Here is a 57,453-nt window from a genome sequence, read left to right on the forward strand (position 1 = left end):
AACCTGGAACCTCAGTGCCTTGAGTCAGCAGAGCTAACCACTACACCACCATGCTGCACTTTAAAAAAAAAATGGAAATACAGGACTGTCGGAGGTTCTGTGGTGCAGTGATAGTGTTCCTGCCTGTGAGCCAGAAGCTTTGCATTCACACACTCCAGGATTTGATGGCAAAGGAAAGTGCATTTGTGACACATCCAAATAGTTGAGCGCCAACTTTTAAATCCTTCCAAAGTACGCCAATGGCAGGTGGTAAGAGTGGGAGAGATTCCGTCAGCCAACTGATGGAAAGAAATTGGAGCCTTTACAATCACTATCCCTAGCTCCAGGCTACAGCATACTTGTAAACGTATACGTTGCCACAACAACTTGGAATTCTTGGGATCAGTTGGTTAATTTGGTTGGAAGGCTGGAGTAGGTCAGTTAGATGTCAATAGTTTCTGGTTTGATCCCAGTTCCATCAGGGTTAATTTCAGATCTGCTCCTTGTCCTACTCATGGAGATTGTCGCACTGTGGGTTGAACCTGCCTTTGGGCAGAGAACAGAAGACGATAGGTCTGTTATACACAATAAAATAGACTGTATATTGTAAAGTACATAAGACCTGGAACACGGAACACATAGTAGGATATTATATATGTAAGAAGAATGTTATGTCACTGGAATAGTGTAATATCTATTATATATTGAATTCAGTATTTTTTATGAAAGAGTTTTAAGTTAGGTATTTGTTTTTGTGTTGTTAGGAATAAGAGATTACTGAGATATCTGTAGTTGTTTGGGTGGTATCTGCCACTTGGTTTCAGAGTGTGAGGTGTCTGACCGCATTTTGTCTGTTGGTTGACACGGACTGTGTACTTACTGTGAATGTTAGAATCTATGATAGATTTTGCAACTTGTGTTATCCTTACAAATATATATGTATCTGTAAAGTTATAACTGGGACGAAGTAGCTGTGTATTTCTGTTCATCTTTTTGTGTTTAATAATTGTTTTATTCTGTTGAATGTCATCAGCTGACTCCTAAGACTCTGTTCAGCAGATGCCTTTCATGTATCATTTAAAAAAAATGAGTACCCAATAATTTTTTTCCAATTAAGGGGCAATTTAGCGTGGCCAATTCACTTACCCTGCACATCTTTTGGTTTTGGGGGGTGGGGGGTGAGACGAATGCAGACACGGGGAGAATGTGCAAGCTCCACACGGACAGTGACTCGGGTCCTGGATCGAACCCGGGTTCACGGCGTCACCACGCCATCCAAAATAACAAAGATAAAGGTGCACATTATTATAAGCATTTAAAAGATTAAATGTTTTTGGCAAGGAAGAATTGCACTATGAATTGGGATCATCACAAATTGCTGGTTGATTTGCTGTTAGCCTGACAAAAATAAGATTGGGCTACTATTGCTCTACAAGTTTAAACATTTGCGCTAGTTTCACTGTAACTACAAATTAAAATCACCATGCAAAGTTAGGACAGACTATTTACAATGTAAGGATTCTCTAGAGTCATGTTCCATTGTCATTCAACATCAAGAGGCCCAGAAGTGGAACACCTAAGAGTGTGGAGTTGCAGTGGTTTTAAAAAAAAAACTTTTCTTTTGTTTTTCTCTCCCTTAATCCAATATTTATTTCTCTCTCTTTATATATCTAACTTGACTGTAATTCAAAGGTCAAAGCAAATTACTGTGGATGTGGAATCCGAAACAAATACAGAAAATACTGGACAATCTCAGGTCTGACAGCATCTGTGGAGAGAAGGGAGCTAACGTTTTGAGTCTGGATGACTCTTTGTCAAAGAGTAATTCATTGGCCATTAAAACAAAATGCTGGTTCCATCATTCACCAAGATCGCAGATCAGCTGTTCAACCTTCACATCTGCCCTTTCAGGCCATCGAATTATCAGGAACATTCTCCCCATGTCCTGACCAACATTTCTACAACTAAAACCACCAAAAACAGATTGTCATTTTACTCATTGCAATTTGAAGAACCTTATTCAATGCAAATTAGTTGCAGTTCGCCTACATTGCAATAGTGACAGCACTTCATATTACATAAGGATGACGGCATGGTGGCCCTGTGGTTAGCATTGCTGCCTACGGTGCTGAGGACCTGGGTTCGATCCTCGCCCTGGATCACTGTCCGTGTGGAGTTTGCACATTCTCCCCATGTCTGCGTGAGTTTCACCCTCACAACCCAAAGATGTGCAGGCTAGGTGAATTGGCCATATCTTTTTATTAAAACAGTAAAAAATATATTAAAGGCCAACCGGTACAAGGCACTAGTTTTGTGTGAGACAGAGTTTCCACCCCTCAGTACCAATGTGGGGTGGGGGATATTAAAACAGTTCACAACACAGTTGTCCAAAAAACAAACAGTACAAGCGCTAAACTTTGCACTGGACAGACCAGATACCCTCGCCTCTGTACTAACAGAAGGGAAAGGAGGCGGGGGGGGGGGGGGGTGGGGGGAGAAGAGGGAGGGAGTCGGGGTGTTGGTGGACGGGGCCCAGTAGGACACTGCCTGAATTATCTACGGAGGCAGAAAAACAAAAGAACCTTCAATTATGACGTGCCAGATTCCAGGAGTCCCTGCTTGATTGCCCCTTAATTGGAAAAAAAAATTGGGTGCTCTAAATTTAAAAAAAATTACATAAGGATGTAAAGCTCTTTGGATGTCCCAAGATCACAAAAGTATATAAATTTACAGTCTTTATTTTATGTCCAATAAAACCACAAAAGCTAAACTTTTACCTAATTTAATGTTGTTGCACATAATTAAGTTTTGGGGCAGTGGGAGATAATTTTCTACTGGAACTGTGTTAGGTCATGTAAGGTTGTCAGATGGCTGATCTGACCCTGCTGTGACCCCAATCTATGTATGACCCCCAGTCCATTCAGGACAGTCTTTTAGCTACAGCTGGAAACCGTTTTGAAAGGGGTGGTCTCGTGATTAACATGAACTCCAATTGCTCTGCCCATCATCCAGTCAAGTTTTTCATTGCTGTAGGGAAGGGAAATCATCCACAGCACCATTCAGTGTAGCAGTTCAACTAGACAATCTACATGTAAAGGAAACAAGAACATGTGTCTATGACTCTGAATGAGCTTGTCTGAACATTGCTGGACATCTTTGCATGGAATGGGAAAGGCAGGAATGTGGAAACATATTTGATTACTCTGCTTCCATCCTACAATGGACATACTTGTACCTCTCCCATGCAGTGATTCTTCGATTGGTAGAACAGAGGCAGAATGGGGAATGTGGGGTTTGAATCCTTATGATTGCCACATTCTCTTACCCACACTCCTTTAAATGCAGCACAGTGGTAAACAGTTTATAACTCAGGGGATAGAGAGGGGGAAGTGCAGCTATTTCTAGAGGTAGGTATTAAGCAGAAAACCTCACTGTCCCAGCTCCCTCAGATCTTCTCAGGGCCATCTGAGATCAAATATCCTGCTGCCGCATTCTCATCTATAATTATCCCTACTCTCTTGTAGTTGCTTTTTAAAAATCTTCTCTTAAGTTCCGAACATTTCTTTTTGTTTTCTTCCAGCAGCTCTCTCCCATTCCCTTTAACTTTCCCATTGTTATTATACGCTTCTTTCTTCACTGCTCTCATCGTATCCCCAATCTTTTTTCCTTCCCACTAACCTCTCCTCCCTCCCAACCTCATTCTCATTGCTATTTCTACTTCTGTCTCTACATACAATTTACCTGAAATTATACAAAACTGCTACATTCCGATTTAAATACAATTTACCTGAAATTATACAAAACTGCTACATTCTGATTTAAATACAATTTACCTGAAATTATACAAAACTGCTACATTCTGATTTAAATACGTTTATCAATAGAAAAATGGTGACATTGCTCATGGTAAGAAAAGAGAAAGAAAGGACTGGCTTACATTTATATTGCACCTTTCATTTGTGCTTTTAGCTAATGAAGCATTCTCAAATTGTTATTGTTGTAATGTGAAAAAGTGATGCAGCTAATTTGCACACAGGAAGGTGCCACAAACAGTAATGATTGAAATGACCAAAAAATCTTTCAGTGGTGTTGGTTAAGGGTATGTTGGCCAGGATACCTAGGGAACTCACCTACTGTTCTAAAACCAGTGTTGACAAAAAGGTAACCTACATGAAACATTAACTGTTTTTACATGGATGCTACTAGGCTTGCTGAATATTTTCCATTTACGATTAGTTAACAAGACAATAAATGCTAAGAACAATCCTTTCCACTCTCCCAAATTTAGGGCTAAGTAATTTTTGTTGAAAATACGATAAATTTCAGTTACTGAGGGGGAGGGGAGAAAGGCAAATAACAAAAAAAAAAGCACTGGCATCAAATGAACACTTCTGCTTCAAAACAGTGGATCTACAAATATTGCACAGGCATCTACACTAGGATTCAGATTTTACAAGTTTCTCCTTTGATAGATAGTAAACTGAAACAAGGAATAATCTGGAGATAAAGCTGTCTTAGCATTGATAATGCTTGGGGAGGGGCTGCAATAAAATTACTTGATATCACAAAAGCTTTAGTGCAATTCAGATTAATGAAAACAATCTCACTGCTACATTTTGATTTCATGCTTTTTAAAAAACAATATGCATAGCATTTTTGCCACATTGATGTTTTCAACGAGCAATATTTTGATAAATGTTACTACAGGGGTTATAACTTGTAAATGAACCTCATAAAATGGAGGAAATTACTACCTGTCACTTTTTTCCCCACAAAGCCTTTAGTATTTTTCTTTCCAGAAGAACATAACACACCAGCTTTATAATGTCATTGTATGTTCCTATGCCCGTGTTAAAGCGATTTGCATTTCTATTGTTACAAGTTAGATGTACACCGATAAGAAGCAAAAGCAGTCTTTCATCAACTAGCTACTTTAGGATGAAAATGTTTCCATGGAGACTAATCCTCAATCTAGCAAATTGACAGGTGTACAATTGCTGGAAAATTGAATTCAATATCTGTACATACTCTATTGCAAAGGGAAGCATGTTAATCTCAATCAGGTTCAGGGATGGGTTTTATTGTTTTTACAGCTTTTCCCCACGTTGGTGCAAATATCCAACGTATAAAGCTGCTCAAAAAGAATACTCAATGAAGATAACAAATATTTGCAAAAAAATTTCAAAACATTCAAGTCTTTCGTCTTATTCTGAGCTGGCACTTGATTTTCTAGCCTTGTGTTTCTTCTTTTTTATCTTCTTCTTCTTTCTCTTCTTCTCTTTTCTCCTCTTTTTTCTGTGCCCAGCTCCAGAATCTGCAGAGCTGGAACTCTTACTATCTGATGTGGTGTCCTCCAACATCTGCTTCAGCTGTTGTATCCTGGGGAAAAAATGTCACATTACAGTAATTAGAACAAATAACTATGCTCACCATGGACTTTGTTTTTAAAAAGTATTTTTTACTTTAACCGTCATTGGACTCATAATCCAGAGGCCAGGATAGTGCTGTAATAGTGTTCAAATCCCACAATAGCAACCGGTGGAATGTAAATTCAGTTAATGCATTTATAATATAAAGCATGTCTCAGTATTGGTGACCATGACAACTATCGTAAAAAACCATCGGATTCACTAATGTCCTTTAGGAAAGGAAATCTGCGCTTCTTTCGGTTCTGGGGTGAGATCCCTGTCGACATGAGAGCTAAGTGGCGGAAGAAGCGTTATGCGCAGACTGAAGCGTAAAAGACGAAAGATGATGCAGAGGTCGAGGTGAACAACTGTTGAAGATGCAGTACTGACCAGGCTTTGATGAATCTTACATGGCAAATGGACACTGATGCTTCTGTTTATACATCTTTTTCTAAGACCCAACAATATAGAGGCACCTTGGATGCTGGTCATGAGAAGATCTGTACATTGATCTGTTCTGGTACTGTGCCTTCATGTACAGTCATTGTAAAATAAAATGGGAAAACTGAAAAAAAAAGGAAATCTGCTGTCCTTACCTGGCCTAGCCTCCATGTGACTCCAGGTTCACAGCAATGTCGTAGACTCTTAAATGCCCTTGAAATGGCCTAGCAAGCTACTCAGTTTTAAGGACAATTACAGATAGGCAACAAATGCTGGCCTTTCCAGCGACACCCAGAGTCACAAAAGGATAAAGAAAAAAAAGAAAAGTTTCAACATCAAGAGCAAATCTGTACAATTGACAGAAAATGGGATACAATTTAATGAAATAAATCTATAGGACGGTTTCCGGTGGCGGTCATGAGCTGATCGGTCGCACACAAGGTGGCTGCTTCCTGGAGGCTTTGGTTTTGGCCCTTTCTTTTGTTTTTCTTCTTTTTAAAAAAAAATTTAGTGTACCCAATTCAGTTTTTCCAATTAAGGGGCAATTTAGTGTGGCCAATCCACCTACCCTGCACATCTTTGGGTTGTGGGGGCGAAACCCACACAAGCACGGGGAGACTGTGCAAACGGACAGTGACCCAGAGCCAGGATCGAACCTGGGATCTCGGCGCCGTGAGGCAGCAGTGCTAACCCACTGCACCACCGTGCTGCCCAGTTTTGGCCCTTTCTACCCGGTCAATTGGCACTTTGTTTGAGGGGGTTGGTTTCTCTCCAAAGTGTAATGTCGGTGGGCTACAACACCCGAAAAGCACCCGGAGGTGGAGGAGGCCCACCAGTCGCCGCAACAGAGACTGAGAGCTGCCACGGGTGGTGATCGTCCCGATGCACAAGTTTCAGGAGAAGGTGAGGATTTTTGGCTGGGTGAAGTCGAAACAAGATTGCAGCTGGAAGGGTCACAGATTTGGATCTACCAGGACATTGGCGTTGGACTGGCCAAGCAGCAGGTGGGTTTTAACAGGGCCAAGGCAGTGCTCTTTCAGAGCAAGGCCCGGTTCAGGATGTTGTACCCGGCCAGGCTCTGGGTGACTTTTAAGGACAAAGAACATTATTTCACAATGCCAGAGGAGGCAAATGACTTTGTTTTCTGAACAAGGTCCTTCTCGTGTTATGGTCGATGAAGGATTGGTTCCGAGTCATGGGTTTCTTTCTCCTGCTGGCGAGAGGTAGGGAGGGGGCTCTGGCAGGAGGGGGGCATGGGTAGGGGCTTTCCGAAGGGCAAAGATGGGGGAGGCAGAGTGGTTTAGGCGGTGTGCGTGGGATCCTTTGTGTAGTTCTCCAGATGGGAGTTGCCATGCTAGCTGGGATGCTAGTAAACAGAAGTAGTGTGGAGGAGGGGGCTGCGATGGGTACCGGGTGGGGTGCAATTAGGTAGGAAGGGGGTTGGTTGGAGGGGTGGTTCGAAGGGGTGGTTCGAATGGGGAGGAAGAAAGGGATTAGCAGTGGGGCGGTGGGAGTCGCGTGGGGAATGTACTGGTGATGCAAATGGCTCTGGCGTGTAGGTAAGAATGGAGGGGGCTGCCATTTTGAGTGGGGCTGGACAAGAGAAGGGACTGGGAGTAGGGAGAATTTTGTGTTAGGTTGGGATAGCAGACCTTAATAGAGGGGAGGGGGGGGAAAAGAGTCAGAAACCCTTGGTGAAGATAGTGATGTGAAGTATGCGGTGGCTGAATGGCCACATGCTACATTATGTGGATGAGGTTCCAAATGGGCAGAGCTCAAAGACCCTCGTAGAGGTTAAATTTAGTGCTCCTGGCAGACAAAACGTTCTGTGAGAAGATGGCCTCAGTAATAGAGGACTATGTGGAGCTTAACCAAAGTCTCACCCTCCACGTTCTGGGAGGGGCTGAAGGCAGTGGTCTGGGGTGAGGTTATATCCTAGAAGACCCACAGAGACAAGGTTGGGAGTGCGGATGGACAAAAGCTGCTGGTTGTCGTTGTGGAAGTGGACAGACGATACTCAGTGGCTCCGACCAGAGTTCTTAACAGAGAGGAGGAAGTTCTTTTTTTTATTTTTGCACACACCTGGCCATCAGGGTGTACCCTATGTCAACAAGAAGGGGTCCCCCTCGCTCAACATCCAGCTCGTGTGACCACCCTGAAGATCATGCACGTGTGTGCACGCTTCTCATTACATCCTGGAGCAGGCAGACATCCCCGGACTCTCAGAGGACCACCCCAGGATGTCCGGTTGGCTCTTGGGGAATAAGGGATACCCGCTGAGGACCTTGCTATTGACGCCAGTAGAGAGGCTGGTGACTGATGTGGTGACCCGGTACAACGAGGCCCATGCAGCCACCTGGTCTGTCTTTGAGCAGTCCATTGGACTGCTGTAAATGTGGTTCTGATGAATCGACTGCTCTTGTGGTGTACTGCAGAATACCTCCGGAGGGTCGCCCTCTTTGTGCTCCACAATCTGGCACAGCAGTAAAGCAACAGCTGGAGGTGAAGGAGGAGGAATATGTGGCCACGTCCGAGGCAGAGGAGAAGGAGGATGATGAGGAGGTGCCAGACAGGTGGCAGTCCCCCCACCCCAATTTACCACCGTCCCAGGGTCTTGTGTATCATCAATCCAGGGTGCTGGGACTCTGTCGGTACTGTAAGCAGGTCACTGTAGAGTACAGGTTGTGGTGAATGTTGTTAAATTTCTCTCACACAATAGTGTCCACCACTGTCCATTCGCCCCATGATCCCTATTTCTCGCCCCCCACCCCCCCAGTGCCTTCAGTGAGCCCCAGCATGCTTAGCCATCTGCAGGATGCACATCAGAGGTGGAGGTACCCCGGAATAGGCCGGCACTGTTCTGTGGGAGAATGGGCATGTGGTCAGTGGGAGGCGATTGGTCATTTGTATGACATTAACAACTCACTTTTGACAATCTTCACCTCTGCACCATGCACCGACCTACACATTGGTGGTCGCCCTGTCTTCAGCCACCCCCCGTCGCCTCCAGGGCCCATTCCTCAAAGGTGGTGAGGATTCCAATGTCTGTTGCCTCCCTACGGTTGTGGGACAACCTCTCCTGCGGGGACACGAGGGCATAATTAGCTGCATGGTTGCACTGCGCAGGGATGGGTGGGGGGCAGCATGGGTGCGCCAGGGCACGGCGCTGGGATGGTGCCAACACACTTATGCGACCTGGTGTAGGTCGTTGACCTTGTGGTACAACCCCGCCCTTTCCCTACAACCCAACATAACCTGCATGTTTTTTGGCACTATAGGGTCGATTTTATCATGCAGAAAACCTACACAGACACTGTGAGAACGTATAGACTCCACACAGATGGTCACCCAAGGCTGGGCTTGAACCTGGGCTCCTGGCGCTTTGAGGCAGTAATACTAACCGCCGTGCCACCAGAGACATACCAGCAGCACTGTTTTGGAAAGTGACGCCATCGGAACATATGCAACGGAGGCAAAGGAACTGAGAGAATGGGATGGGATCCTTTTAGGATGTGGGGTGTGAAGAGCTGTAGCCAAGGTAGCTGTGGGAGTCGGTGGGTTGTAATGGAAACTAGTGGACAGTCAATCTGCAGAAATGGAGATAGAGAGGAAGAAGGGAAAGGAAGTGTCAGAGATGGACCATGTGAAGGTGATAGAAGGGTCGAAATTGGAAGTGAAACAGATAAAAACATTTTCAGATCCAGGCGGGAACATGAAGCGACACCAAAATAGTCGTCAATATACCGATAAATGAGTTGTGGGATGGGATCGAAGTAGGACTGGCACAAAGAATGTTCCATATACCCCATAAAGAGACAGGCAAATCTGGGACCCATAGCTATACCTTTGGTTTGGAGGAAGTGTGGCAAGTTAAAGGTAGAAATTGTTTGGTGAGAGGACAAGTTCAGCCAGACGGAGGAGAGTGGTGGTGGATGGGGATTGTTCAGGCCACTGTTTGAGGAAGAAGCAGAGAGCCCTCAGACCATCCTGGTGGGGAATGGAGGTATAGAGGGATTGGGCATCCACGGTAAAGAGAAGGCGGTTAGGGCCGGAGAACTGGAAGTTGTTGATATGATGCAGGGCAGGGATTTTCAAAGTGTGAGTCACGACCCGCAGGTGGGCCGCGGCATTCCTGCATTGGTCCAGATCACGGTAGAAGCGTCCAACAGCCACTACCGGCATTTAAATTGTGAATGAAGGCCGCTACTGGTTCTTAAAAGAGAACAAAATGAGATTGTGCAGTAAAGTGGCAGCAAACAGCAGGTTGTGCACCCTGCACGTACACTTGATGTCAAGTGCCCTGTATGTACTTGCTTTTGGTGTCAAATCACAGAAGACAGATTCTTCCATTTTCGAGCTGTTAGCAAGGCAAGAAGACCGTGAATATGGATTGTTTTGTTACAAGGAAAAGATGGCCAGAGACTCAAATAGACAGTGTACCTACTGGCCAGCATCTCACATGTGAATCTGCTGGGAGAGCTGCTCAGGAGAATCCACAGCAGGACAGAGCTGTGCTGTTAGCTCCAGGTTAATAGCCGACAAAGAAGAAACTTAACTCAGGAATAAAGTAGTATAAAGGTGATTTCTTGAGGTATGGTTTTGTCAATTGCGCCAATGCAAATAAGGATGCAAAGCCCATGTGTGTTATATGGCAAAGGAAAGAAGTTTCAGATTTTGAAAAAAATCTCCTGAGGTTGAGATCCCAGAATCAGTTATTAACTTTTTTCCAAGGGGCAATTTAGCGTGGCCAATCCAACTATTTATTTATTTATTATAAATTTAGAGTACCCAATTCTTTTTTTGCAATTAAGGGGCAATTTAGTGTGGCCAATGCACTTACCCTGCACATCTTTGGGTTGTGGGGGTGAGACCAACAGAGACAAGGGGAATGTGCAAACTCCACACAATGACCCAGGGCCGGGATCGAACCTGGGTCGTCAGTGATGGTCACGAATACTGACTAACCATGCTCATTAATAAATCTAAGCTAAGGTGGCACGGTGGCACAGTGGTTAACACTGCTGTCTCATGGCACCGAGAGCCCGGGTCCAATCCCGGGTCACTGTTTGCGTGGAGTTTGCACATTCTCCCCGTATCTGCGTGGGTCACACCCACACAACCCAAAGATGTGCAGGGTAAGTGCATTGGCCATGCTAAATTGCCCCTTAATTGGAAAAAATGGATTGGGTACTCTAAATTTATAATAAATAAATAAATCTTATAAGATGCCATTTTACTTCTCGGTTCAAGGACATTTTGGGTGCGACCGAATAGTCTCGTCGCGCCCGACTTGGTGGCGCGATGAAGCCGTTAAATTTCGCAAGAGGCCTCCACGGGATTTGCAACACTCAAAATGCCTCACGAGATCTAACAAAATGTCGCAGGGATCCAGATTTACATACTTAAGTAAACAATCAGGCTAATTTAAATATGTTGGTGTCGATTCTCCCGAGGCCCAAGAACTAAGGGGCTGAGCTCATCAGTGCAGGAAGTGAGGCAAGTGTGGCCTTGGCGGGCATTCCCGACAAAGGCCAGAAAAAACAACAGAGTCCTGTTTGCAGAGCCGAGAAAGACCCCGCAGGACTCCTTTTCACACGTTAAATCGCGCCCATTGTTTCAGAAAACTGTTCCAAATACACTCAAAGAAATCTGCTGCCTTTGGGGCTCGACCTGTTCAGTTTCCCTCAGACTTTGTGAAAATTCAAGTCTCCCATTATTACTACTCTGTTTTTGCAAAAAGTTTCTCTGGTCTCTGGCTTTATATTCAGCTACTTTATCACTGATATTTTGAAGTTTATAAAGAATTCCCAAAGTCTTTCATCCCTTTCTATTTGCCAATTCTACCTACAGTATTTCCACTATCTGCTCACCCTTATGGATATCCCTTCTTTCCAATGCTGTAATATGGTCCACTGCTATAACAATATTGCCAAACCTCCTTTCCCATTTCCCTATCATTTTCAACGTCCTCATTGCCTGGAACATTTATCTGCCAGTCATGCCCAGCTTGCAGCTAGGTCTCAGTGTGATTGCTATGTCATATCCTTTAGTTAATTCCCTTCTAATTCACTCATGTTATTTCCAAGGCTACAGGCAATAGTTTCTAAAATTTATGGAATAGACCTTATCCTGTTCTTACATCCTAATGTTTTTAAACACACATTTTAATGTAACTCACTCCTGTTTTTTAAAATAATTTCTGGTGTATTTCCATCAGTTAGTTTCTATATTTGTCCCATCACTATCAGTCCATCACTAAAGGCTATGCTTACCTTGTTTCCTTTTCAAACCGTTTGTTTTCTCTGATCAAGTCATACATGGGATCCTCATGTGCCTAGTAAAATAATGCACCATATTATTAATTTGTTTATGTGGAGTACACATTTCTATGTACTGACAAAAACAACTTATATAACACCTTGAACATAATGAAACATTTCAAGGTGCTTCACAGGAGCATTCCCGTACCAGCCTCCCCGAACAGGTACTGGAATGTGGCGACTAGGGGCTTTTCACAGCAACTTCGTTTGAAGCCTACTTGTGACAGTAAGCGATTTTCATTCCATTTCATTTCATTATAAAACAAAGTGTAGCAAAATAAAAACAGAGTGCTAGAAATATTCAGCTGGTCAGGTAGTATCCATGGAGAGAAACAGTTAACATTTCACGTCAATTGCCTTTCATCAGAACTGGGAAGAGTTGGAGATGCAGCAAAGCAAGGGATGGATGGGATAGCAACAAAAGAAGGTCTGCAATAGGGTGGAAGATAGGAGTATGAATGACAAACCGGGCCAAAGGGACTGGTAATGGGGCAAAAAAAATGTTTTTTTAAAAAAACTTTTGCCTACAGCATATATGCTGTCGGAAAGCAAAAATAAGAAAAAACGGAACATATAAAGGAACCGTTAATAAAAAAATTGGGGGACAGGATTTATGGTCTGAAATTGTTGAACTCAATTTGAGCCCAGAAGGCTGTAAAGTGCCAAATCAAAAGTTGAGGAGCTGTTCCTTAAGCTTTGCTGGATAGTGCAGAGATGTCAGTATGAGAGTAAGAAGGAGAATTAAAATTATAGATATATCATTCATCAGTTCAATCATCATCATTCATTCTAGCATGAAAAAATGGTTTTCAGACTATTCAGCTTCCTTGATTCATAATTTCTACCTTATTCCCTATCCACCCTTTTGATTTGTTGAGCCTCATTTTGTGGTTCACTTTTCTTTCAGTTTCCAATTCTGATGAAAGTTCGACAAGGCTTGGCCCTGCCTTTTCTCTGTGGAGATACTGATGGGTCTGTTGTATTTATCTGGTATTTGCTGTTTTTTTAAATCTGGTATTTGCTGTTTTTAATTTCTTCTTTTAAAAAAACGCATTTTATTCAAACTTGTATCAAAATAGGTTACAGCAAATAAACACCCCTTAAAACATTCTTCCCAACAATCAACAATCAGATTTTCCTCCTTTTTCACCCCCCCCCCCCCCCAACGCGATGAACAGCTCCTCAAACACGGTCACAAACTTCCCCCACATTTTCTCGAACTCCCCTGCTGAGCCCTTTAACTCATACTTTATCTGCTCTAACCACAGGAAGTCGTACAGGTCATCCATCATCCAACCATGCTGCTACCCCCGGTGGCGATGCCGACCGCCGCTCCAGCAAAATTTGTCGCCGTGCAATCAGAGAGGCGAAGGCCATGACATCGGCCTTCCTCCTCTCCATGAGCTCCGGCTTCTCTGAAACCTCAAATATCGCTACCGAAGGGTCCGGGTCCACTCCCTCCTCTACTATCCTGGCCAAGACCGCGAACACTGCCGGCCAGAATGTTCCCAATTTTTCACAACCCCAAAACATGTGCGCATGATTCGCTGGCCCCCGCCCACACCGTTCACACTCATCTGCTACGCCCTGAAAGAACCCACTCATTCTCGCCCGAGTCATATGCACCCTGTGCGCCACCTTGAACTGTATCAGGCTCATCCTTGCACAAGAGGTCCCATTTACCCTTCGCAGTGCCTCACTCCATACTCCCCAATTGATCTCCATTCCCAACTCCACTTTCCATTTCTCCTTGACCTTCACCACCCCAGTAGGTGTATCCCAGCAATCTAGGGAACCCCTTCCAGACCTTTTGTACAAAGTCCCTAACCTGTAGATACCTGAACTCACTACCCCTCGGCAGCTCTACCTTCTCCCTTAGCTCCTCCAGACTGGCGATTCCTTCCTCCAAACACAAATCCCTCACCTTGACCAGCCCCACCTCCCTCCACCTCCTGTATACACTATCCATCCCCCCCCGGCTCAAACCCATGATTCTTGCACAGCGGCGTTAGCACTGACATCCCTTCCACCCTAAAATGCCTCCTCAGCTGATTCCATATCTTCACCGTGGACTGCACCACTGGGCTCCCGGAATACCTACTCGGGGCCATTGGCAATGCTGCCGTCACCATAGCCCTCAAACTAGACCCCTTACAAGATTCCTCCTCCATCCTAACCCACCCTACCCCTTCTCCTTCCCACCACCACCGCACCGTGTCCACATTCGCCGCCCAATAATAATGAAGCAAGTTTGGCAACGCCAAGCCCCCCTGCTGCCTCTGCAGCAGGGTCCTCCCCACCCTCGGCACCTTCCCCGCCCATACAAAGTCAGAGATGATTGTGTCCACTTTCCGAAAAAAGGCCTATGGTACAAAGATCGGGAGAGCCTGTGCTGTTTTTATTTCTGATTTCCAACAGAAGCAGTTTATCCCCTTTTATCGTAATCTTATTCTTTCTGATTTTGTAACCATTTTCATAGTCTGCAAGTGTTACACGTATACACACTTACTTGTAAAATACAAAAAAGCATGCCTATTTCAACTAAAAATGATCGGAAATAATTGTAAATTATGGTTCTTTGTACATATACTTAGAGATAGATGGCATAATAATTAAATTATATGACTGGCACATTGATATACAGCTTCATAAAATATATTATATAGTACCTTACATGTTTTCAGAACTATCACGTGCTTTACCAGCAATGAATTACTTTTCAAGAATGCTCATTGTTGTTAAGGAGACAAAGGCATCAGCTAATTTATGCACAGTAAGATCTCACAAGCAGCAATTTTTTTAAAAATTGAAAGTACCCAATTCATTATTTTTCCAATTAAGGGGCAATTTAGCATGGCCAATCCACTTACCCAACATATCTTTGGATTGTGGGGGTGAGACCCACGCAGGCACGGGGAGAATGTACAAACACCACACAGTGACCCGGGAGCGGAGTAGGGATGGGGGGGGGGGGGGGGGGGGAGCTGGCACTGCCCAACCTCTGTGGGTACTATTGGGCCGCCAATGCAGCGATGGTGCGCAAGTGGGTGATGGAGGGGGAGGGGGCTGCATGGAAGAGGCTGGAGACACCGTCTTGTGAGGGTACGAGTCTGGAGACGCTGGCAACGGCGCCGCTGCCGCTCCCTCCAATGAGATATACCGCAAGCCCGGTAGTGGCGGCTGCCCTCAAAATCTGGGGGCAGTGGAGGCAGAACGGGGGGGGGGTTGGGGCCTCGGTGTGGACCCCAATACGGGGGAACCACCGGTTTGTCCCAGGGAGAATAGACGGAAGGTTTTCGGGGTGGCACAGGGCAGGGATAAGAAGGTTGGGGGACCTGTTTGTGGACGGGAAGTTCGCGAGCCTGGGTGAGCTGGAGGCGAAGTATGGGCTCCCCCGGGGGAACACCTTTAGATATTTACAGGTAAGGGCGTTTGCCAGGCGGCAAGTGGTGGAATTCCCGCGGCTGCTGCCACGCACAGTACAGGACAGGGTGCTCTCGGCGGGCGGGGGGGGGGGGGGGGGGGGGGGGGTGGGGGGGGTTGAAGTGGGGAAGATCTCGGAAACTTACCAGGTGATGCAGGAGGAGGAGGAGGCCTCGGTGGTGGAGTTGAAAGGTAAGTGGGGTGAGGAGTTGGTAGAGGAGATTGAAGAGGGGACGTGGGCAGATGCCCTAGGGAGGATGAACTCTTCCTCTTTGTGCGTGAGGCTCAGCCTCATACAGTTTAAGGTGCTGCACAGGACACACATGACCGGGACAAGGATGAGCCGGTTCTTTGGGGGAAGAGGACAGGTGTGTTAGGTGCTCAGGGAGCCCAGTAAATCACACCCATATGATCTGGGCATGCCCAGCGCTGGAGGAATTTTGGAATGGGTAGCGAGGACGGTGTCGGGTGTGGTAGAATCCAGGGTCAAGCCGGGCTGGAGTCTATTTTATTTTTGTTTAGTTACCCTGGGGGATCTGAGGGGGTGTATATATTTGCTATGTTTGCCTTGTGTTAATTCGGGGTGTTAAGTTATTATTTATGTATGGGGGCAGGGGGACACTGAGGTTGTTTTACTTTGTTCTGTATTTAATTCTATTGGGTTCCTTTATCATTCTGTTGTTGATATTTTGTGAAAACCCCAATAAAAATTATTTTTTAAAAAATACTTTACTTACTAAACTATGTAATTACGCAATTAAACCAAGTCAAAACTTCAACAGGGTAAGAAAAAATCTGGGACAGATAAATTAGAATCAAAGCTTGGCAGGAAAAATGGGCTACCTTTAAAAAATGAGATAGTTTGAGCAGTCAAGGTTTATTCCCATGAAGGGTAAAGGTAGGGCAAACAAATCCAGGGCTCCCTGCATGAGAAGAGAGATAGAGGTTACAATGAAGAAGCAGTGTGGATATGACAGATGTCAGGTGGATAATACAACCAAGAACCAGGATGAATATAGAAGTTTTGGAGAAGTGATAAAGCAAATAAGAGAAGCTAAGAGAGAGTACGCACAGATAACACAAAAGGGAATCAAAAGTCTTTATAGGCAAATGATTATTAAAAGAGTGGTAAAGGTTACTAGACAACAGGTGAGGGAATTTCCATTGCTCCCGACACAGGGGATACAGGACAGGGTGCTTTCAGGGGTGTGGGTCGGAGAGGGCAAGGTGTCAGAGATTTATAGAGAGATGAGGGAAGAGGGGGAGGAGTCGGTGGGCGAACTAAAAGGAAAGTGGGAAGAAGAATTAGGGGAGGAGATAGAGGAGGGTATGTGGGCTGATGCCCTAAGCAGGGTAAATTCCTCTTCCTCATGCGCCAGGCTTAGCCTGATTCAATTTAAGGTGCTACATAGAGCACACATAACGGGGGCAAGATTGAGCAGGTTCTTTGGAGTGGAGGACAAATGTGGGAGGTGTGGCAGGAGCCCGGCAAACCACGCACATATGTTTTGGGCGTGCCCAGCACTGGAAGGGTATTGGAAGGGAGTGACAGGAGTGATTTCGCAGGTGGTGAAGGCCCGGGTCAAAACAGGCTGGGGGTTAGCTCTATTTGGAGTTGCGGAAGAGCCGGGAGTGCAGGAGGCGAAAGAGGCCGATGTCGTGGCCTTTGCGTCCCTAGTAGCCCGGCGCAGGACCCTACTCAAGTGGAAGGAGGCGAAACCCCCCGGACTGGAGGCCTGGGTAAATGATATGGTGGGGTTCATTAAACTGGAGCAGATAAAGTTTGCCCTGAGAGGATCGGCTCAAGGGTTCACCAGGCGGTGGCAGCCATTTCTCGACTACCTAGGGGAACGTTAGAGGGAAGACAGATGACCAGCAGCAGCAACCCAGGGGGAGGGGGAGGGAGGGGGGGGGGGTTAAGTTTAGTTTAGGTCAATAGACAATGGGGATTTGTTACCTGTGTATTGTTAAAAATTTCTGTTTTGTTATTGTTTCGTTTGCTTTGTAAGAGGGAAAAATTGTTGTTTGGAAAAAATTTTCAATAAAATATATTTTTTTAAAAAAGAGTGGTAAAGGGGGAAGCAATTCTGATTAAGGACCAAAAAGGGGATTTACACATCAAGGTAGAGGGCATAGCTAATGCATTAAATGAATACTTTGCATCTGTCTTTACCAGGAAAATGATCCCCAGGTCATAGTAAGAGAGGAGGTAATTCAGATACTTAAAAAAAAATTAGAGTATTTCTTTCCAAATAAGGGGCAATTTAGTGTGGCCAATCCACCTAACCTGCACATCTTTGGATTGTGGGGGTAAAACCTACGCAGACATGGGGAGAATGTGCAAACCCCACACAGTGACCCGGGACCGAGATCGAACCAGTGTCCTCAGCGCCGTAGAGGCAGTGCTAACCACTGAGCCACCCTGGTAATTCAAATACTTGAAGTGTTTAAAACTGATAAGAAGGAGGTATTAGCCAGGCTGCCGATACTTAAAAGTTGACAAGGCATCAGAACTGGATTGAGATTTATTCAAGGATACTGAGAGAAGGAAATTGCAGGGGCACTGGTCATAATTTTTCAGTCTTAGACTCAGGGGTGGTGACTGGAGAATTTCAAATGTTACACCCTTGTTTAAAAAAAAAGTGTAATGATAATCCCATCAACTACAGGCCAGTTTAACCTGTGTTGGGGAAGCTTCTAATTCAGGACAAAATTATTAAGTCACTTGAGCAAATAGAAGTTATTAGGAAAGCCAGCATGGATTTATTATGGGTAAATTGCATTTAACTAACTTTTTAAGAGATTTTTGAAGAGATGACAGAGAGGGGGTTGATGTAGGTAATGCTGTTGATGTGGCGTACATGGACTTCCAGAAGACATTTCATACAGTACCGCACAACAGACGTGTAAGCAAAGTTATAGCGCATTGAATAGAAGAGACAACTTGGATTAACTGAGTGACAGGTTACATTAGGTCGAGGTTAATGGAGGTTTTCCTGACCATGGGAGTTCCCCAGGAATCATGTTGGAACTCTTGCTCATCCTGATGTATATTCATGTCCTAGATCTCAATGTGCAGATCCCAATTTCAAAATTTCCAGATCATTTGAAACTTGGAAACACTGGGAACTGTGAGCAGAATAGTATAGAACTTCAAAAGGCCATAGACAAGTTGGTGGAATGGGTGGATAAGTGGCAGATGAAATTCAATGCAGGAAAGTGTGAAATGCTTCATTTTGGTAGGAAGAACACTGGGAGACAATATAAAGGGCACAATTATTTTTTAAAGATAAATTTAGAATACCCATTTTTTTTTCCAATTAAGGGGTAATTTAGCATGGCCAATTCTCCTATTCTGCACATCTTTTTGGGTTGTGGGGTAAGACCCACACAGACTCGGGGAGAATGTAAATTGGCACAATTCTAATGGAGATGCAGGTACAAAGGGACCTGGGTGCATTTGTGCAGGTGTATATATGGCAGGACAGTATTTTCAACTTTATAAACGGGAAGTACAAGAGCAAGGAGATTGTGTTAAAGTTGTATAAAACCTTAGTTCAGCATCAACTGGAGTATTGGGCTCCACACTTTAGGAAAGATCTGAAGTGAGACTACAGAAAGGATTCACAAGATTGGTTCCAGGGAGGAGGATCTTCAGATTTATAAATTGCAGAAGTTGGGGCTGTTCTCCTTGCAGAAGAGAAGCTTGAGAGAAAATTTGATGGAGGCAAAATCAAAAGCAATCTGGATCAAGTAGATAGGGGAGAACTGTTGCCACTGGTGAAGCATTGAGAATGGGAGACTGACTCAGATTCAAGCAAAAGAAGCAATGGAGACACGAGGAGCAACATTTTCACATAGCGAGTAGTTAAGATCTGGAAAACACTGTCTCAGTGTGATAGAAGCAGGTTCAACTGAAGCATTCATGATTGGATCATCTGAAAAGAGAGAATGTGCAAAGTTATGAGAGAAAATGGGGGCATAGCACTAGATGTGTTGCTCATTCGGAGAGCTGACAGAGGCACGATAAGTCCAATGGCCTCCTCCTGTGCTGTAACAATTCTGTGACACAATGAAAGCTGACCTCAGTTCAACATAAACCAATATAAGTAGCCTACAAAAACATTACTGCTGATATCTGATTTCAGAAAAAGTTAGCTCTAACTGGGTAGCTTTCAAAAACAGACGGAGGCTCGGTGGTGGTGGCCGGGGGGGGTGGGGGGAGGTAGTTTAGTAATGGGGTTCCTTGTTCAATTGCACCTGTTAAACTGCTTCCTACTTTTGATGTGGAGATGCCGGTGCTTGACTGGGGTGGGCACAGTAAGCAGTCTCACAACATTTAAAAAGAGCGGGAGCTGAGAGTCGGAGCGGAGATTTAAAAAGAGCAGGAGCTGCGAGTCGCAGCGGAGATTTAAAGAGAGCGGGAGCTGCGAGTCGGAGCGGAGATTTAAAAAGATCGTGGCCTAGTTTCGGGAGCCGTTCGGAGGAGGTGGAGCAGTCTCTGTCAGGGAGAGAACCTGAGAACATCTAAGACCCTCAGAAGGTAAGTGAGTGATTTTTACTCATTTTTACTTTTATTACCTTTTCAAATTGTGTGTGTGTGTTGTGGGGGGGGGGGGGGGGAGAGAGAAACTGAAGTGACATTACAGAAAAGCTGTGACCCGAGTGGCTGGTTGGGAACCTACACTAAATTTAAAAAATTAAGCATTAAGTAACTAATTAAACATAATTACTGAATTATAATTTAGAGGGGTATCTAAGCCAGAGATCAGAGAGTACTATATTTAGCTTTCACATTTATAGTAGAAATCTAGTGCTAGGAAACAGATAGTTAACAGTAACTTAAGTTTTTTTTAAAAAAAAACTTTTAATTTAAATTTACTAATTAATTGACGCAATGTCAGTTAGAGGGGTGCAGTGCTCTGACTGTGAGATGTGGCACGTCCGGGAGGCTTCCAGCGTCCCGGATGGCTTAATCTGCAGAAGGTGCACCCAACTGGAGCTCCTCACAGACCGCATGGTTCGGTTGGAGCAGCAATTGGATGCACTTAGGAGCATGCAGGTGGAGGAAAGCGTCATAGATCGCAGTTATATAAATATGGTCACACCCAAGGTGCAGGCAGAGAAATGGGTGACCACCAGAAAGGGCAGGCAGTCAGTGCAGGAATCCCGTGGTTGTCCCCCTCTCGAACAAGTATACCCCTTTGGATACTGTCGGGGGGGATAGCCTATCAGGGGGAAGCAGCAGCAGCCAGAGCAGTGGCACCACGGCTGGCTCTGATGTTCAGAAGGGAGGGTCAAAGCACAGAAGAGCAATAGTAATAGGGGACTCTATAGTCAGGGGAACAGATAGGCGCTTCTGTGGACGTGAAAGAGACTCCAGGATGGTGTGTTGCCTCCCTGGTGCCAGGGTCCAGGATGTCTCCGAACGTGTCGAGGGCATCCTGAAGGGGGAGGGCAAACAGGCAGAGGTCGTTGTACATATTGGTACTAACGACATAGGCAGGAAGGGGCATGAGGTCCTGCAGCAGGACTTCAGGGAGCTAGGCAGAAAGTTAAAAGACAGGACCTCTAGGGTTGTAATCTCGGGATTACTCCCTGTGCCACGTGCCAGTGAAGCTAGAAATAGGAAGATAGAGCAGCTAAACACGTGGCTAAACAGTTGGTGTATGAGGGAGGGTTTCCGTATCTGGACCACTGGGAGCTCTTCTGGGGTAGGTGTGACCTATATAAGGACGGGTTGCATCTAAACTGGAGAGGCATAAATATCCTGGCCGCGAGGTTTGCTAGTGTCACACGGGAGGATTTAAACTAGTATGACAGGGGGGTGGGCACGGGAGCAATAGGTCAGAAGGTGAGAGCATTGAGGGAGAACTAGGGAATAGGGACAGTGTGGCTCTGAGGCAGAGCAGACAGGGAGAATTTGCTGAATACAGCGGGTCTGGTGGCCTGAAGTGCATATGTTTTAATGCAAGAAGTATTATGGGTAAGGCAGATGAACTTAAGAGCTTGGATTAGTACTTGGAACTATGATGTTGTTGCCATTACAGAGACCTGGTTGAGGGAAGGGCAGGATTGGCAGCTAAACGTTCCAGGATTCAGATGTTTTAGGCGGGATAGAGGGGGATGTAAAAGGGGTGGCGGAGTTGCGCTACTGGTTAGGGAGAATATCACAGCTGTACTACGGGAGGACACCTCAGAGGGCAGTGAGGCTATATGGGTAGAGATCAGGAATAAGAAGGGTGCAGTCACAATGTTGGGGGTTTACTACAGGCCTCCCAACAGCCAGCGGGAGATAGAGGAGCAGATAGGTAGACAGATTTTGGAAAAGAGTAAGAACAACAGGGTTGTGGTGATGGGAGACTTCAACTTCCCCAATATTGACTGGGACTCACTTAGTGCCAGGGGCTTAGACGGGGCGGAGTTTGTAAGGAGCATCCAGGAGGGCTTCTTAAAACAATATGTACACAGTCCAACTAGGGAAGGGGCGGTACTGGACCTGGTATTGGGGAATGAGCCCGGCCAGGTGGCAGAAGTTTCAGTAGGGGAGCATTTCGGGAACAGTGACCACAATTCAGTAAGTTTTAAAGTGCTGGTGGACAAGGATAAGAGTGGTCCTAGCATGAATGTGCTAAATTGGGGGAAGGCTAATTATAACAATATTAGGCGGGAACTGAAGAACCTAGATTGGGGGCGGATGTTTGAGGGCAAATCAACATCTGACATGTGGGAGGCTTTCAAATGTCAGTTGAAAGGAATTCAGGACCGGCATGTTCCTGTGAGGAAGAAGGATAAATACGGCAATTTTCGGGAACCTTGGATAACGAGAGATATTGTAGGCCTCGTCAAAAAGAAAAAGGAGGCATTTGTCAGGGCTAAAACGCTGGGAACAAACAAAGCCTGTGTGGAATAGAAGGAACGTAGGAAGGAACTTAAGCAAGAAGTCAGGAGGGCTAGAAGGGGTCACGAAAAGTCATTGGCAAATAGGGTTAAGGAAAATCCCAAGGCTTTTTACACGTACATAAAAAGCAAGAGGGTAAGCCAGGGAAAGGGTTGGCCCACTGAAGGATAGGCAAGGGAATCTATGTGTGGAGCCAGAGGAAATGGGTGAGGTACTAAATGAATACTTTGTATCAGTATTCACCAAAGAGAAGGAATTGGTAGATGTTGAGTCTGGAGAAGGGTGTGTAGATAGCCTGGGTCACATTGAGATCCAAAAAGACGAGGTGTTGGGCGTCTTAAAAAATATTAAGGTAGATAAGTCCCCAGGGCCTGATGGGATCTACCCCAGAATACTGAAGGAGGCTGGAGAGGAAATTGCTGAGGCCTTGACAGAAATCTTTGGATCCTCACTGTCTTCAGGTGATGTCCCGGAGGACTGGAGAATAGCCAATGTTGTTCCTCTGTTTAAGAAGGGTAGCAAGGATAATCCAGGGAACTACAGGCCGGTGAGCCTTACTTCAGTCGTAGGGAAATTACTGGAGAGAATTCTTCGAGACAGGATCTACTCCCATTTGGAAGCAAATGGACGTATTAGTGAGAGGCAGCATGGTTTTGTGAAGGGGAGGTTGTGTCTCACTAACTTGATGGAGTTTTTCGAGGAGGTCACAAAGATGATTGATGCAGGTTGGGCAGTGGATGTTGTCTCTATGGACTTCAGTAAGGCCTTTGACAAGGTCCCTCATGGTAGACTAGTACAAAAGGTGAAGTCACACGGGATCAGGGGTGAGCTGGCAAGGTGGATACAGAACTGGCTAGGTCATAGAAGGCAGAGAGTAGCAATGGAAGGATGCTTTTCTAATTGGAGGGCTGTGACCAGTTCCACAGGGATCAGTGCTGGGGCCTTTGCTGTTTGTAGTATATATAAATGATTTGGAGGAAAATGTAACTGGTCTGATTAGTAAGTTTGCAGACGACACAAAGGTTGGTGGAATTGCAGATAGCGATGAGGACTGTCAGAGGATACAGCAGGATTTAGATTGTTTGGAGACTTGGGCGGAGAGATGACAGATGGAGTTTAATCCGGACAAATGTGAGGTAATGCATTTTGGAAGGTCTAATGCAGGTAGGGAATATACAGTGAATGGTAGAACCCTCAAGAGTATTGAAAGTCAGAGAGATCTAGGAGTACAGGTCCACAGACCACTGAAAGTGGCAACACAGGTGGAGAAGGTAGTCAAGAAGGCATACGGCTGCTTGCCTTCGTTGGCCGGGGCATTGAGTATAAGAATTGGCAAGTCACGCTGCAGTTGTATAGAACCTTAGTTAGGCCACACTTGGAGTATAGTGTTCAATTCTGGTCGCCGCACTACCAGAAGGATGTGGAGGCTTTAGAGAGGGTGCAGAAGAGATTTACCAGAATGTTGCCTGGTATGGAGGGCATTAGCTATGAGGAGCGGTTGAATAAACTCGGTTTGTTCTCACTGGAACGACGGAGGTTGAGGGGCGACCTGATAGAGGTTTACAAAATTATGAGGGGCATAGACAGAGTGGATAGTCAGAGGCTTTTCCCCAGGGTAGAGGGGTCAATTACTAGGGGGCATATGTTTAAGTGAGAGGGGCAAGGTTTAGAGTAGATGTACGAGGCAAGTTTTTTTTACACAGAGGGTAGTGGGTGCCTGGAACTCGCTACCGGAGGAGATGGTGGAAGCAGGGACGATAGTGACATTTAAGGGGCATCTTGACAAATACATGAAAAGGATGGGAATAGAGGGATACGGACCCAGGAAGTGTAGAAGACTGTAGCTTAGTCGGGCAGCATGGTCGGCACGGGCTTGGAGGGCCGAAGGGCCTGTTCCTGTGCTGTACATTTCTTTGTTCTTTGTTTTGTAACACCAGGTTAAAGTCCAATAGGTTTATTTGAAATCACAAGCTTTTGGAGTGCTGCTCCTTCATCAGATGAAGTGGAGGCAGGTTCACAAACACAGCATGTATGGGAGCCACAATAGCAAGATAATTACAGATTGGAATGAGAAGAATGGTTGGAATGCGAGTCTTTACAGGTATGCAAGTCTTTCTTGGTACAAACAGTGCGAGTGGAATGAGGGATAATCACAGGTATGCGAGTCTTTACAGGTATGCAAGTCTTTCTTGGTACAAACAGTGCGAGTGGGATGAGGGATAATCACAGGTAATCGATATGTGAATTGTCTCAAGGCAGGACAGTTAGTAGGATTCTGCAAACCGGGCAGTATGGTGGAGGTTACATGTAATGTGACATGAACCCAAGATCCCGATTGAGTGCGTGCGGAACTTTGCTACCAGGTGTGCTCGCCGATTCTGCGTTGTCGTGTATCTTGAAGGCCGCCCTGGAGAATATTTGCCCGATAATCGGAGGCTGAATGTCCTTGACTGCGGAAGTGTTCCCTGACTGGAAGGGAACACTCCTGCCTGATGATTGTTGCACGGTGTCCGATCATCTGTTGTTGTAGCATCTGCATGGTCTCGCATCCTTTCCTGCAGCATGAGGTAGAGAACATTGACCGAGTCACATGACTATGTACCATGTACCTGGTGGGTGGTGTTCTCACGTGTAATGGTAGTGTCCATGTCAATGATCCCTTCTTCACAATCCATTCTGTAATTATTTTGCAATTGTGTCTCTCCTATATATGCTGTGTTTATGAACCTGCCTCCACTTCACCTGATGAAGGAGCAGCGCTCTGAAACCTTGTGATTTCAAATAAACCTGTTGGACTTTAACCTGGACTTGAGAGACTTCTTACTGTTCCTACTTTTGATTTGGTTCTTTTCTGTTTTATTGTTTATGAAATTTATATTATGTGTATACTTTTGTTGATATGTATATTACTGTTTATATTTGATAATTCAATAAAACGTTTATTAAAAAAAGCTTTCAAAAACAATAATCTAGGCGACACAGTGGTTAGCACTGCTGCGTCAAAGCACCGAGGAGCCGGGTTCGATCCCGGCCCTAGGTCACTGTCAGTGTGGAGCTTACACATTCTCTCCGTGTCTGCGTGGGTCTTACCCCCACAAACCCAAAGGTGTGCAGGGTAGGTAGACTGGCCATGCTAAATTGCCCCTTAATTGGGGACTCTAAAAATAAGGACAGTAACCTGATGTACTGAAGTGAAATGCAAGGCTGGGATTTTAGAACATAGAACATAGAACAATACAGCGCAGTACAGGCCCTTCGGCCCACGATGTTGCACCGAAACAAAAGCCATCTAACCTACACTATGCCATTATCGTCCATATGTTTATCCAATAAACTTTTAAATGCCCTCAATGTTGGCGAGTTCACTACTGTAGCAGGTAGGGCATTCCACGGCCTCACTACTCTTTGCGTAAAGAACCTACCTCTGACCTCTGTCCTATATCTATTACCCCTCAGTTTAAAGTTATGTCCCCTCGTGCCAGCCATATCCATCCGCGGGAGAAAGCTCTCACTGTCCACCCTATCCAACCCCCTGATCATTTTGTATGCCTCTATTAAGTCTCCTCTTAACCTTCTTCTCTCCAACGAAAACAACCTCAAGTCCATCAGCCTTTCCTCATAAGATTTTCCCTCCATACCAGGCAACATCCTGGTAAATCTCCTCTGCACCCGCTCCAAAGCCTCCACGTCCTTCCTATAATGCGGTGACCAGAACTGTACGCAATACTCCAAATGCGGCCGTACCAGAGATCTGTACAGCTGCAACATGACCTCCCGACTCCGGAACTCAATCCCTCTACCAATAAAGGCCAACACTCCATAGGCCTTCTTCACAACCCTATCAACCTGGGTGGCAACTTTCAGGGATCTATGTACATGGACACATAGATCCCTCTGCTCATCCACACTTTCAAGAACTTTACCATTAGCCAAATATTCTGCATTCCTGTTAGTCCTTCCAAAGTGAATCACCTCACACTTCTCTACATTAAACTCCATTTGCCACCTCTCAGCCCAGCTCTGCAGCTTATCTATATCCCTCTGTAACCTGCTACATCCTTCCACACTATCGACAACACCACCGACTTTAGTATCGTCTGCAAATTTACTCACCCACCCTTCTGCGCCTTCCTCTAGGTCATTGATAAAAATGACAAACAGCAACGGCCCCAGAACAGATCCTTGTGGTACTCCACTTGTGACTGTACTCCATTCTGAACATTTCCCATCAACCACCACCCTCTGTCTTCTTTCAGCTAGCCAATTTCTGATCCACATCTCTAAATCACCCTCAATCCCCAGCCTCCGTATTTTCTGCAATAGCCTACCGTGGGGAACCTTATCAAACGCTTTGCTGAAATCCATATACACCACATCAACTGCTCTACCCTCGTCTACCTGTTCAGTCACCTTCTCAAAGAACTCAATAAGGTTTGTGAGGCATGACCTACCCTTCACAAAGCCATGCTGACTATCCCTGATCATATTATTCCTATCTAGATGATTATAAATCTTGTCTTTTATAATCCCCTCCAAGACTTTACCCACTACAGACGTGAGGCTCACCGGTCTATAGTTGCCGGGGTTGTCTCTGCTCCCCTTTTTGAACAAAGGGACCACATTTGCTGTCCTCCAGTCCTCTGGCACTATTCCTGTAGCCAATGATGACATAAAAATCAAAGCCAAAGGTCCAGCAATCTCTATCCCTGGCCTCCCAGAGAATCCTAGGATAAATCCCATCAGGTCCCGGGGACTTATCTATTTTCAGCCTGTCCAGAATTGCCAACACCTCTTCCCTACGTACCTCAATGCCATCTATTCTATTAGCCTGGGGCTCAGTATTCTCCTCCACAACATTATCTTTTTCCTGAGTGAATACTGACGAAAAATATTCATTTAGTATCTCGCCTATCTCTTCAGACTCCACACACAATTTCCCATCCCTGTCCTTGACTGGTCCTACTCTTTCCCTAGTCATTCGCTTATTCCTGACATACCTATAGAAAGCTTTTGGGTTTTCCTTGATCCTTCCTGCCAAATACTTCTCATGTCCCCTCCTTGCTCGTCTTAGCTCTCTCTTTAGATCCTTCCTCGCTACCTTGTAACTATCCATCGCCCCAACCGAAACTTCACACCTCATCTTCACATAGGCCTCCTTCTTCCTCTTAACAAGAGATTCCACTTCCTTGGTAAACCACGGTTCCCTCGCTCGACGCCTTCCTCCCTGTCTGACCGGTACATACTTATCAAGAACACGCAGTAGCTGATCCTTGAACAAGCCCCACTTATCCAGTGTGCCCAACACTTGCAGCCTACTTCTCCACCTTATCCCCCCCCAAGTCACGTCTAATGGCATCATAATTGCCCTTCCCCCAGCTATAACTCTTGCCCTGCGGTGTATACTTATCCCTTTCCATCATTAACGTAAACGTCACCGAATTGTGGTCACTGTCCCCAAAGTGCTCTCCTACCTCCAAATCCAACACCTGGCCTGGTTCATTACCCAGATATTTTAAAGATACAGACAGGTTTAGATTAGGGTGGGGTGGTTACAGTTTCAGAAATGTGTTTTCTGATTCAAGTTGGCCTCCAAGCTGCCCATTTCTGGCATTAATGGAGGCTGCCGGTTAATGGAAGACAACCTAAACAAAGAAGGTGGGCAGCAACTTTAAATATGATAATGCGGCTCTGAGCCTCACTGTCATTCTACTTGTTTACCGGTGTCGGCCAAGTTTCCCAAGCTTTCGGTAACTCGGCAGCTTCCGTAAGATGAGGTGGTCGGATTCAGGAGACAATTGCTTTCCAATCTACCTCTAGGATCTAGATGCCTACCCGAGGAACCTTCAGAATCAGATACAGCCCCCATGAACTTAGCCTCCCAACTTTCCCACAGGCCCCAATTCCTTCCTCCCCCAAGGCTCCCAATTCTCTCCCTAATCACCAGGACAATGGTGCCCTTATCACCCAATGATAGGTGGACCTCAAAGCCCCTTTTACCAGACTCCAAAGCCAATCCCTCATTAGGCCCGTAATCCTGTGCCACCAGGCCTTTAATTTCACCCCTCTTATGCTTATAATTCTCCTCCCTCACCATGGCCCCTTTATATCTCCCATACTTGGCCCAAACACAACTCTCTCACCAAGCTCCATTCTCTCTCCACCAAAACCCTTAACCACCCTTCCGAGATCACCACACTTCCCTTCCACCCAAATCTCCTATTATTAGTTCAGACTTACCTGGTGCTATAGTTGTCACGACAGGACCTCCACTGGAATAAAGGCCCAGCCTGTTGATCATGCTGAAACATCTTTCTGACAGAGCTCCCTGCAGGTCAGGTCAGGAAAATATTTTCCAGTAACGTTTACATATTTTCAAAAGCAGAGAATGAAATCCATTCTGACTTACTACTCTGAACTGTTCCAATTTCTGATTTCCACTGATGAAATAGGGGCACTCCCGATCCCCAGTTCTGTGTCCAAAATTTTTGCATCTCCAGCCTGGAAACAACAGTGCAAAATAGTGCATGTAACAATAAAAAGCAATTCTCCAGAGATAACAATTAAACATTTCCACATGCTCATCAAAGTAGACATTTTGAAACTCGAAAGCCAATAAAACTTGTTTGGCTAGAATCAGGGGGCTGATTTTGGTCTGCTAATACAAAATCTTAAATAAACAATAACTTTTTGCATTACATTGTAATGACTCAAAATAAATAATTGGTTTGAAAGTTCGATTCCGTGTGAAGTTCTGTGTGAAGTTTAGATTTTGGAATAAGCATTAACAGCAAACTACTTATAACAAAGTTTTAGTTAAGGCACATACATTGCAGAAGTTTGCAAAATCCAACACTTCAATACAAAATGAATGTTTCCAAGAAAGATTATCCTGTATTTCACAACATACAGCTAACTGTATTTTTCAGGGAAATCATTCTTTGACCTTTAGCTGTATGAAAATTATACTGCAAAGTTGTTATTCCAATTGGATTGTGTGGTAGTATGTATTGGGGGGTCATGTGGGACTGGAAGCCCTAATGTCATTGGCTGACAGATCCCGGGTCCTGGTTGGCCGTTGACCTCATGCTCCGCCCTGAAGGCGAAGTATAAGAAGCCGGTGCCTTCCCCCGCAGGCCAGTTTACTATCGGGTTGCTGGGGAACAGACACGCTTAATAAAGCCTCATCGACTTCACTCTATTCGTCTCACGGAGTCTTTGTGCGCTACAATTTATTAAGCGTGCCTAAAAAGGACTATGGAGCTCAGGATCATTCCAGAATGCCTGAGGATCAGCCCCCACGCAGTGAATGCGGCAGCAGCCTTCAAACACTGGCAGACTTGCTTCGAGGCCTACATCAGATCGACCACAGGCCGAGTCGCAGACGAACAAAAACTGCAGGTCCTGCACTCGAGGGTGAGCACGGAGATTTTCACCCTCATTGAAGACACCGACGATTTCCAGACGGCGTTCACAGCACTGAGAAGTCTCTACGTTCGCCCAGTTAACCAAATCTACGCTCGCTACCAGCTCACGACAAGACGGCAAGCTCCCGGAGAATCGATGGACGGGTTCTACGCCGCGCTGCTGATTTTGGGAAGAGCCTGCAGCTACCCGTCGGTGGATGCAAACGAACATACGGACATGTTAATGCGCGACGCTTTTGTGGCAGGTATGCAATCCTCCCAAATCCGCCAAAGACTTCTAGAAAAAGAGTCGCTAGGACTCTCAGAGGCACGGGCCCTGGCAGCCTCGCTGGACGTAGCCGCGCGTAATACCCGCGCCTACGGCCCCGACCGCGTGGCAGGCCATTGGGCCCCGTACGTACCCGTCGCGGCAAACCCCCCCCCTCCCCGGACACCCCACAGGCTTGCGCAGTCCAAACGCCGAGTCTCACCGGGGGCGCCCGCTGTTATTTCTGCGGCCAGGCGAAGCACCCCCGACAACGCTGTCCGGCCCGCGCAGCCATCTGCAAAAGCTGCGGGAAAAAGGGCCACTATGCGGTGGTGTGCCGATCCCGCGAGGTCGCCGCCGTCCCGGGGCCACAGGGAGCCCTACAGGCAGTCTATGCCTCCCAACCCCCCCAGCACGCCATGTGCGACCCGCAGACGCCGCCATTTTGGGTCCCGACCACCGCGGTCCCGGGAGAACTGGGAGCCCTGCACGCCGCCTCCGCACCCCAACCCCCCTCCCCTCCACCGACCGCAACGCGTATTTCCTTAATGTAGTGGACGAATACTCCCGCTTCCCTTTTGCCATTCCCTGCTCCGACATGACCGCGGCCACAGTCATTAAAGCCCTGAACAGCATCTTCACGCTGTTCGGTTACCCCGCATACGTCCACAGCGACAGGGGGTCCTCTTTCATGAGTGACGAACTGCGCCAGTTCCTGCTCAGCAAGGGCATAGCTTCAAGCAGGACGACCAGCTACAACCCCCGGGGGAACGGGCAAGTAGAAAGGGAGAACGGCACGGTCTGGAAGGCCATCCTACTGGCCCTACGGTCCAGGGATCTCCCAGTTTCACGGTGGCAGGAGGTCCTCCCGGACGCTCTCCATTCCATCCGGTCATTATTATGTACAAGCACTAGTCAAACGCCTCACGAGCGTCTCCTTGTCTTCCCTAGGAGGTCCTCCTCTGGAACGTCGCTGCCGACCAGGCTGGCGGCCCCAGGACCTATCCTGCTCCGAAAGCACGTGCGGGCACATAAGGCGGACCCGTTGGTCGAAAGGGTTCACCTCCTCCACGCAAACCCCCAGTACGCCTACGTGGAGTACCCCGACGGCCGACAGGACACGGTCTCCCTGCGGGATCTGGCGCCCGCCGGCACCACGCACCCCCCCCCCCCCCGACACCATCAACCCAACCGCCCCCTTCCTGCCACCGCCGCACCCCGCGACTGCCCCCTTCCCAGGAGGATCAGTCCCCCTCCCCTTTGCACCGACAGCTGAAACCATGCGGCTCCCGGAGGCGACAACGCTGGTACAAGCTCCACCACCACCGCCGGGGCCGAGGCGATCGACACGGACGACCAGACCGCCCGACCGACTCGTGGCGTCGATGTAAAACAAAGAAAGATGGACTGTCCAATGAACATTTTGTTTTTCCTATACCCTCTGTAAATAGTTGTAACAGGACGATACTGTCCAATACTGTACTACCATGTAACTGTTCTATCCTCCCAGGACCAGCCCTGTAAACCCTTACCACCATACGGAGCATCACCCCGCCGGGTTCATTTTTGACAAGGGGTGAATGTGGTAGTATGTACTGGGGGTCATGTGGGACTGGAAGCCCTAATGTCATTGGCTGACAGATCCCGGGTCCTGGTTGGCCGTTGACCTCATGCTCCGCCCTGAAGGCGAAGTATAAGAAGCCGGTGCCTTCCCCCGCAGGCCAGTTTACTATCGGGCTGCTGGGGAACAGACACGCTTAATAAAGCCTCATCGACTTCACTCTATTCGTCTCACGGAGTCTTTGTGCGCTACAGATTGCAAATAGTGAACTGAACGTTCATATGTAAAAGCATGGAAAACTGGGATGGAAATACTGAAGTAAGCATAGCCTGTCTGTTGGGAATTTATTTTGAAACTGAACAACCTGGTTTCAATTTAACATCAACAAGATTTGGCTTACACTGCATGACTTTCACTTCTTTTCCCAATGGCATCCAGAGTCCTTTAGTAGGAGCATGTGCCAGGAAATCTCTTGCTCCTTCATTGCCCGGCAGGTCTGGAATACAGTCTTCAGGTTTGTCATCATCTTCCTGGGCACACAGAATTAATTTAACAGGTCTTACAAATTATATACTTGGTTTTACTATTTCACATTATTCAGAAGAATCTTTTCAGACCCAAAACTCTGGGGGACTGATTCAGTTTAATTTGCAGAATACAAGATTATGAGATGAAGTTCCTTCTTAATGAACACCAGATAATGGCCGAACGTAAGAAATACATTTTTCTTCACAATCAACATCACTCTTACAAAAAAAAAAATTCACATACTCAGTAATTACGTATGAAATCCCATTATAGTAGTTCCATTGGTGGGTTGTACAGGAAAACTTAAATACTCCTGTTATTTGTTAAGATAATGTTCTATATTCTATTTCATATACATTCCCACAAAAGGATTAGAAATGTATAACAGATTCTCTTCTTCAACCGTCCCCCCTTTGATTTTCTATGCTTTCTTCCCATTTTTAAGACAATGGTTCATGTTGGCTTACAGTTCCATGGATACCAGAATTTCCTCTGTTATTTTCTCCCATTGGCTATTCTTTTGACAAGAACCTCGACAGTCATTATCTGTGAGCATCTTGACCATGGAGGCTAGTCATAGTTGAACCCTCACCTGACATCCATGAAATTTCAAACAATGACGAGACAGAGTACAGGAATGAGATAGAGAATCTGGTGCGTCAACAGTGTCAATGTCAACAAAACGAAGGAGATTGTCATCGACTTCAGGAAGCGTAGTGAAGAACATGCCCCTGTCTACATCAATGGGAACAAAGTAGAAAGGGTCGAAAGCTTCAAGTTTTTAGATGTACAGATCACCAACAGCCTGTCCTGGTCCCCCATGCCGACACTATAGTTAAGAAAGCCCACCAACAACTCTACTTTCTCGGGAGACTAAGGAAATTTGGCATGTCAGCTATGACCCTCACCAACTTTTGCAGATGCATCATAGAAAGCATTCTTTCTGGTTGTATCACAGCTTGGTATGGAGCCTGCTCTGCCCAAGACCGCAGGAAACTACAAAAGGTTGTGAATGTAGCCCAGTCCATCACGCAAACCAGCCTCCCATCCATTGACTCTGTCTATAATTCCCACTGCCTCAGAAAGGCAGCCAGCAAAATTAAGGACCCCACGCACCCCGGACATACTCTCTTCCAGCAGGAAAAAGATATCAAAGTTTGAGGTCACGTACCAACCGACTCAAGAACAGCTTCTTCCCTACTGCCATCAGACTTTTGAATGGACCTACCTCGTATTAAGTTGATCTTTTCTCTACATCTTGCTATAACTGTAACATTATATTCTGCAGTCTCTCCTCCCTTACCTGTGTACGGTATGCAAGAAACAATACTTTTCACTGTATACTAATACATGTGACAATAATAAATCAAATCAAAATGTTGAACTTGCTGCAGGAATCACGACAGGTCAGAGTAGCAGGAACAGGGCTGTTCTTTCCTCATCATAGAAAGCCCATGCGAATCAAGGTTAAGTCCCCTCTGTTGTTAGATCCCTAATTATTTACATTACATGCTAAAATTCAGTCTAGAACCTAAGTTCTTTCTTTTTCTGGAAAGAGAAAGGCAGCCCACTGAATTGTCAAACAGATTTAAATGTTGTAAAGGGACATATTTATAGTAGTAACTTTAAACAACTAACTTTACCTCATTATGTTAGAATCATAGGATCTTGCCTGCCGCAAGAAATTTTCAACATCAAATGTCAACAAAAACAAACCCCAACAATATAACCAATAACCCCCCCCCCCCCCTAACCCCCCCCCCCCCCCACCCCCCCCCCCCCCGAGCACAAACCCTGGTCAACATGGCTTACAGAAAGTGCCACCTTCCCCAGCCATTCTTCCATTGGATCTCCTGTCCTTACTCATCTCTCCCATGCCTCCCCCTTTTCCCCTCTCACTCCCTGCTGATAGCTTAATTTTTCTCAAAGAAGTCGATGAACGGCTGCCAGCTCCGAGCAAGCCCCTGCAACGAACCCCTCAAGGCGAATTTAATTTTAACAAATCTGATAAACCCTGCCATGTCGCTAACCCATACCCCTGACTTCGGGGGTTCTGAGTCCCTCCATCCTAGTAAGATTCGTCTCCGAGCCACCAGAGAGGCAAAGGCCAGGAAATGAGCCTCTCTCACCCCCTGGGTTCCCAGGTCTTCCGACACACCAAAGATCGCCACCTCTTGACTCGGCACCACCGCCACTTGTAAGATCTCTGACATGACGTCAGCAAATCCCTGCCAAAAAACCCTCAGTCTCGGACATGCCCAAAACATACGGACATGGTTCACAGGACCGCCCGCACAGTGCCCACACCTATCCCCTACCTCTTCAAAAGAACCTGCTCATCCTGGCCACAGTCATGTGTGCCTTGTGGACCACATTACACTTCATCAGGCTGAGCCTGGCGCACAACAAGGACGCATTAACTCTCCTCGGGGCCTCTTTCCATAACCCGGCCTCCAACTCCCCACTTTCCATTCACCTTCCCTATCGGGGCTCCCTCCCACTCCTTCAGCTCCTTTTAGATCTCTGAGACCTTCCCCTCTTCTACTCTTGTTCCCGACACCAACTTATCCTGTAGCTCCTGGGCAGGTGCGGAAGGTCAAAACCTGCCTCCGCACAAAATCCCTCACCTGCAGATACCGGAACTCATTCCCCCCTGACAACTCAAACTCCTCCTCCAGATTCGAGAAACTCTCATCAATTAAGAGATCTCCGGGGCAGCACGGTGGCACAGTGGTTAGCATTGCTGCCTACGGCGCTGAGGACCCAGGTTAAAATCCCCGCCCTGATTCACTGTCAGTGCGGAGTTTGCACATTCTCCCCGTGTCTGCGTGGGTTTCACCCCCACAACACAAAGATGTGCAGGTTAGGTGGACTGGCCACTCTAAATTGCCACTTAATTGGAAAAATAAAAATTAATTTAGAGTACCCAATTTTTATAGAGATTTGGGGATCTCTTTATTTATTTATATTTATAAATTTAAAGAGATCCCCAAATCTCTCGATCCCTGCCCACTGCCACCTCCAAAACCCCCAGTTCAGTCCCCCCGGAGCGAACCGGTGGTTATCACATATCGGTGCCCACACCGACGCTCCCTCTAACCCCATGTGCTGCCTCCACTGTCCCCACATTATCAGGGCTGCCACTACTACCGGGCTTGTGGAGTACCGGGCTGGTGAGAACGGCAGAGGTGCCGTTAACAGTGCCCCCAAACGTGTGTCCTTACATGATGCCACCTCCACCCGCTCCTATACAGACCCCTCCCCCACTACCCACTTCCTGACCATCAAAATATTCATCGCCCAGTAGTAATTAATGGAATTCGGAGAGTCAGCCTCCCCCCCCCTCCCCCCCTTGTCACCCACAGGGTTTTATCCGCCCAAACAAATCCTGAGATCTATGCATTCACTTTTTTGAAGAACGCCTTGAGGATAAAAATTGGGAGGCTCTGGAAAACAAACAAAAACCTCAGGAGGACCGTCATTTTAACTGTCTGTAGCCTCCCCGCCAGTGACAACGGAAGCGCATCCCACCTCCGAAAGTCCCCCCTCATCTGTTCTACCAACTGACCCAAATACAGTTTATGCAGCTGCCGTCACTCCCCCGCGATACCCAAATATCGAAAGCTCTCTCCCACCACCTTGAACGGCATCTCACCTAATCTCTTCTGCTCCCTCGCCTGGATCGCAAAGACCTCACTCTTACCCATATTCAATTTGTATCCCGAACACCGGCCAAATTCCTCTAATATCCCCATAATCCCGCCAATCTCCCCAGCGGGTCTGATATGTACAGAAGTAGATCGTCAGCGTAGAGAGAGACCGTGTTCCACTCCACCTGTACTATCCCCTGCCAGACCCTCGACGCTCTCAATGCCAATGTCAATGGCTTTATAGCCCAGGCTAACATCAGCGGGGAAAATGGACATCCCTGCCTCGTCCCCCAGTGCAACCTGAAGTAATCTGATCTCACCCGATTCGTCCGCACACTCGCCACCGGTGCCTGGTTTAGCAATCCACAAATCCTTGCCCAAACCCAAACCGCCCCAGGACAGCCTATAAGTATTCCTCCTCCACCTGATCAAAGGCCTTCTCTGCATCCATAGCCACCACCACCTCAACCTCACGCTCCTCTGGAGGCATCATAATTACATTATGCAACCTCCTAATGTTGGTCGCCAAATGCTACCCCTTAACGAAACCTGTCTGGTCTTCCCATATTATCGTTGGGACACAGTCTTCGATCCTTTTGGTCAGGATCTTCCCCAATAGTTTGGCATCCACATTTAGCAAGGAGATCGGTCTGGGACAAAATCGGGAGGGGCGGGGGGCACACCCAACTCCTTTACTTCATTGAAGACCCTTACCAACAGCGGTCCCAAAACCCCTGAGAACATCTTATAAAATTCCACCGGGTACCTTCAGGTGTTTGTCTAATTCTCTTCTTAAAGCGAAGTATTATGGTGGTAAAGACAAACACAAATAGGACGGAACCTTGTGTTGTGCCACTTTGTAGCTTTCAGTTTCTATTAAAGCTCATCTATCTTGCTTATCTTAATAAACTTTGAACTGGTTGAGTACCATTAAACACTGGATTAATCTTTACAAAAATGCACTTCAGGTTTGGAAAAGGTTTAATTCCAAACTCCTCGTCACAGGCACACTGGAATGAGAATTTCTCATGCAGATCACTTTTCTGCTGAAAAGTGAGGACTTTGGGCATCACTTCATGAAATCACTGAAGAGGAACAAGCTACATGTAGAAAATTTGCACTTTAAATGTTTGAAGAAAGGAAGTAAGAAAAGCAACAATAGCCATCATTGCAAAATTTAGGATTAAGTGGCAATGAACACACCTTCACTTTCGATCAGATTACATCCCACAGAACAATGAATTTTACAGTAAAGTAAAAGAAATTACAAGTAGCTTTGTCATAGATTGATAATAAGCCAGTTATTTTAAACTTTACCAGCACGTAAAATATTTTTTTCAGCACCCAGGTTATTGGATGTAGAATTATACTAATAGGATGGCATGAAACTAAATACCCACTCTTAAAAATCATTGCGTAAATACACAGTTTCAATTCAGAACATCACCGTAGTTTGGTTTGTTACAGACAAATTCTAGCATTTTAAAATCTGTGCACTTGTGATTCAAAAATGTTTAGGTAACTTGTTACTGTTTGCTTTAAAAATATGAAAATGTAACACGAATTTCAATTGAATTAGTAATGATTAAGCAATTTTCACAAAACATTGTTTACAAAAATATTTAGTTCTGTGTGCATTAATCACAATACCAACTGGAAATAAGTACTCAACCACATGGTCGTGTTTCAGGCCTCCTTGCTACCCATCTTTAGTTTAACACAGAGGGCATTGCACAAGCCAAGAAAATAAACAATGAAGGCAGAACCAAGATTACAGAACTGGAAAGACTTCTGTGTGGAAACTTATTGTGCATTTCCATGAAGATTGTTTTTCTCACAAAAGAAACAGATAAAGGTCAAGATGACGATTGGAATATAAAATGGAGTGGTGTGGGTCCTCAGTTAAATTCTTTCTATGTCATTAGTTCGGGGTCCAACTCCTCCTTTCATTGTTAAGGACCCGAAGGAGCAACATTGCTTGGGACCATCAGAAGAGATGTGCATGTTTTATTCTCCAAATTTTCATTTTCCTATTTAGTGGGCTTCATGGGGGAGGACAAAATATAACTATGTCAGCATGTGTTCGAATATTTGTGGAACTACCATAATATATGTGGTTCTCAGTAGTTCTACATATAACATTATAGGATATTTAATGCTGATTTAAAGTAGATCAAAGTGCATTAACTGGTGTGCTACATACTATCAGAGCTAGGATACTGGCTCTTGACCATTATGCCTCACAAAACAAGACTTAAATTTCAGGACACTGGGACATTTATGCTTCTGCACAAATAAATCAGAGTAAGAGTTACCATATATGCCTCATGCATATCTCATGGTAACTGATATTTGTATAGAATATGAGGCAAATATCTACCAACCACTTTGCCTGATGATTGTGATTAGTGCAGGATTACCAACAGATGTAAAACATATTATTTTGAAGCTTGTAGGCATTAATAAGTGTATCAATTATGACTAACCTTTATCATCCCTGGTGGCGGCTTCTCATAGCTATTAAAATAAACAAACAAAAATTGCAATAATTTAAAGGTTCACAAATAAGATATATTCAATACTAGTTACATTACACAAGCTTCCCATTTTCTAATGAATAAGGGCACATTCTACAAGTTTGGTGTTGGTGTGAAAGGTAAACCAATGTTAAAAAGTAATCTAAATTGGATGATAAGGCAGAAACTGAAATCAATCTCCTCCAGGGGAGGCTGAACTGGACCGATATCAAATGAAGTGGAGAAACCACAATTCTATATTAGCTGATTAAATTCATAGTCTGCTCCTTGAACAAAGGATTTGGGACGTGACAATGACCCAATGTTATCTCTACAATTGCCAAGGTTTCAGCCGTTGGCTGACACATCTGTATTAATCTCATCAACTTCTCCCCATTTTAAAAGCACATGTCCTTATTTAGAAACAGATACCATTTGGGAAAATTTATTGTAATACTATTCTTCCACCAAGTATGAAGCGACACACTGATCATAAGAATATAAGAAATAGGAGTAAGAGTAGACCACAAAGCCCATATCATCATAGAATTTACAGTACAGAAGGAGGCCATTCGGCCCATCGAGTCTGCACCGGCTCTTGGAAAGAGCACCCTACCCAAGGTCAATACCGCCACCCTATCCCCATAACCCAGTAACCCCACCCAACACTAAGGGCAATTTTGGACACTAAGGGCAATTTAGCATGGCCAACCCACCTAACCTGCACATCTTTGGACTGTGGGAGGAAACCGGAGCACCCGGAGGAAACCCACGCACACATGGGGAGGATGTGCAGACTCCGCATAGACAGTGACCCAAGCCAGAATCGAACCTGGGACCCTGGAGCTGTGAAGCAATTGTGCTATCCACAAGGCTACCGTGCTGCCATATAGCCTGCTCCACCATTCAATATGATCCTGGTTAATCTTGGTCTTCACTGCCACTCTCCTATTCGCACATGTTCCTTAATAAGATCAAAAAATTGTCTATCCCAGCCTTAAATGCATTCATTAATCCTGAGGTAGATAATTCCAAAGATGCGCCACACTAAATGATGACTCCCTCTCCCCAAGACTGTAATATTTTAGAATCCCCAACAAGAGGGCACAATCGCTCAGCTTTATCCAATGGAACTACTAAAGAATCTTATAGGTTCAATGAAATTCCAAACTCCAGCGAATATAAGCCCATATTACTTAGCCTCTCATCATTGGTCAACTCACTCATCGCAGGAACCAATTCACTGTACCACCTCCAGTGCAAGTATGTCCTTTCTTCAATGTGGAGGCCAAAACTGCATAAAACTGAGCTGCCTTTCTCCTGGCAATCTAACCTCTTGCTTCTGAATAGGTCATGGTACTAAAATTGAGTGCCCAAGCAGAGGGCCAAACAGGTTTCATAAACGGCAGGCAGCTTTCCAGTAACATCAGAAGGCTACTAAGCATGATCATGACCCCGTCGAAGGGGTGGGTACTGGAGGGGGTGGTATCTATGGGCGTGGAGGCTTTCGACCGGGTGGAGTGACGGTACCTGTTTGAGATTCTGGGAAGGTGTGGGTTTGGCCCAAAGTTTGTGGCATGGGTACGTTTGTTGTGTTTGCAGTGGCGGGTGTATGGACAAATGAGATGAGTTCATGGAGTTTTGGGTTCCACAGGGGAAGGAGGCAGGTGTGTTCACTGTCGCCGTTGTTGTTCGCACTGGCGATAGAGCCCTTAGGGGATCAGTAGAGTGGCAGGGAATTGTGAGGGGGAGTCGGGAATGCCAGGTGTCGCTGTACACCGACGACTTGCTGCTGTTGGTGCCGGATCCATTGGAGAGTATAGGGAGAATTATGGACATATTAGAGAGGTTCGGGGCCTTCTCGGGTTATAAGTTGAATGTCGGAATAAGTGAGGTGTTTCCGGTGAACGTGGCATGACGGGGAGCCAATCTGGGGGCGTTGCCACTTGGGGTAGCCAGGGACACGTTCAGGTATCTGGGGAGGTCCCGGTACCGGTCAGGGGAGTGGTTGTCGATGCACAAGTGGAATTTGACAACGTTGGTGGAGGAGGGGACTTTAGGAGATGGGATACGCTACACCTGGCACTGGTGGAGAGGGTCCTGGTGGTTAAAATGAAGGTTCTGCCAAGATTTCTATTTGTATTCAAGACCTCCCGATCTTCATCCCAAAGGCCTTTTTCTGGAAACTGGATGCAGCTATTGTGGGGTTTATATGGGCAGGACAGTACCTAGGATGGAGGGCCCTGTTACAGAGGCAGAAAGGGAGGCTGGCACTACCAAACCTGCTGCATTACTATTGGACGGCGAATGCAGAGAGGGTGAGGCAGTGGTGTGAAGGAGAGGGGTTAGAGCAGGTTAGGATGGAGGAGGAAGGGCAATGGTTAGCACTACTGCTTCATGGCACCGAGGACCCAGGTTTGATCCGGGCTCCGGGTCACTGTCCGTGAGGAGTTTGCACATTCTCCCCATGTCTGCGTGGGTCTCATCCCCACAACCCAAAGATGTGCAGGGTAAGTGCATTGGCCATGCTAAATTGCCCCTTAATTGGAAAAAAAGAATAGGGTACTCTAAATTTATAATAAATAAATAAATCTTATAAGATGCCATGTTTACTTCTCGGTTCAAGGACATTTTGGGTGCGACCGAATAGTCTCGTCGCGCCCGACTTGGTGGCGCGATGAAGCCATTAAATTTTGCATGTGAGATTAGGATAGGTGCTTGTTGGCTGGCACAAACAAGATGGGCCAAAGGGCATCCTTTGGTGCTGTAAAACTCTTTCTGGAATCCAGAACCATTAAATTATTTTCTTCCTGTTCTTGATGTACCACCAATAATTTAAAACAAAGACTCAGTTTCCAAATTCCTTAATCCCATCTGCATTTCCCAAACATTATTTTCCTTTGCAGACCATTTATATATAATTTATATTTCCTATTTAGAAATTGTTGGTACCTCATTGAAGACTGTACAGGGTTGCCAAGCCTCATTGTTGCCTATCCTATTCATATTCTCCGTAAAAAAGCCCAGTAAATGCTGGAAATACCCAGCAGGTCCGGCGACGTCTATGGAAGGAAACAGTTAACGCTTCAGGTCATCAAAGCGCAGGGTTCTCCTTCTTATTATTTCAGATTTCCAGCATCTGCAGTGCCTCGATTTCTTGTCAGATTCCCTGCGGTGCCCCCGGTTGGATTAAGGGGAATCGCCGCTGACTGGCCTGAAAAGGGTCTCTGAGCAGCCGCCAGCGGCCGTTCCGGCCCCGCTGAGAGCCGAGTCCAGATCAGACTATGGCTGGACATTGACACTCTGCGGCCGGCGGCTCTTGCAGTGGGGGCTACAGGAAAACCTTCGGAGGAATGGTGACCTCTTTGGTGACACATCCACCCACCCCGCGGCTCTATCCCTCAACGACCGCTTTCATCTTATTCTCTGATCCTTACAAGGTCTCGACATGTTTGATTTTCTTCACTTCTTGGTGCAGCCTCTTCTTCTTCTTTCTCTCCGGCTCCTTCTCCTCCGCCGTGTGACGCTTGCGCCGGTGATGCCGGCGTTCGTTACCGCTCGCCCGGCTGTCTTCTGCCATCTCCCGCTGGCGAGGAGCAGCCTAACCGCCAGTGCTGGGCGACATTGCTCCTGAGATCCGCCCCTCCCCGCCAAGCCAACCGCCCCGCCAACCGTCCCTGGCCGCGAGCCAAACGTCTCGCACCTTCTCCGAACATGCGCACTAGCTCGGGGTCTGCTGGCCCCACCCCTCCCCGGATTGTACCTATAAAAGAGGCTGGGTTGAGGGGGCGTTCTTAGTCGTCTCGATGAAGAGCTGTTGGCGTTGTGGAGCGCCATTGTTGTGCGTGATCTGGGGCATCGTGACGATGCAGGTCAACAGCACGGAGCAGAGGGATGTCCCTGCCAATGGGGAGGGCTTCTATTATTTCGGTTACGGGAGTAACTTGCTGAGCGAGCGCTTGCAGCTTCAGAACCCTTCGGCCGTACAGGTCGCTGTGGGCTGCTTGAAGGTGTGTGTGTGTGTGTCTGTCTTCTCCACTGTCCTGGATGCAGAAGGGATAGGGTGGAAGTGTGGGCTTAAGTGGGTTGGTGCAGACTCGATGGGCTGAATGGCCTCCTTCTGCACTGTATGTTCTATGATCTCTACTTGGTCTCACCACCTTCTGTGAGAGGTAGTTCCTCTTGGGGAACCGAATTGAGTTATACTGGTTGTTGTGTATATTTCTGCACATACATGTATTTGTGCATATAGAATGCTTCATATCATGTGATGAGCTCTGGCATCCTTTGTATTGTCAATTTAGTTTACAGTCGGAATAGATTTAGAACATGTGTAAATATTGTGTTTGTTGCTCTTATTAGCCTTAGTTTTATTAGTTCTAATTCTGTCACCTTTGCTCATCGAGTCGCCAGGTATCTTTCTGATACCGCCACGTGGTTCAAGCTCAAGTAATGATTAATAATGCAGCACACCGCTTAGTAAATGTTAAATCAACGATCATTTATTATATACAGCAATAAATACTTATACAATAATACTACCTCTAGACTATTACCTACCACTAAAGGCCAATACTTAACTTTGGTAATGGCCCACCAGGTCAGGGAAACAAATGGCTTATCGAATTGGGTTTGGCCTGCGGGATTCAAAAAGGCTGGTACCGGTCGATAGTCTTGAACACCTATCTGGTAGCGATCGCTGGAGTAAGACTTACTTGTTCTTTCGTCGAATGGTCTCGAAGGTTGCGAGTAGGAGAAGAAAGGAGAGAAGGGTCGATCTGAACTTGGCCCCTATTTTTATAGTTCCTGGGGGCTTTCTGCCTCTCGGGGCGGACCTTGACCCTGGTCCCAAGTGATTGGACTTGTTCCCAATCACTGGGTTCGATATGCTCCAATAATGGGGCGATTCCTTGGTCGGGGGGTGGTCGTTCACCTTTCTTTGTCTCGGCCACTGCTGGCGCCGAGAGGTCTGGATCGGCATTCAATTGCTAATATGTTGCAATTGTTCCCGGGGATAGCCGATTAAACTGCAGATGTCTGTGTCGATGTGCTGCTAATGGTCGCAGGTATCGATCTGGGCCGACATCCCCAGAGCCGAATACACTGTTCTGTCTGCAGCTGTCCGTTCGTGCCCTGTTGGCTGCTTTTCCCATCAGCCTTTTCGGTTAGCCATTTTACATCGGGTTTTGGCCAAATTAATCGGGGATCAGCCATTTTAGTTGGCTACATGTTCCCAGTGCATTCAGTGATTATGTTGCTGATGCTGTTCATACATCAGTTTTTACTCTTTGAAGGCACAAAGTATTTTTTTTGTGATTGGTGTGTAACCAACATCCCCATTGGGAGATCTAAATTAAACCAGATCGGACACTTGGTTATCAGACATGCTCCTTCACATGTTTTCTTTCTATTGGCTTTGGCTTTTACCTCAGTCTCCTGTAAATTACTTCATTTATGATCTGTTTTTTAAAAAAGTTTTCAGCTATTGTGAATTACAATCCTGACATTCAAGAATATGTTTCAGATGTGTATTATTTTAAGCCGATGGTTGAAATTTTTTACCCCCCCCCCCCCCCCCCAGGGCTACAAGGTTGCATTTGGTGGTTTTGAACAACGTTTAAGCTCCTGGGGAGGAGGTGTTGCAACTATCATCCCAAGTCCTGACGATGATGTATGGGGAGTCGTGTGGCATTTAAAAGCTGCTGATCAGCATTCTTTAGATGAGCAAGTATTTTTTTGTATACCTGTTTTTATGCTTCTTGTAATGACTTGGAGTTTGAACGGTGATGGCCAATCGATTTTTAGAAATATGAATTGCGTTCAAGCTTTTGAATCGGATGCATATAGCACTATTTGTTGTTTTTTGACAGGTATCATGTATTAAAACAGCAACATTAACCATAGCAATCTGAAAGCATGCTGCTTTGGGTCAACATTGCATGATGGTGCTTTCTCTATCCAAGGTTCGTTAAAATGTCTTCCCTTTTGTAGACGAGGGGTTACAGCCCATGGTGGGGCATGGTAACTAAAACAAAAAGACGAAGACTTAATTAACTAAACCAAAATATCACTTTTGGAGGTGACGATGCACCCCGGCCATCATTGCATTTACTGGTCACAAAGATTGAAGTACCAATAAACATTCGTGCTCCCTCTCCAGGGCCACCCAGTTGCAAACATGCTGCAATGGAGGAACAAGCAGACAACTTCCTGGACTGACTGCTGCCTGGATCTGTTGATGGGTGATCCTCCTCCCCCCCCCCCCCCCCCCCCCCTCCCATCAGGTGACCAAATATCAGGAGTGTGGGCCTGAAGTATAACCAAACATTCATGAACAGCCCCTCATAACTAAGAAGGACCTTGGGTAATCTCCATGTGGAACATAGACTGCCCCTAACCACAGAAAACACATGTGGCCTGGCAGTCGGTGAACTGCCTTAACGTATCATTGCATGGTGCTGTAATGATATGAAAATATGAAAGTCGCTTATTGTCACAAGTAGGCTTCAAATGAAGTTACTGTGAAAAGCCCCTAGTCGCCTTGTGTTGCCTTTTTTACCTGCTATAAATATGGAAATCAATAAGTTTGTCCTTTCTTTAGATATTGATATCATATTGCTCAGAGTCGCCAAGTATCAAATGATACCACCACAAGGTTCAACCGGACATCGATCAGAGCCAAACACCAGTTAGTTAGTTCAAGATCAATGGTACTTTATTTACACACACAATTAACATGCAACATAAACACTACTAGTTAAACTATACCTAACAACTGTGACAACCTGTACTTCACTTCAGGCACCCGGCTTGGGTCAGAGGAACAGTGGTCTTTGTTCAAATCTGGGTCTGGAGAAGTAACTGCTGCTCAGCTGGACTCATCCGTCTGGTAGCGGGTGTTGAACTTGAACTTGCTTCTGGTGGTGCTGCAATTGGAGGTGGACGTGCCGGAGCGCCAGGTCAAAGAGAGATCGAACACATGGCAGTGTCTCTCTTTATCCTTGGAGTTTCGCTCTCTTTTGGGCGGTCCCTAGGTTTGGACCCCATTAATTGGGTAGTTCTTGATCACTGTATTCGATTTGAGCCAATAAAGGGGCGGGTGCCTTGATGGCTGGGCATGTCCTAAGCGGTCATCGACCCTGTTTAGGCTTCCTGAGTAAAGGGAGTGGCGCCAAAATGTCTGGGATTGTATCGGTTACTCGAGTATCAGTCCTTTGTCTTACGGAGATGGGCCTTCAGAATGCTAATTGGTTGGGGGTTTAAATGCTGTCTGGATTTTTTGCTCACAAATATACATTCAAGCTCTGAGCCTGCCTGAATCTTACATTGTCCACATTTCCCTTTAGGCTTTGCGAACATCTATGTTTCTTGCTGTAAGTGGCCATCCCAGATGGCTACAGTTGTATAATCCCTAAGGAGAGTAAAGGGTTAATAAGTTGATGATCGTGTAAATCAACACTAGATGGCATCAAAGGGCAGCACGTTGGCACGGTGCATAGCACTGCTGCCTCACGGCGCCGAGATCCCAGGTTCGATCGCGGCTCTGGGTCACTGTCCGTGTAGAGTTTGCACATTCTCCCAGTGTTGCGTGGGTTTCGCCCCCACAACCCAAAGATGTGCAGGTTAGGTGGATTGGCCACACTAAATTGCCCCTTAATTGGAAAAAATAAATTTGGTACTCTAAATTTAAAAAAAAATAAACAAAAAACACTAGATGCCATCACTAAGTCGTCTTATAAAAGGCTATGTCACTAAGCATTCTGGGAGAAGCTGATGGTGAAGGATAGTGTTGGTTGCATCAGAGAGACATAATAGATTACTGTAACATAAATTCAATACTATTATTTTGTTAGCTATTACTCAGTAGAGTGTGCGAACCATTTAAAGTAGTGTAAAATAAATTAGCTTTGTTTTACATACATAGCTTAATGTTCTTTGTAAACACTGAATTTAGGCTATCTTGGAGAACAATACGAGGAACATTACAGGTGCCACTTCATGTAACACTCTCCACACAAGATCCATGATTTTTTTTTTTAAAGTGAGGACTACAACATAGAGGCCCCTCCACTAGGGACGCAGGTGGTAGAAGAGACCTGGGTATATATGCATAAATCATGTAAAGTGACAGGTTGAGAAACTGGTTAAGAAGGAAATGGGATCCTGTGCTTTACAAATAAGAAGGAAGTTAAGACTTTAGAAAAGAATGATTACATGAGGGAAAGCGGCGCCTTTAACGTGATTTGTCTGATTCAACCACATTGGCTGGTTCAGCCTCCAGGCATTGCAGGCCCCATGATCCTCTGGGTACTGCTCCAGCAAGGGTCAATTTAGCGTGGCCAATTCACCTACCCTGCACATCTTTGGGTTGTGGGGCTGAGACCCCCGCAGACACTGGGAGAATGCGGAGTTTGCACAGTGAACTAGGATCAAATCTGGGTCCTCAGCACTGTGAGGTAGCAGTGCCAACCACTGCACCACCATGCTGCCCTGCTCCAGCATCCATGCAGCTATACATTGATGTTGGAGTCTTTTCACATGAATATATTGCCAGCTAGCTCCAAAGGCTCCAACACTATGAAATGAAACTGAGGGCACAGAGATTAATTTATCACTTAACGACCTGGGAGCAGTCAGCATGGGGACATTGCCTTCAGTACCACTGGTATAAATCCCTGTCCCATTCCAATACAGGAATGAACCTTTGCACACTCAGCCTTGCAGATGGGCATCAGCCTCCGGATGCCTTCCCCTACACCTGGGACCACTGAAGGCGGGACTTTTGTTTCTGGTCTGGACAGTGACATTTAGATTTTTTTGGGGTGGGAAGGGGAAGAGATCCAACAGACCGCTAATGCAGCAGTTGGAGGCCCTGGGAAGAAGTGAATCCCTTTGCCCTTGTTTCCGAGGCAGAAGGTCTACCAGCTCTTTTAATGAAAGCTGAGGTTCCGCATTGGATTTAGCAACCATGGGGAGCAGATGGTGCAAGACATTAACTCTTGAGAGCCAATCGCAAGTGTGAATCATAGCTTATTATGTCAGCGTAATTGGTTCCTCCTTCTGATGCTAATAGACGCCCTAGGTGGCACGGTAGCACAGTGGTTAGCACTTGCTTCACAGCGCCAGGGTCTTGGGTTCGATTCCCGGCTTGGGTCACTGTCTGTGTGGAGTCTGCACGTTCTCCGTGTCTGCACAAGTCCCGTAAGACTTGCTTGTTTGGTGAATTGGACATTCTGAATTCTCCCCCAAGTGTACCCGAACAGGCGCCGGAATGTGGCAACATGGGGAATTTCACAGTAACTTCATTGCAGTGTTAATGTAAGCATACTTGTGACAAAATATTATCATTTATTAGTAGTAGTAGTAACTCGAGCAGCAATCATTAGAGAGCTCATTTCTGTCATTCCTCCATAACGCAACTCACTGGATAGTAACCCCTCAGCTGCAGGAAGTGCCCCTATCCCCACCCCTAAAGAGGGGGCTCCAACCAACAAGCATCGTCTTGGTGTCAGGTTGCTGTTTTTAAAAAATAAAAAAAAATTTATTCAGGCATTTGTATAAAAACAAACCGGAGCAAACCCCCCCCCCCCCCCATCGACCCCTCAATCCTCAAAGAAGTCAATGACCGCCTTCCACCTCTGAGCGAACCCATGAACCCGCCCCCCGCCCACAGGACAAACTTGACCTTCTCCAGCCTCAGGAACTTGGTCTGTAGTACACACCCACACCCGGTTTCTGTGGCTCCGAGTCCTTCCATCCAAGCATCTCTGGGCTCCATCCAAGCATCTCCGGGCTATCAGGGAGGCAAAGGCCAAGACATCAGCCTCTCTTGCTCCCGGTCTTCCAACACCTCAATACCACCTCTGGACACGGGGCCACCCTCAACCCCAACACATCGGACATTAACGTCTGCCAACCCCTGCCAGAACCCTTTAGCTTCAGAACATGTGGACGTGATTCACGGGCCCCCCCGTGCACCGCCCACACCAATCCTCTACCCGCTCCAAAAACCTACTCCTGCGCGCTACCATCATATCTACTCTATCAATTGCCTTAAACTGACCGAGCCTTAGAAAGCCGTCTTGCAACACGAGGTTAAAGTCTTGTTATTGGCCAGGGTTTAACAACTCCAAAGTATATTATGGAGTTCACCTGACCTATAACTGTTTATTGAATTTGGCTAGGATGAGCACAAGAGCCTGCCTTTCAGCTCTTATTCAACAGAGTTCTTAGGCACTTTTAATCAGAAAACAAGCTTTATTTAGTCTATCAACTACAAACATCAACTATAAACATTGAGACCCCACATAGCTATAGTAATCTATGTATAACCCTTAATGAATCCCCCTTAACTGTTTCAGTTCAATAACATCCAAGTGAAACCAGAAACCCTTTCTCAAAGGTTAGGTCCAGCACAATGCACTTTTCCTGGTATAAGACTTGAATGATACTCTGTTCCCCTTCTCAAACAGCAGGTATGAATTCCTTCCAGAAAGCAATTATATTTTTTAAGTTCTGAAGTAGTCTGGAAACAGCTTTTAAAATGAACTTGGAGAAACACTACTTGCAACCTGTGCAGTTCAAATCAGTCCAAACTCAAAGCGAAAGTAAAAACGGAGAGCCACAGCCCAGCTCCACCCACACAATGACATCACTGAAGCTATGTGATAAGACAAAAACTTTTCTTAAAGGGACACTCCCATGGCAGTCTAACTGGTTTATTTGGAATTGTTAGTTTTCGGAGTGTTGCTTCTTCATCAGGTGATGAAGGAACTACGCTCCCAAAGCCAGTGATTCCAAATAAACCTGTTAGACTTTAACCTGGTGTTGTGGGACGTCTTACTGTGCCCACCCCAGTCCAATGCCAGCATCTCCACATCATGAATGAGGCTTAGCCTCGCACACAACAATAGATTAACCCTCCGCAGGGCTTCCGCCCTCATCCTGGCCTCCACCTCCCCTCCCAGCTCCTCCTCCCACTTGCGCTTTATATCCCCCACTGGGGCCCCCTCCCAATTCATCAGCTCCTTGTTGACCTTGGATACCTTCCCCTATCTCCATAAGACATAGGAGCAGAATTAGGCCATTCGGCCCATCAGGTCTGCTCCGCCATTCAATCAAGGCTGATATTTTTCTCATCCCCCTGCCTTCTTCCATAACCCCTGATCCCCTTACTGATCAAGAACCTATCTATCTCTGTCTTGAAGACACTCCGTGATTTAGCCTGCACAGCCTTCTGCGGCAAAGTGTTCCACAGATTCACCACCCTCTGGCTGAAGAAATTCCTCCTCATCTCTGTTTTAAAAGATCGTCCCTTTAAAAGATCGTCCCTTTCGTCTGAGATGGAGTCCTCTGCTTCTAGTTTTTCCTACAAGTGGAAACATCCTCTCCAAGTCCACTCTATCCAGGCCTTGCAGTATCCTGTAAGTTTCAATAAGATCCCCCCTCATCCTTCTAAACTCCAACGAGTATAGACCCAGAGTCCTCAACCATTCCTCATACGACAAGTTCTTCATTCCAGGGATCATTCTTGTGAACCTCCTCTGGACCCTTTCCAAGGCCAGCATACCCTTCCTTAGATATGGGGCCCAAAGCTGGTCACAATACTCCAAATGGGGTCTGACCAGAACCTTATACAGCCTCCGAAGTACATCCCTGGTGTCCTCCTTCGACAGTACCTTATCCTACAACCCAAAGAATGGTAACCCAGGGAAATACAGCACCTCTCTTCAACTGTGCCAGGGTGTTGGTCGTGCTGATATAGAATGGCGGTGATCTGGGGTGGTGCAATAACTAAACATTTGATTTTTATTTTTTTTCCCTCCCAACAGCCAAGAAGGTGTGCAGGAAGGGTACTACAGACCAATTGAAGTTCAAATTCAACAAGAAAATAATGAAGAAATGATGTGTCGAACTTACCAAATGAATAATTTTACTTCTGCCTTGCCATCCCCAATTTACAAAGAGGTATTTTTTTTTTAAAACCTGCAGCACAGCAGCCTGCTTTTGTACGGCTTAGTGGGAACATATCTGTTGATGAAGTTATTTGCAAATGATGTACATTTTAAATCATACAATCATTCTGATGTTTGAAAATTAACCCCATGCCTCAATCTTGCGCAAATCAAGGCTTATAACTTAACGAGGTTAAACAAATACTGCCACCTTTTCTTTTTTGAATTATGTTTTGCAGGTAATCTGTACCGGTGCAAAGCGGAGTGGATTGCCTGCTGAATACCGGAAGAAGTTGGAGGCTATAACAACTAATAACTACAATGGAACAAACCCATTCATAATGAAAATTAGAGCTATGTTGAATACACTACAAAATAACACGAGTGTGAAGGATTGTCTTTTGAAACGTTGTTAATAGTTATACCGTGCCTAGAAGGCAGACATTTTAAACATTCTGCTACTGTACATAGTTTAAAATTGAGATACAATGGATAAGTCAGATTTAATCACGTTTTTCACTTCTCATTTCATCTCGTTCCAAATGAGATGAATTGTTTTTGATTTATTTTAAAATGTTGATCTTGGGGCAGCATGGTGGTGCAGTGGTTAGCACTGTTGCCTCACGGTGCCAAGGACCCGGGTTCAATCCCAGCCCTGGATCATTGTCCATGTTGACTTTGCACATTCTCCCCTTGTCTACATGGGTCTCACCCCCACAATCCAAATAGATGGGTGAATTGGCCATATCTTTTATTTAAAACAGTAAAAAAAATATATAGACACGGCCAAATGGTACAAACATTAATTTTGTGTTGGAGAAACAGGGTCCCCTCCCCTCAGTACCAACTCCCCTCAGTACCAACAGAAGGGAAAGGAAGAGGGGTGGGGAATAGGGATAGGGAGAGAGGGTTAAGGAGGGTGGTGGGAGGGAGGATGTTGGTGAAGAGTGGGGGGGGGGGGGGGGGGCAATAGGACACCGCCTGAACTATCTACGGAGGCAGAAAAACAAAAGAACCTTTAGTTATGATGTGCCAGATTCTGGAAGTCCCCCAAAGGGCTGAAGGGTGATAGTGTCAGTCATGAGTGAGCCCTGCACGCCACAGCAGAGAGCCTCATGAGCACCCTCCGCTCCCAACACTGGGCGGCTGACGGCCTTCGGACTGTCTCCCTCCGGACCCAAAACCTCCACCACACGAGTGCAGCGGGCGACACGGGCCCACCAACCAACCCAGGGTTTGCCTTGATCCTGCCATTGGGATCGTTGACAGGTGGGATCTCCTCACTGGGGTCCCGGGCCAGTGGGAGGTGGTGGTGCAGATGTCTGCTCCGCCCCCGCTGCCTGGTCACCGGAATGCCCCGCAAATAACTCCCAAAACAGATCTGGGTTGGTATCAGAGGTGCCTGAAGACAGCGGTTGCGACAGAGGGTGTTCCAAACTATTACCAGATAAGAACCTAAGAAGCAGGGGGTTATCGCTGACCCCCTCACCATAGAAATTGAACAAGTCCGGGATGCTAAATTGCCCTCGAGTCATGGAAAAGAACTTGGAGTGACTGCTAAATTGCCGCTTAATTGGGGGGAAAAAAAGAATTGGTTCCTCTAAATTTATTTTGAAAAAATGTTGATCTTGGACTAATTAAACCCTCAAATTCTTAAATTCTTTGACTCTTAATTGTAAAGCAATTGGACAATGGCAACAAGACCTGCCTGTCTAATTTCTGCTTTCATTGTACTATGTAGCTATGGTCATGTTATCAGCGAAACTGTTACCATTGATAGCCAGTATGACCTCTTAAAATTTGGGAACATCTTTTGAGGACTCATGGCTGTATTATATCTCAGTTGGTTAATTTTTTTGCAAATCTTGTCTTGAGAAAATTTGTCTGAGAATGCATTTTTAAAAAAAATAATAAAATCTAGTTTATAGGAAATTGTGTAGTTTGAGGGTCTTTTGGGTGCTAAAACAATTCCTGCCGTTTTAGACAGGTGTCCAAAACATTACAGCTTAATTCCTGTAACCCGGGTTGTACTGAACAATGCTCGTTCTGTTTAAGCTGACAATTCTGGACTGTGGATAGCACTTTGCAACTGGGTTGAGACTGTTCAAATCTGTAGCGAGAAAACTGATTCAGACCAGCACAAGGCATGGGTGCCTCCCTATACATGCAACGAGATGATATTTTCATAAAGGATGCGCTAATTACATTGAACATTGAGCCCATTTTGTGACTGGTTGAGCCCATTTTGTGACTGGTTAATACAAACAAAATTATAATAATGATGAATCGTTCCCTTCCTCCTTACAGTGGCTCTTGGTCTCCAGAATTACAAAAACAAAATGCATGCAGCTAACTGAGTTCAGCTCAAACTTGGATTCAATAAGACAAACAAATCTACAAAACCACAGTACAAACCTAGTCATCCATGGGGCTAGTCGTTACGGTGTTGATTGTTGACCTGGAGATGGCCAGTGCCTGTTCTTCTGCCCCTGACAGCAATAACCAACCTTCAATGTTTTTTTTTTTTTTGCTCGTGTCATACTATCTCCTGGCTGGCCTAAGAGTAGATTCCTGTAATGTTCTGCTGGTGCCCTGAGCTATGCAGAACAGGCATAGCTCAGGCCACCAGCAGAACATGACAGTAGGATCTTATGATTTCCCTCCCACAGTGAGGGGTGCTTAGCTCACCGCTTATTCAGGTGTTCATGCTCCTTTCATTCTCTTTTTAAATTTAAAATTTTTATTAAGGCATTTATAAATAAACATCTAATACAACCACAATCCAGATCAGGAAAAAAAAACAGGCCATCCCATCATAACTAAATAAATAACCAACACCCACAACCCACCCTCTCTGCCTCTCCCTTTTGTTGTTAACCCTAACCCCCTGCCTGCTGATTTACTGTCCTGGAAGAAGTCAATGAATGTTCTTCATCTCCAGGCGAATCCTTCCATCGACCCCCGGCTTCAGAGGCTCGAGTCCCTCCACCTCAACAGGACCCGTCTCCGGCCTACCAGAGAAGCAAAGGCCAGATTGTCTGCCCCCTCACCCCCTGGACTCACTGGTCTTCCAACACTCCAAACACTGCCAATTCTGGACTTGGAGCCACCTTCACCCTCAATATCTCCAACATCGCATCAGCAAACCCCCGCCAAAATCCCTCCACCCTCGGACTGGCCCAAAACATGTGAACATGGTTCGCAGGCCCCCCCTGCACACATCCCTCATCTATCCTCCACCCCCTCGAAGAACCTACTCCTTCTAGCCACTGTCATATGTGCCCTGTGGACAACTTTAAATTGAATGAGACAGCCTGGCACACAAGGACGCATTCACCCTCTTCAGAGCCTCCCATAACCCGGCCTCCAACTCTTCCTCCCACGTCTGCTTAACCTATTGGGGCACCTTCCCAATCCATTATTTCATTATATATCTCTGACACTCTGCCCTCATCAACCCCTGTTTTCAACAGCTCCTTGTCCTGCAACCCCGAGGGTGGCAAATCAGGAAAGGACAGCACCTGTTTTCTCATATAATTTCGCTCCTGTAAGTATCGGAGCCCATTTTGCCCTGGGCAACTCGTACTCCTCCACCATTTTCTCCCCCCCCCCCCCCCCCAAAGTTCGGGTAGCTGTTACCCAGGAGTACAACTTGGGGGATAAGTGATACCCGCTGAGGACCTGGCTATTGACGCCAGTACGGAGGCTGGAAACCGAAGCGGAGGGCCGATACAATGTGGCCCTTGTGGCCACCCAGGCTGCATTGAGCAGTGCATTCGACTGTTCAAAATGCAGTTCCCATACCTTGACCGCTCCAGTGGTGCCCTGCAGTACACCACCCGGAGGGTCGCCCGCTTTGTGTTGGTCTGCTGTACCCTCCACAACCTGGCACAGCAGCGGGGTGACATGCTGAAGGTGGAGGAGGAGGGCGAGGATGATATGGACAGCACGGTAGCACAGCGCCAGGAACCTGGTGTGATTCCCGGCTTGGGTCACTGTATGGAGTCTGCGTGTTGTCCCCGTGTCTGTGTGGATTTCCTCCGGGTGCTCCGGTTTCCTCCCACAAATCCCGAAAGACATGCTTGTTGGGTGAATTGGGCATTCTGAATTCTTCCTCAGTGTACCCGAACAGGCGCCCGAGTGTGGTGACTGGGGGATTTACACAGTAACTTCATTGCAGTGTTAATGTAAGCCTACCTGTGACACTAATAAAGATTATTTTAATTATTAAAGTGAACAGCCTTTACCAAAACATTAAAATGTAATTAATTGGGTGTTGCTCTAATTTCACTAAAAGTAATCCATTGACACACAAACAGGATTCAATAGTGTAAAATAGCTTTCACTTTAAAGTAGATTTAAGAGAGAGAGACTGATATTTATATCACACTTTAAAAGCTTATGTAGAAACCAAAACCCTTTGCAGCCAATTAAGTACTTCTGAAGTTTAGTGGAATGTAAGAAATGTGGCAGCCAATTTACATATAACAAAGTCTCACAATTGACAACGTAATGACTGGATATTTGTTCAGTGATGTTGGTTGAGGATTAATAATGGTCGGGATGCAATAAACATCCCTGTTGTACATCTTCCTATGTAGCATGCAGTCATTAAGAGACTGTTCACACCACTAATAAACATATTCAGTAAGACATCAGTTAGATTGTCTCCATGGGTGCAATCTCTGCTGGAAATGTGATGGGACAGAACCTCTGCACACCCCATAGCAAACAAAAATCTTGGGCTGGATTCTTCGTTAGCCGCCGCCGAAATCGCGAAACGAGATCGGGCGGAAAAGGGCTTCCGACGCCAAATTCGAGCCATGCGCCTGTTTCACGCCAAATCGGGATTCTCCGGTCCCCTAAAATTGACGAAATCGCGACGCTCACTGCGCGGGCTGCAAGTACAGTAGTCATATCATTATCGGGCCCGATGCCCGATTTTCCAGGGCCTCAGCGATTCGGCACCTCGGATGGGCCGGTTTCCCGACGGTATGTTTCTAATGTGCTATAAAAATCATGAACCTGGCGGGTGTCTGCGGCAGCAGAGATAGGAAGTGGCGGGGGGTGACTGTGGGCTTCCTGTTCGGAAACCGACCATGCTGGCTGAGGGGGGAGGGAAGGGGGGGTGAACAGGCCGAGCAGCCGGGGAGCTCCCCCAACAGGATAGGAGCGGTGCCCAGGCACAGACTGCCATTACGGTGGCCATCTTGCTAGCCACCCACCCCGACCCCTGGGTGCAGTGACAACGACCGTGTGGATTTCCCCCCCCCCCCCCCCCCTCGACCGCCCCTCCCAACCGGCAGCCACCCACCGGGGGGCAACACCCACGGTAGCCCCCAGTGAGGGGAGTGCCATCCAACGGTGCCCCTGGCAGCATAGATGGGCTCCAGGACCGGGGGCACAGGTGGGGTGCAGGGGTGGGGGACGTGTGGTTGGGGCACACGGTGCCAACCGGGGCCACTGTGTAGCCCATGGTACCTGGTTGTGCATGTGTGTATGCGCAATGATAACATGTTTACCTTTCACCCCCTGCAGAAAATAATGGTTTTTGGTCATCAACCTGTGATGCTGGCCACCATGGCGATGACCGCTGCCCTGCATGAAGCCCTGTGGCAGCATGAGCGGGGGCCGCTCAAAGAGGAGGCGGAGGCTGCAGCAGGGAGGCGGGCTGCAGAGGGGCAGGTGGCAGCTGCTCCGGCTGGAGGGCCGGCCGCCCAACAGGACAAGGAGGAGGAAGTGCCAAGAAGACACCAGATCAGGCCAGGCGTGTACCGCAACCGCATGTCCATTGTGGACCTTCCGGATTGGGCATGCAGCTGGAGACTGCAGTTGAGCAGGGAGACAGTGTGACACATCTGCCAGATGATGGCACACCTGGCACCGCAGGAGTATGGGGGAGGACTCCCACTCCCGGTGGCCGTCAAGGTGACAGTCGCGCTGAACTTTTTTAAAAAATAAATAATTTTTATTAAAGGTTTTCATAAAATATCAATAACAAAATGAGAAAGAAAAAAGAACCCAACAGGGTTAAGTATAAAACACAATCTAAAAAAGCAACCCCCCAAACCCCTCCCCCCCGTACCTAAATAATAAATTAACATTAACACCCCGACTTAAGACAACAGGTGTATACACCCCCTCAGACCCTTCCAGTGTAAATAACATAAACAAAAATAAAGTAAACCACCCCCCCCACCCCCTGAGCTGCTGCTGCCATTGACCAATGTCTAGCGTTCTGCCAGAAAGTCTAAGAACGGTTGCCATCGCCTAAAGAACCCTTGTACCTACCCTCTCAAGGCGAATTTCACCCTCTCCAATTTAATGAACCCTGCCATATCGCTGATCCAGGATTCCACACTTGGGGGCCTCGTATCTTTCCACTGAAGGAGAATCCTTCGCCGGGCTACCAGGGACGCAAAGGCCAGAATTCCGGCCTCTTGCCTCCTGCACTCCCGGCTCCTCTGCCACCCCAAATATTGCGAGCCCCCAGCCCGGTTTGGATCCTACCACCCACGACACCATCCTCGCTACGCCGTTCCAAAATTCCTCCTGCGCTGGGCATGCCCAGAACATATGGGTGTGATTTGCTGGGCTCCCTGAGCACCTAACACACCTGTCCTCACCCCCAAAGAACCTGCTCATCCTTGTCCCGGTCATGTGTGCCCTGTGCAGCACCTTAAACTGTATGAGGCTGAGCCTCGCGCATGACGAGGAAGAGTTCACCCTCCCTCGGGCATCTGCCCACGTCCCCTCTTCGATCTCCTCTCCCAACTCCTCCCACTTACCTTTCAACTCCACCACCGAGGCCTCCTCCTCCTGCATCACCTGGTAAGTTTCCGAGATCTTCCCCACTCCCACCCACCCCCCCCGAGAGCACCTTGTCCTGTACTGTGTGTGGCAGTAGCCGTGGGAATTCCACCACCTGCCGTCTGGCAAACGCCCTTACCTGTAAGTACCTGAAGGTGTTCCCCGGGGGGAGCCCGTACTTCTCCTCCAGCTCACCCAAGCTCGCGAACTTCCCGTCCACAAACAGGTCCCCCAACTTTCATATGCCTGCCCTGTGCCACCCCGAACACCCTCCACCTGTTCTTCCTGGGG

General features: G+C 46.4%; 2 protein-coding genes across 6 annotated transcripts; one reads left to right on the plus strand and one right to left on the minus strand.

Annotated features, from left to right (window-relative positions):
• Positions 1–3,836: 3,836 nt before the first annotated feature.
• On the minus strand, positions 3,837–42,079 carry rp9 (RP9 pre-mRNA splicing factor). 5 transcript variants are annotated; one of them, XM_072509751.1, is made up of 7 exons: positions 41,836–42,078; positions 38,369–38,399; positions 32,105–32,234; positions 28,879–28,970; positions 24,833–25,027; positions 12,101–12,162; positions 3,837–5,358 (listed from the first exon to the last, which is right to left on the minus strand). In XM_072509751.1, exons 1-7 carry the CDS (start codon positions 41,976–41,978, stop codon positions 5,184–5,186), a joined length of 828 nt encoding a protein of 275 aa, XP_072365852.1. In that variant the 5' UTR covers positions 41,979–42,078; the 3' UTR covers positions 3,837–5,183. The 5 variants fall into 5 exon arrangements, with proteins under 5 accessions (XP_072365852.1, XP_072365853.1, XP_072365855.1 ...); XM_072509752.1 differs by lacking the exon at positions 41,836–42,078 and adding an exon at positions 41,351–41,795; XM_072509753.1 differs by having other exon boundaries at positions 5,202–5,358; positions 24,756–25,027; positions 41,836–42,079.
• Positions 42,080–42,181: 102 nt separating this feature from the next.
• ggcta (gamma-glutamylcyclotransferase a) lies at positions 42,182–51,266 on the plus strand. The gene is made up of 4 exons (XM_072509756.1): positions 42,182–42,408; positions 43,980–44,122; positions 50,230–50,365; positions 50,592–51,266. The coding sequence occupies exons 1-4, from the start codon at positions 42,205–42,207 to the stop codon at positions 50,766–50,768; spliced, it is 660 nt and encodes a 219-aa protein (XP_072365857.1). The 5' UTR covers positions 42,182–42,204; the 3' UTR covers positions 50,769–51,266.
• Positions 51,267–57,453: the final 6,187 nt, after the last annotated feature.

The sequence above is a fragment of the Scyliorhinus torazame genome, chromosome 6 (genome assembly GCF_047496885.1).
Source record: "Scyliorhinus torazame isolate Kashiwa2021f chromosome 6, sScyTor2.1, whole genome shotgun sequence".
Lineage (NCBI taxonomy): Eukaryota > Metazoa > Chordata > Chondrichthyes > Carcharhiniformes > Scyliorhinidae > Scyliorhinus > Scyliorhinus torazame.

Bases quoted from the DNA above. Each gene is read 5' to 3' on its own strand.
- rp9 (XM_072509751.1), bottom strand. From the start codon at position 41,978: ATGGCAGAAGACAGCCGGGCGAGCGGTAACGAACGCCGGCATCACCGG. The intron at 32,235-38,368 runs GTTAGTCATAAT...CTGTGTGCCCAG, and splicing joins CGCCACCAGGGATGATAAAG to GAAGATGATGACAAACCTGA. The intron at 5,359-12,100 runs GTAAGCATAGCC...TTTTTTCCCCAG, and splicing joins CGGTTTGAAAAGGAAACAAG to GATACAACAGCTGAAGCAGA.
- ggcta (XM_072509756.1), top strand. From the start codon at position 42,205: ATGAAGAGCTGTTGGCGTTGTGGAGCGCCATTGTTGTGCGTGATCTGG. The intron at 42,409-43,979 runs GTGTGTGTGTGT...CCCCCCCCCCAG, and splicing joins TCGCTGTGGGCTGCTTGAAG to GGCTACAAGGTTGCATTTGG. The intron at 44,123-50,229 runs GCAAGTATTTTT...CCCTCCCAACAG, and splicing joins GATCAGCATTCTTTAGATGA to CCAAGAAGGTGTGCAGGAAG.